This window comes from Salvelinus namaycush, unplaced genomic scaffold, assembly GCF_016432855.1.
Source record: "Salvelinus namaycush isolate Seneca unplaced genomic scaffold, SaNama_1.0 Scaffold851, whole genome shotgun sequence".
Classification (NCBI taxonomy): domain Eukaryota; kingdom Metazoa; phylum Chordata; class Actinopteri; order Salmoniformes; family Salmonidae; genus Salvelinus; species Salvelinus namaycush.
The window spans coordinates 1-65,000 of NW_024061588.1; the positions used below are offsets into that span (position 1 = coordinate 1).

General features: G+C 44.9%; 2 protein-coding genes across 3 annotated transcripts; both read right to left on the minus strand.

Moving 5' to 3' along the window:
• Positions 1–8,892: 8,892 nt before the first annotated feature.
• Positions 8,893–25,706, minus strand: LOC120043064 (sugar transporter SWEET1-like). 2 transcript variants are annotated; one of them, XM_038987787.1, is made up of 7 exons: positions 25,499–25,706; positions 25,024–25,101; positions 24,783–24,906; positions 20,738–20,899; positions 11,581–11,700; positions 11,201–11,256; positions 8,893–9,717 (listed from the first exon to the last, which is right to left on the minus strand). In XM_038987787.1, the coding sequence occupies exons 1-7, from the start codon at positions 25,564–25,566 to the stop codon at positions 9,693–9,695; spliced, it is 633 nt and encodes a 210-aa protein (XP_038843715.1). In that variant the 5' UTR covers positions 25,567–25,706; the 3' UTR covers positions 8,893–9,692. The 2 variants fall into 2 exon arrangements, with proteins under 2 accessions (XP_038843715.1, XP_038843714.1); XM_038987786.1 differs by lacking the exon at positions 11,201–11,256.
• Positions 25,707–35,644: 9,938 nt separating this feature from the next.
• LOC120043065 (ephrin-A1-like) lies at positions 35,645–46,787 on the minus strand. The gene is made up of 5 exons (XM_038987788.1): positions 46,528–46,787; positions 36,944–37,239; positions 36,710–36,775; positions 36,394–36,513; positions 35,645–36,271 (listed from the first exon to the last, which is right to left on the minus strand). The coding sequence occupies exons 1-5, from the start codon at positions 46,623–46,625 to the stop codon at positions 36,150–36,152; spliced, it is 702 nt and encodes a 233-aa protein (XP_038843716.1). The 5' UTR covers positions 46,626–46,787; the 3' UTR covers positions 35,645–36,149.
• Between the last annotated feature and the right edge of the window lie 18,213 nt (positions 46,788–65,000).

Consider the following 65,000-nt stretch of genomic DNA (forward strand, 5'->3'; position numbering starts at 1 on the left):
CATAGCTAGGTCTCTCTCCCTGTGGCATAGCTATGTCTCTCTCCCTGTGGCATAGCTATGTCTCTCTCCTGTGCATAGCTAGGTCTCTTTCCCTGTGGCATAGCTAGGTCTCTCTCCCTGTGCATAACTATGTCTCTCTCCCTGTGGGCATAGCTAGGTCTCTCTCCTGTGGCATAGCTAGGCTCTCTCCCTGTGGCATAGCTAGGCTCTCTCCCTGTGGCATAAACTATGTCACTCTCCCTGTGGCATAGCTAGGTCTCTCTCCCTGTGGCATAGCTAGGTCTCTCTCCCTGTGGCATAGCTATGTCTCTCTCCCTGTGGCATAGCTGGGTCTCTCTCCCTGTGGCATAACTATGTCACTCTCCCTGTGGCATAGCTAGGTCTTACTCCCTGTGGCATAGCTAGGTCTCTTTCCCTGTGGCATAGCTAGGTCTCTCTCCCTGTGGCATAACTATGTCTCTCTCCTTGTGGCATAGCTAGGTCTCTCTCCCTGTGGCATAGCTAGGTCTCTCTCCCTGTGGCACAGCTATGTCTCTCTCCCTGTGGCATAGCTTGGTCTCTCTCCCTGTGGCACAACTATGTCACTCTCCCTGTGGCATAGCTAGGTCTCTCTCCCTGTGGCATACCTATGTCTCTCTCCCTGTGGCATAACTATGTCTCTCTCCTTGCGGCATAGCTATGTCTCTCTCCCTGTGGCATAGCTTGGTCTCTCTCCCTGTGGCATAGCTATGTCTCTCTCCTTGTGGCATAGCTATGTCTCTCTCCTTGTGGCATAGCTATGTCTCTCTCCTTGTGGCATAACTATGTCTCTCTCCTTGTGGCATAGCTATGTCTCTCTCCTTGTGGCATAGCTATGTCTCTCTCCCTGTGGCATAGCTATGTCTCTCTCCTTGTGGCATAGCTATGTCTCTCTCCTTGTGGCATAGCTATGTCTCTCTCCTTGTGGCATAGCTATGTCTCTCTCCTTGTGGCATAGCTATGTCTCTCTCCTTGTGGCATAGCTATGTCTCTCTCCTTGTGGCATAGCTATGTCTCTCTCCTTGTGGCATAGCTATGTCTCTCTCCCTGTGGCATAGCTAGGTCTCTCTCCCTGTGGCATATTTATGTCTCTCTCCCTGTGGCATAGCTAGGTCTCTCTCCCTGTGGCATAGCTATGTCTCTCTCCTTGTGGCATAGCTAGGTCTCTCTCCCTGTGGAATAGCTATGTCTCTCTCCTTGTGGCATAGCTAGGTCTCTCTCCTTGTGGCATAGCTTGGTCTCTCTCCCTGTGGCATAGCTATGTCTCTCTCCTTGTGGCATAGCTATGTCTCTCTCCTTGTGGCATAGCTATGTCTCTCTCCTTGTGGCATAGCTATGTCTCTCTCCTTGTGGCATAGCTATGTCTCTCTCCTTGTGGCATAGCTATGTCTCTCTCCTTGTGGCATAGCTATGTCTCTCTCCTAGTGGCATAGCTATGTCTCTCTCCCTGTGGCATAGCTAGGTCTCTCTCCCTGTGGCATAGCTATGTCTCTCTCCTTGTGGCATAGCTATGTCTCTCTCATTGTGGCATAGCTATGTCTCTCTCATTGTGGCATAGCTATGTCTCTCTCCTTGTGGCATAGCTTGGTCTCTCTCCTTGTGGCATAGCTATGTCTCTCTTCTTGTGGCATAGCTATGTCTCTCTCCCTGTGACATAGCTATGTCTCTCTCCCTGTGGCATAGCTTGGTCTCTCTCCTTGTGGCATAGCTATGTCTCTCCCCCTGTGGCATAGCTAGGTCTCTCTCCTTGTGGCATAGCTAGGTCTCTCTCCCTGTGGCATAGCTAGGTCTCTCTCCCTGTGGCATAGCTATGTCTCTCTCCCTGTGGCATAGCTAGGTCTCTCTCCCTGTGGCATAGCTATGTCTCTCTCCTTGTGGCATAGCTAGGTCTCTCTCCCTGTGGAATAGCTATGTCTCTCTCCTTGTGGCATAGCTAGGTCTCTCTCCTTGTGGCATAGCTTGGTCTCTCTCCCTGTGGCATAGCTATGTCTCTCTCCTTGTGGCATAGCTATGTCTCTCTCCTTGTGGCATAGCTATGTCTCTCTCCTTGTGGCATAGCTATGTCTCTCTCCTTGTGGCATAGCTATGTCTCTCTCCTTGTGGCATAGCTATGTCTCTCTCCTTGTGGCATAGCTATGTCTCTCTCCTTGTGGCATAGCTATGTCTCTCTCCTAGTGGCATAGCTATGTCTCTCTCCCTGTGGCATAGCTAGGTCTCTCTCCCTGTGGCATAGCTATGTCTCTCTCCTTGTGGCATAGCTATGTCTCTCTCATTGTGGCATAGCTATGTCTCTCTCCTTGTGGCATAGCTTGGTCTCTCTCCTTGTGGCATAGCTATGTCTCTCTTCTTGTGGCATAGCTATGTCTCTCTCCCTGTGACATAGCTATGTCTCTCTCCCTGTGGCATAGCTTGGTCTCTCTCCTTGTGGCATAGCTATGTCTCTCCCCCTGTGGCATAGCTAGGTCTCTCTCCTTGTGGCATAGCTAGGTCTCTCTCCCTGTGGCATAGCTAGGTCTCTCTCCCTGTGGCATAGCTATGTCTCTCTCCCTGTGGCATAACTATGTCTCTCTCCCTGTGGCATAGCCATCTCTCTCTCCCTGTGGCATAGCTATGTCTCTCTCCTTGTGGCATAGCTATGTCTCTCTCCCTGTGGCATAGCTAGGTCTCTCTCCCTGTGGCATAGCTATGTCTCTCTCCCTGTGGCATAGCTATGTCTCTCTCCCTGTGGCATAGCTAGGTCTCTCTCCCTGTGGCATAGCTAGGTCTCTCTCCCTGTGGAATAGCTATGTCTCTCTCCTTGTGGCATAGCTAGGTCTCTCTCCTTGTGGCATAGCTTGGTCTCTCTCCCTGTGGCATAGCTATGTCTCTCTCCTTGTGGCATAGCTGTGTCTCTCTCCTTGTGGCATAGCTATGTCTCTCTCCTTGTGGCATAGCTATGTCTCTCTCCCTGTGGCATAGCTAGGTCTCTCTCCCTGTGGCATAGCTAGGTCTCTCTCCCTGTGGCATAGCTAGGTCTCTCTCCCTGTGGCATAATAATGTAACTCTCCCTGTGGCATAGCTAGGTCTCTCTCCCTGTGGCATAGCTAGGTCTCTCTCCCTGTGGCATAGCTAGGTCTCTCTCCCTGTGGCATAGCTTGGTCTCTCTCCCTGTGGCATAGCTATGTCTCTCTCCTTGTGGCATAGCTATGTCTCTCTCCTTGTGGCATAGCTATGTCTCTCTCCTTGTGGCATAGCTATGTTTCTCTCCTTGTGGCATAGCTATGTCTCTCTCCTTGTGGCATAGCTTGGTCTCTCTCCTTGTGGCATAGCTATGTCTCTCTTCTTGTGGCATAGCTATGTCTCTCTCCCTGTGACATAGCTATGTCTCTCTCCCTGTGGCATAGCTTGGTCTCTCTCCTTGTGGCATAGCTATGTCTCTCCCCCTGTGGCATAGCTAGGTCTCTCTCCCTGTGGCATAGCTAGGTCTCTCTCCCTGTGGCATAGCTAGGTCTCTCTCCCTGTGGCATAGCTAGGTCTCTCTCCCTGTGGCATAGCTATGTCTCTCTCCCTGTGGCATAACTATGTCTCTCTCCCTGTGGCATAGCCATCTCTCTCTCCCTGTGGCATAGCTATGTCTCTCTCCTTGTGGCATAGCTATGTCTCTCTCCCTGTGGCATAGCTAGGTCTCTCTCCCTGTGGCATAGCTATGTCTCTCTCCCTGTGGCATAGCTATGTCTCTCTCCCTGTGGCATAGCTAGGTCTCTCTCCCTGTGGCATAGCTTGGTCTCTCTCCCTGTGGCATAGCTATGTCTCTCTCCTTGTGGCATAGCTGTGTCTCTCTCCTTGTGGCATAGCTATGTCTCTCTCCTTGTGGCATAGCTATGTCTCTCTCCTTGTGGCATAGCTATGTCTCTCTCCCTGTGGCATAGCTATGTCTCTCTCCCTGTGGCATAGCTAGGTCTCTCTCCCTGTGGCATAGCTAGGTCTCTCTCCCTGTGGCATAGCTAGGTCTCTCTCCCTGTGGCATAATAATGTCACTCTCCCTGTGGCATAGCTAGGTCTCTCTCCCTGTGGCATAGCTAGGTCTCTCTCCCTGTGGCATAGCTAGGTCTCTCTCCCTGTGGCATAGCTTGGTCTCTCTCCCTGTGGCATAGCTATGTCTCTCTCCTTGTGGCATAGCTATGTCTCTCTCCTTGTGGCATAGCTATGTCTCTCTCCTTGTGGCATAGCTATGTCTCTCTCCTTGTGGCATAGCTATGTCTCTCTCCCTGTGGCATAGCTATGTCTCTCTCCCTGTGGCATAGCTAGGTCTCTCTCCCTGTGGCATAGCTAGGTCTCTCTCCCTGTGGAATAGCTATGTCTCTCTCCTTGTGGCATAGCTAGGTCTCTCTCCTTGTGGCATAGCTTGGTCTCTCTCCCTGTGGCATAGCTATGTCTATCTCCTAGTGGCATAGCTATGTCTCTCTCCTAGTGGCATAGCTAGGTCTCTCTCCCTGTGGCATAGCTAGGTCTCTCTCCCTGTGGCATAGCTATGTCTCTCTCCTTGTGGCATAGCTATGTCTCTCTCCTTGTGGCATAGCTATGTCTCTCTCCTTGTGGCATAGCTTGGTCTCTCTCCTTGTGGCATAGCTATGTCTTCTTGTGGCATAGCTATGTCTCTCTCCCTGTGGCATAGCTATGTCTCTCTCCCTGTGGCATAGCTAGGTCTCTCTCCCTGTGGCATAGCTAGGTCTCTCTCCCTGTGGCATAGCTAGGTCTCTCTCCCTGTGGCATAGCTATGTCTCTCTCCCTGTGGCATAACTATGTCTCTCTCCCTGTGGCATAGCCATCTCTCTCTCCCTGTGGCATAGCTATGTCTCTCTCCTTGTGGCATAGCTATGTCTCTCTCCCTGTGGCATAGCTAGGTCTCTCTCCCTGTGGCATAGCTATGTCTCTCTCCCTGTGGCATAGCTATGTCTCTCTCCCTGTGGCATAGCTAGGTCTCTCTCCCTGTGGCATAGCTAGGTCTCTCTCCCTGTGGAATAGCTATGTCTCTCTCCTTGTGGCATAGCTAGGTCTCTCTCCTTGTGGCATAGCTTGGTCTCTCTCCCTGTGGCATAGCTATGTCTCTCTCCTTGTGGCATAGCTATGTCTCTCTCCTTGTGGCATAGCTATGTCTCTCTCCTTGTGGCATAGCTATGTCTCTCTCCTTATGGCATAGCTTGGTCTCTCTCCTTGTGGCATAGCTATGTCTCTCTTCTTGTGGCATAGCTATGTCTCTCTCCCTGTGGCATAACTATGTCTCTCTCCCTGTGGCATAGCTAGGTCTCTCTCCCTGTGGCATAGCTAGGTCTCTCTCCCTGTGGCACAGCTATGTCTCTCTCCCTGTGGCATAGCTAGGTCTCTCTCCCTGTGGCACAACTATGTCACTCTCCCTGTGGCATAGCTAGGTCTCTCTCCCTGTGGCATAGCTATGTCTCTCTCCCTGTGGCATAACTATGTCTCTCTCCCTGTGGCATAACTATGTCTCTCTCCTTGTGGCATAGCTATGTCTCTCTCCCTGTGGCATAGCTTGGTCTCTCTCCCTGTGGCATAGCTAGGTCTCTCTCCCTGTGGCATAGCTATGTCTCTCTCCTTGTGGCATAGCTATGTCTCTCTCCTTGTGGCATAGCTATGTCTCTCTCCTTGTGGCATAGCTAGGTCTCTCTCCTTGTGGCATAGCTAGGTCTCTCTCCTTGTGGCATTGCTATGGCTCTCTCCTTGTGGCATAGCTATGTCTCTCTCCTTGTGGCATAGCTATGTCTCTCTCCTTGTGGCATAGCTATGTCTCTCTCCTTGTGGCATAGCTATGTCTCTCTCCTTGTGGCATAGCTAGGTCTCTCTCCTTGTGGCATAGCCAGGTCTCTCTCCCTGTGGCATAACTATGTCACTCTCCCTGTGGCATAGCTAGGTCTCTCTCCCTGTGGCATAGCTAGGTCTCTCTCCCTGTGGCATAGCTAGGTCTCTCTCCCTGTGGCATAGCTATCTCTCTCTATCCTTTTCCTTGATCCTTCCATTCTCTCTTACATCTTCTGTTACACTCTGTCAATCTCTGCTGTTCCCTTGACCCTATTCCTCCCTCTTTCCTCACATTTCCCAATCACCCTCGCTTCCTTTTCCATGTCCCCTCTCCCTCAATCTCCTCCCCCTCTTTTCCCCACTCCCACTCTCTTGGTGTTGTGTCTGTGTGTTCTCAGTAGGGAGGCTGGATCTTTTGGGTACAGGAAGAGAAGCTGGCACACACATACACACACGCTGAGAAACCCAAAACACAGCCGTTCCCACAGCTGCCCAATCAGGCAGTGTTGGCTAGGAAAACACACTTACTCATGCGCACACACATCAACACATTCTCATTGCAGAACAATCACACTGCCTTGTCTCACTCACACAAACTCATTCCCAGTATCGCCCAATCACGCAAGGTCTCACACACTGCTTTCCACACAAACAAACCTAACGGTAACGTCATTAACCCTAAAACACAAACAAACCCCACATAACTACAAGAGCAGGGGTGTATTTATTAGTTGGATCCTGTTGCGAAAGTGTTTTGCAATGGAAACTGTTTACCGTTTACTCTAGGAAGCAAACAGAACCAAATGGGCAGGGACCTGCCTGAATTTGTCCAATAGAAACTTACTTTTAGAGTAAATGGTTTCTGTTGCTAAACATTTTGCAACTGACTAAGGAATACACCACTGGTGTTCCACATGGTCAAGTGCAGTGCTCTCACCTCGTTCAATATGTCTGCATATTCAGCCAATCAAATTGTACCTATTCATGTTAGCAGTAGGCCTATGTGGATACTCCTTTTCCACACAAGGAAAAACACTGGATGTTAAACAGTATAAAACATTTATTCAATCAGTCTGAAGAACCAGCAAAGCCCCAACTCCCTTATTTCCAGAGTGATAATATCCCATTAAAATAGCATATGTAGAATTCCCTATACACAATGCAATGCATCAACAACAACAAAAAGAGCACAGACAATATACTTACAGTATATTTAGTTTGGACAAACGTAAACCAATAAAAATAAAAATAAACACATTTTGCACACGAAGACATACGACCCAAATACAACCAATAAAAACATTGTATGAAACACAATACGAATGGAATTCTTAGTCTTCCCTCAGTTCATGGATTTAGAGACCAAGTACCGATTATGTAGAGTACATGCCAGGTCTGCTTAGAGTAGGGTAAGGGTTAGGGTTAGGGTAAGGGTTAGAGTAGGGTAAGGGCTGCAAAATTACAGGAACTTTCAATACATTCCCTGGTTTTCCAGAAATCCTGGTTGGAGGGCTCCAGATTTCCTTCTTATTCCCTTCAGATTCTGTGAATCCGCCAACCGGGATGTCTGGAAAAACACACAGTCCTGCTTCATCTCTCCGTGGTACTTAACTGACCCATTCATATAAGTGATTGACTAGCGAGTCTAGACCGTAGACGTCTGGTTATCCAGGTATTCAGTGCTTTCAGAAAGTATTATCAGCCTTATTCTAAAATGGATTAATTAAATAATAATCCTCATCAAGCTTACACAATATCCCATGATGACAGAGTGAAAACAGGTTTATATACATTTTTGCAAATCTATAAAAAACAGAAATAACTTATTTACATAAGTATTCAGACCCTTTGCGATGAGACTCGAAATTGAGCTGAGGTGCTTCCTGTTTCCATTGATCCTGTTTCCATCCTTGAGATGTTTCTACAACTTGATTGGATTCCATCTGCGGTAAATTCAATTGATTGGACATGATTTGGAAATGCACACACCTGTCTATATAAGGTCCCACAGTTGACAGTGCAAAAACCAAGCCATGAGGTCGAAGGAATTGTCCATAGAGCTCCGAGACAGGATTGTGTCGAGGGACAGATCTGGGGAAGGGTACCAAACAATTTCTGCAGTATTGAAGTTTCAAGAACACCGTGGCCTCCATCATTCTTAAATGGAAGAAGTTTGGAACCACCAAGACTCTTCCTAGAGCTGGCCACCGGGCCAAACTGAGCAATCTGGGGAGAAGGGCCTTGGTCAGGGAGGTGACCAAGAACACGACAGAGCTCCTCTGTGGAAATGGGAGAACCTTCCAGAAGAACAACCTTTTTTCAGAACTCCACCAATCAGGCCTTTAATGTAGAGTTGCCAGATGGAAGCCACTCCTCAGTATAAGGCTCATGACAGCCCGCTTGGAATTTGCCAAAAGGCACCTAAATGACCCTCAGACCATGAGAAACAAGATTCTCTGGTCTGATGAAACCAAGATTGAACTCTTTGGCCTGAATGCCAAGCATCATATCTGGATGAAACCTGGCACCATCCCTACGGTGAAGCATGGTGGTGGCAGCATCAGGCTGTGGGGATGTTTTTCAGCGACAGGGACAGGGAGACTAGTCAGGATTGAAGATGAACGGAGCAAGTACAGAGTGATCATTGATGAAAACCTGCTCCAGAGCGCTAAGGACCTCAGTCTGAGGCGAAGGTTCACCTTCCAACAGGATAATGACCCTAAGCACACAGTGGCTTCGGGAGAAGTCTCTGGACTTGAACCCGATCTAACATCTCTGGAGAGACCTGAAAATAGCTGTGTAGCAACACTCCCATCCAACCTGACAGAGTTTGAGAAGATCTGCAGAGAAGAATGGGAGAAACTCCCCAAATACAGGTGTGCCAAGTTTGTAGTGTCATACCCAAGAAGACTCAAGGCTGTAATCGCTGCCAAAGGTGCTTCAACAAAGTACTGAGTAAAGGGTCTGAAAACTTATGTAAATTTGATATTTCCATTTTTTTAATTTTATAAATGTACAAAATTTAAAAAAATAAACCTCTCTTTGCTTTGTCATTATGGGGTATTGTGTGTAGATTTAGGAAAATAAACAATTTAATACATTTTAGTGTAAGGCTGTAACGTAACAAAATGTGGAAAAACTCAAGGGGTCTGAAAACTTTCCAAATGCACTGTACATCAGTCTAGTTAAAAGAGAAGGATAACAACCCAGCAGATACTGTGGCTACCAGGAACAGTTGTTCACCCCTAGTTCACAGGGTACCATAGTGATGAGGACAGTCAACTATAAAGGTGAGGGGGTCTCAAACCCCACTAGAGGTGGGATCATCCTGCCCTGTTAGTTAGAGCGATTCAACCAATAGCAGCGCATTGATGCTGAGCAAAAAACCTCCCACTGGGTAACAGAGACTACTGTGAATGACAGGGCAGGACTGTCCCGCCCATGGTTGAGTTCTCAGGTGGCACTAATGATGTCTCAGACTAGGACAGAAGGCACTAAAAGGAAGTGGTGGAGGGAGAAAGATGAGGAAGATGCCCCTAACCACTGATACAGGGTCAGATATTTATTCATAATTGTTCATCCCCCATTGCTAGGGTACTCTGATCCTAGATCTGTGATTAGGGACAGCTTCTGCCTTGAGAGGAGAAAGTCTTCTTAAACCCTTGGTGGGTAGGAGTGATCATGAATCATTTACAATATGAGTAACAATATCAGTGATTGACAGCCTGACCATGATAGGGTCAAGAAGCCTGTTATCTCTCCCTTGTAACCATTGGTGTGCGAGTCTCCAGCCACTTAGATTTCAATGAGCTTATAGGATGGCACGCCTTGATTGACAGATGCAAATCTCCAGAACAGGAAGAACCGGATGAGACTGGTCACAATGCCTGGCGTGTTTGGAACCTGGAACACACAAACAAACACAGAGGTTAAAGCCTGGCGGGTAGGAGCATTGGGCCAGTAACCGAAAGGTTGCTGGATCAAATCCCCGAGCTGACAAGGTAAAAATCTGCCGTTCTGCCCCTAAGCAAGGCAGTTAACCCCCTGTTCCCCGGGCGCCGAAGACCTGGATGTCGATTAAGGCAGTTCTCCGCACCGCTCTGATTCAGAGGGGTTGGGTTAAATGCGGAAGACACATTTCAGTTGTACAACTGACTAGGTATCCCCCTTTCCCTAAAGGTAATTTACAATCATTTAACAGTCCCCTTCCATCTAGCCCCTACCATGTCTCACATACAGTCTATTCAGACCCCTTGACTTTTTCCACATTTTGTTACTTTACAGCCTCATTCGAAAATGTATTAAATACAAATAAATTATCTTCAATCTACACACAATACCCCATAATGACAAAGCAAGAACTAGATTATTATATATATATTTTTTTAAATACCTTATTTACGTAAGTATTCAGACCCTTTGCTATGAGACAGAAAGAAATGGAGCTCAGGTGCATCCTGTTTCCATTGATCATCCTTGAGATGTTTCTACAACTTGATTGGAGTCCATCTGTGGTAAATTCATTTGATTGGACATGATTTGGAAAGGCACACACCTGTCTAGATAAGGTCCCACAGTTGTCAGTGCAACCGTAGAGGTCCGAGACAGGACTGTGTCAAGGCACAGATCTGTGGAAGGGTACCAAAACATTTATGCAGCATTGAAGGTCTCCAAGAACACAGTGACCTCCATCATTCTTAAATGGAAGAATTTTGGAACCACCAAGACTTTTCCTAGAGTTGGCCACCTGGCCAAAATGAGCAATCGGGGGAAAAGGGCCTTGGTCAGGGAGGTGACCAAGAACACTCTGACATAGCTCCAGAGTTCCTCTGTGGAGATGGGAGAATCTTCCAGAAGGATAACCATCTCTGCAGCACTCCACCAAATCAGGATTTTATGGTATCGTGGCCAGATGGAAGCCACTCCTCAGTAAAAGGCACATGACAGCCTGCTTGGAGTTTGCCAAAATGCACCTAAAGACTCAGACCATGAGAAACAAGATTCTCTACTCTGATGAAACCAAGATTGAACTATTTGGCCTGAATGCCAAGCGTCACGTCTGGTGGAAACCTGGCACCATCTCTACTGTGAAGCATGGTGGTGGCAGCATCATACTGTGGGGATGTTTTCAGCGGCAGGGACTGGGAGACTAGTCAGGTTCGAGGGAAAGATGAACGTAGCAAAGTACAGAGAGATCCTTGATGAAAACCTGCACCAGAGCACTCAGGACCTCAGACTGTGGAGAAGGTTCACCTTCCTACATGACAACAACCCTAAGCACACAGCCAAGACAACACAGAAGTGGCTTCGGGACAAGTCACTGAATGTCCTTGAGTGGCCCAGCCAGAGCCCAGACTTGAACCCGATCGAACATCTCTGGAGAGACCTGGAAATAGCTGTGCAGCGACATTCTCCATCCAACCTGACAGCGCTTGAGAGGATCTGCAGAGAAGAATGAGAGAAACTCCTCAGATACAGGTGTGCCAAGCTTGTAGTGTCATACCCAAGAAGACCCGAGGCTGTAATCGCTGCCAAAGTACAGAGTAAAGGGTCTGAATACTTATTTAAACGTGATATTTTAGTTGTGTATTTTTTATAAATTAATACAGTTGCAAAAATGTCTATAAAACTTGTTTTTTAATGTGTCATTATGAGGTATTTTATGCAGATTGATGAGGGAAAAAAATATTTTATACATTTCAAAATAAGACGTGGAAAAAGTCAAGGGGTCTGAATACTTTCCGAATGTACTGTATACACACACACCATGATATAGTAGTCTTGCAGCTGTAGTCCATAGAGCGTCCAGGATGTTGAGGTGAGGAAGGTAGCTACAGTCAGAGAGAAGGACAAACGCTCCACACTACCAGTACGCACTATCTCCATCTGAGAGAGAAGAGAGGGGGCGAGAGAGAGAGAGAGAGAGAGAGAGAGGGGGCAAGAGAGAGAGAGAGAGAGGGGGCGAGAGAGAGAGAGAGAGAGAGAGAGGGGGAGAGAGAGAGAGAGAGAGGGGGCGAGAGAGAGAGAGAGAGAGGGGGCGAGAGAGAGAGAGGACAGAGAGAGGAGAGACAGAGAGAGGAGAGACAGAGAGAGGAGAGACAGAGAGAGGAGAGACAGAGAGAGTAGGTGATGAATTGACACAATTCCAATATATCCAGAAAGAGCATAAGGGATAAAACACAAACCCAGAACAACAGGAAGAACAGCTGAGAGAAAGGCAGGAAATAGACACAGGATGATATGAGGAGACAGACAGAGGGAGAATGAGACAAACAGGAAGGTGGAGGGCAGGGCTGCACAATTCATCCAATTCCCATTGTGCTGACAAACTGCCTGGGAGCTGCTCAGTGGTGAAACTCCTCCTCCTTCAATCAGTGGTGAACCAGGTGGAACAAATCTTCCAGGCAATCTGGGCGTGCCAGCACCTGGCTCTGCTGTTGTCTTTAGAACGCAGTGAAAGGAGCATTTATAGCACCACAAGACCAAGGAAACTTCATCTATGTGATCAAGGTGACTGTGCAAGTCCAAGCCCTCCACAAAACTGTGAAAGACAGCCGGTAAGCGCCATATTGGCCATGTTTGGTTAGACTGACTTAAGCAGTGCACTGCTAATGATACTCTGGAAAACACAGACGCTTAACTCTTAACTTTGATAGGACTTTTTGCAGTGGTATTTATAACTTCAAATGTTTGTGGGGTATAAAGGAAAAGTAAGAAGAGCCAAATTCATTGTTGATAGAACTTGTTTGAAATGGTTAAAAGTAAATTAAACTTTGTAGAAATCTTATTAAACCAAGTTCTTAATTCAGTAACAAATGTATAGTCTAAAAAATCTTTGGCTAAAAGATGTAAGATTTGTCTGCTTAAAACTACTGATTAGAAAACAAATGTAATGTTTTACTACTAAAAATATTTTGAATGTATTTGGCTAAAATGCAAATTTAGATAAAAATATACTGATTCTGCTCTTTTGATTAAAAATGGTGGGTTTCTATTTTGGGAAACATTTGCTTAAAAGTGGAAACCTTGTATTTTATAATGGCAGAAATGTGTTTATCTGAGGTGAATGTGGATAATTTTGTGTATTTAATTAGGCTGTCAACTCAAATAATAACTTATATTTGTCATCTCTTTTTGAGGTTTTTCACCTGTTTACTGCCAACCAAAGAATGGTAAATAAAAGACAAACAACTGATTCCATGGCTGTTTATTGAGTGAAATCCAGTTAAAATCTTCATGTGGAGGGACTGTCCTTTTCAAGTGGGGAATTGCACAAGAAAGAGGTCAAAACTTGACAGTGAAAAACCGCGGCTCAAGACTGGAAAAGGACCAGAAAAGTGACCACACGTGTCCAGGGAGACAAGTAAAGACTGTTCCCGCCTGCTGCTGTGATTGAAATGGCTGATTCATTACTGGTGGAGCAGCTAAAGACCGCAAGGACATCAGCGAAGCGTCAGTTTTCCCGTCTGGCCAATAATGTGCTACGAATGCATACAATGATGTCAGAAGAGGAGCTCAGAGACAATTTTTGGAAGCTCACTGCAGAAGCTGGCAAAGTCCTGGAAGCCAACGATGATGTAGAGGGGCAATGTATTGAAGAAAACTCTGATGCAGAGGAGTTGAGCGAGCAGCAGAAGTCTGACTTGGTCAAAACAGCAAATGAGTGTGAGAAAAAACTGCAAGAGCTAAAGGACCTCATACAAAAGACATTGTGGGCCAATTTCGGGGAATATGAACTGACACAAGCAATTACAACAGCAGAGTCGCAAGCAGAAAACGTGGGAGCTGTGGACCCAAGTAAAAACCCAGATGCATATCTCTTCATGATCGGACAACTAGAGAAACTTGTGAAGGCTGCAAAGGAGGTGCATAAACATTGGAAGTGCTGGGCCCCCCCAGCAGAGCAACAACATTTCCAGAGTCGTATCAAAGACCTTGAAACTATCCTGCCAAATCTCACATTAAGACAAGCAGACTTTACAGGGGCACACGTTAGAGGAGAAACCAGCAGATTGAGTACTACTTCAAACAGTTCTGTGGCCACACCAGCAATTAAATTAAAGCCTGCTGCCCTCCCAAAGTTTTCTGGCATCCGCCGAGAGTTTCACCGGTGGAAAAAAGACTGGGAAGCGCTCCAGATGCAGGGAGAACCTACTGGATCCAGAGAGGTTAAAAAGTTCCAACTTCTCGACAGTGTGGATGAGAAGACCATACGAGACCTTCACCTGACAACTTACACAACTGCTGAGGAGGTTTTCCGGGTCTTGGAGAACCGCTTTGGAAATAAGACAACTATAGCCCTTGAGATAGTAGAAGAGCTCCAAAGACTCCAAGCAGTTAAAGGTAACCAGCCCAGGAGGATTGTTGAGCTCATCCAATCAGTAGAAAAAGCCCTGGTCGATCTGAACGAGCTTGGCAAGACCGGTGCTATAAAGAACCCTCTTGTAACAAAGACAATAGAGAGTAAACTTCCTGATGGCCTGAAGAAGGAATGGCTTCTTCATGTAGCTGGCAAAGGTGATGAAGCTGAAGAAGACAAGCGATTTGACTACCTCCACAAGTTTCTTCAAGGTCAAGAAGCCATCTATGAGAAGCTGGACCAACTGAGAGAGGAGGAACCAAAACCGAAATCTGAACCTCGGCAAGCTCGAACCAGAACCTCCACCCAACTAAGCGACCAGGCTCAAGGATGTGTGGTCTGCGGAGACTGCAAGCATAAGAAAAGGCTATATTTCTGCCAAAAGTTTCGCACGCTTAAGCTGTCAGATAAAAGAGATGCTGTCAGGAAGCTGGGAGCCTGCAAAAGATGCCTGGAGATTCACAAGGAAGGTGACTATTGTAAATCAGAGTTTCTGTGCAGGAGGCCAGACTGCATAGAACAGCGTGCTGCAGAACACCACTATTACCTCTGCCCGAGAGCTGGTACATCCAAAGGGAATGTCGTCCAGAGGTCCAATAACAGCAAAGTGGGAGGTGACACAAGAGAGCGTTATACCCAAGCCCAAGAAGAGTTCATTAAAAGTCTCTCACCTGAACTTGCAGAGAAGTGTTGCAATGCCTTTTGCAACACTATAGCCAGAACCTCTCTTGTGTCCAACCAACCCAGTCTTCTAGCAGAGAATGGAATAGTGGAGTGGCCAGTCATCATGATGCTCTTAGAGGTCACGGCCAATGCAGGACAAAAAGTTGGGACTTTGATCGACCTGGCATCGGATACAAACTATATAACTCATGATGCAGCTGATCGTTTGAACCTTAGAAGTGAAGCCATAACCCTTGTTGTCCATGGTGTGGGAGGAATGAAAGTTCAAGTCACCACAAAACGGTACCTCCTAAAGATCCGGGTCCGCACAGAGCAAGGCAATGTCAGATCCCACCAACTCCTCTGCTATGGTTTGGACAGCATTGCAGAGATTCACAAACATGTGACAGCCAAAAGACTCCAAAAATTCTTTCCAGATGTCCCCCAAAATGAACTTGTTAGACCAAGACAGATACAGCTTTTGATAAGCCATAAGGAAGGGCGACTGGTCCCACAGAAAATACGCACCGTTGGGGACCTTGTACTATGGGATGGGCCATTGGGAAAGACAATTGCAGGGACACACCCTGGTCTGTTTGAAGAGGCTACAGTTACAGCACACCAGTCCAGAGCGCACTTCACCAGATCCATGAGAACAGCAGCATTGTTGTATGAAGAACATATCTGCGCCAAACCTACCATCAAGTCTTCTTATTCTGCTATTTCCACTCGGGATTTTATTGAGTGGTGGAGATGGGATAGCATTGGCGCCCCCTGCACCCCAAAATGTGGAGGATGTCGCTGCGGCAGTTGTCAACTTGGTGGCAAAGAAATGACTCTGGCTGAAGAAAGGGAGCTGGAAGTTGTTAAGGGTGGCCTGACTTATGTTGGTGCTGATGACCACAGTGATAGTCCACACTGGCATGCAAGGTATCCATGGCTCATTGACCCATCTACATTGCCAAACAACATAAAAGCAGTGGAGGCAACCTTTCTCAGAACAGAGAGACAGCTCGCCAAAGAACCGCAGTGGAAAAAAGCCTATGGTGCTCAAGTCCACGAAATGGTTGACCGCCGGGCTGCAAGAAAGCTGACCAAAGAGGATCTAACGAACTGGAATGGACCTGTCTGGTATATTAGTCATCTTATCGCACCCAACCCCCACTCTGTTACAACTCCGGTAAGACTTGTCTGGAACAGCAGTCAGAAGTACAAAGGCCAAAGTCTCAATGACCTTCTGATGAAAGGCCCTGACGTTCTCAATCCGATTCGAGCTGTCCTCCTCAAGTTCCGCCAAGGCTCCTATGCCGCTCTAGGAGACGTCAGAAAAATGTACAATTCTGTGTGGCTCGAGGAGAGGGAAGTCCATCTACACCGGTTCTTGTGGCGGGATTCAGAGGGCGATGAGGTGGAACAATACGCCATAACCAGAGTGAATATCGGGGACAAGCCAGCAGGGTGCATAGCACAACTGGCCATGAGGGAGACGGCTAACCTGCCTCAATTCAGCCACCTCACAGATGAATGCCAAGTATTACATGAGCACAGCTACGTCGATGACATCTTGACATCCCACAACTGCCGTGAAAAACTCGAAGTCATCACAAAGAATGTGGAGCTGATTCTAAAAGCAGGAGGGTTTGCACTGAAGCCTTGGGTCTTCTCAGGCCAAAATAAAGGAGAAAGAGAAAAGGCATCACCAAATATTGTTGTCCTGCCAAATCAGCTTAAGGAGGAAGACAACAAGGCGCTCGGTCTCGGCTACATTGTGGATGAAGACATGTTGCATGTCATGGTGAGGGTCAACTTCTCCAGGCGGAAGAAAAAGATGAGACTTGGGCAAGACTTACTGCTAGAAGAAGTACGAGCACAGACACCAGACCCGCTGACAAGACGTGAACTGCTGAGTCAAGTTGCTGGTTTGTACGACCCAGTTGGCCTGACAATGCCATCAAAGCAAAGAGGGGCTATCTTGGTCCGAAGGGCATTCCAAGAGGCAAAATCAAAGTGCAGCATGGTCAAGGACACATGGGACCTTCCCCTGTCGGATGAGCTCCGCAAAGATGCAATTGGAATTTTTGAGGAGTACGTCCAGCTAAGCAAAGTAATGTTCCCAAGAGCTCTTACTCCACCAAAGGCAACAACTGAACCAGTCGCTGTCACTTTTTCAGATGGCAGTGAAAGCTCCTATGGTGCTGTCCTCTACCTGCGGTGGAACTGCAACAAACAATTAACAATTCGACTAGTGGAGTCAAAAGCAAAGCTGACACCATTAGACCAGAAGGGGGATGCAGTCAAAGCAGAACTTTGCGGTGCAGTCTTTGCAAGCCGCCTGAAAAAGTACTTTGAACAGCATACCCAGATCCAGATAAAAAGGTGGTACCATTTGTTAGACAGTCAGACTGTTCTTGGAGCTATCCAGCGAGAAAGCTATGGATTTCAGACTTTCTTCGCTAATAGACTTGGAGAGATCCAAGAGAGCACACGGCTACAGGACTGGTGGTGGATCCCTGGACCACTCAACATAGCTGACATTATCACTCGAGGAGCTGGGCCAAAGGAACTTGATGCCCATTCAGAGTGGCAGCAAGGGCCAGAGTTTCTATATCTTCCAGAGAGCGAGTGGCCAATTATGTCATCAAAAGATGTGTCTGTGACAGCTCGAGAGAGCATTAACAATATTCAAAAGAAGTCATTTGTGGCAGCACTCACCAGAGCCCAAGCGAAAAGAAGTCTTCCAAGTCTTGTGGGACGATTTCCTGCTGGTGCAGCTGTCCTAAACTTGGTGGATGAGAGGCGCTTTAGTAGCCTAAAGTGTCTAATCAAGACTGTTGCTTTTATCTGGAGAGCCGCCAAAAAGTTTAGATCTGCAACAAAGTCCATCGAGACCCCAAAGTGGGAGGCGATTCCCACAAAAGGAGTTATCACCGCCACAGAACGGCAAGAGGCAATAAGAGACATCTATCTTGCTGCTCAAGAGGGGGTGACGTTCCCAACTACCACTACGGACCACTTGGTTGTGTACAGAGAGCCAGAATCTGGGTTACTAGTCTGCGGTGGGAGAATCCATGGCTTCAGGGAGGATGGCGCTGCAGTTCCCCTTCTGCCTTTAAATGCATGGGTCTCTACTTTATTGGCACGGGAGGCGCACGATGAGGGTCATGAAGGTGTGGCTGCAACCCTGCTGAAAATGAGGAGGAAAGCCTGGGTCATCCAAGGAAGAAACATTTCCCAAAAAGTAGTGGATAACTGCCTTTTCTGCAAAAAGTCAAGGGCAAGAAGGTGCGAACAGGTAATGGCTGACTTACCTGCTGAAAGAGCCACACCTGCAGCTCCGTTCGAGTTCACTACAGTCGACCTCTTCGGACCGTACCTTGTCAAAGATGACATCAAGAAACGGGTCTCAATGAAAGTGTGGGGTGTCGTCTTCAGCTGTATGGCCAGCAGGGCAATTCATGCAGACCTGGTCAACACAATGTCGACAGGGAGCTTCTTGATGGCTTACCAACGCCTTAGCTACAGCGAGCTTCAGACAACACTACAACTTGCTGCAAACCTTGCCAACGAATGCCCAATAGATGCCAGGGTGCAGAGCCATGAAGAAAGCGTGCAGTATGTGTCACCCAACACACTTCTCCTGGGCCGAGCCTCTCCAAGCGGTGAGATCAGAACATTTGACTTTGCGAACTACCCTTACAAGAGACTCAGAGAGATGCAGAACCAGGTCAACAAGTTCTGGAGGTCTTGGAGCCAGCTTGCCGGCCCAAACTTATTTCTCAGAAGTAAATGGCACACTTCATATCGCAACGTTGCTGTCGGAGATATTGTCTGGTTGTGTGACCAAAATGCAGTGAGGGGCCAATTCAAGCTAGGACGGGTGGTGAGCGTTAATCCAGATGCTAAGGGCATTGTTCGAGACGTGAACGTCAAAGTGGTCCAAAGCTCCTGCCTTCCTGTCACAAAACCCACACTAAACCGGCCATCGGCCAAAGTCCTGAAAGAAGCTACGCAAACCACAGTCCTGCACAGAGATGTTCGACGCCTGGTTGTCTTGCTACCAGTTGAGGATCAAACTCGGAGCTGACCGGCAGTATGTAGGTGCTGATTTACAATCTTTCCATCGGTTCCCGTGGGAAGATTGAGTGGGAGGTGTGCTGACAAACTGCCTGGGAGCTGCTCAGTGGTGAAACTCCTCCTCCTTCAATCAGTGGTGAACCAGGTGGAACAAATCTTCCAGGCAATCTGGGCGTGCCAGCACCTGGCTCTGCTGTTGTCTTTAGAACGCAGTGAAAGGAGCATTTATAGCACCACAAGACCAAGGAAACTTCATCTATGTGATCAAGGTGACTGTGCAAGTCCAAGCCCTCCACAAAACTGTGAAAGACAGCCGGTAAGCGCCATATTGGCCATGTTTGGTTAGACTGACTTAAGCAGTGCACTGCTAATGATACTCTGGAAAACACAGACGCTTAACTCTTAACTTTGATAGGACTTTTTGCAGTGGTATTTATAACTTCAAATGTTTGTGGGGTATAAAGGAAAAGTAAGAAGAGCCAAATTCATTGTTGATAGAACTTGTTTGAAATGGTTAAAAGTAAATTAAACTTTGTAGAAATCTTATTAAACCAAGTTCTTAATTCAGTAACAAATGTATAGTCTAAAAAATCTTTGGCTAAAAGATGTAAGATTTGTCTGCTTAAAACTACTGATTAGAAAACAAATGTAATGTTTTACTACTAAAAATATTTTGAATGTATTTGGCTAAAATGCAAATTTAGATAAAAATATACTGATTCTGCTCTTTTGATTAAAAATGGTGGGTTTCTATTTTGGGAAACATTTGCTTAAAAGTGGAAACCTTGTATTTTATAATGGCAGAAATGTGTTTATCTGAGGTGAATGTGGATAATTTTGTGTATTTAATTAGGCTGTCAACTCAAATAATAACTTATATTTGTTATCTCTTTTTGAGGTTTTTCACCTGTTTACTGCCAACCAAAGAATGGTAAATAAAAGACAAACAACTGATTCCATGGCTGTTTATTGAGTGAAATCCAGTTAAAATCTTCATGTGGAGGGACTGTCCTTTTCAAGTGGGGAATTGCACAAGAAGGAGGTCAAAACTTGACACCCATCAAAATCGCAATATTGACATGTGCAATATCCATATAGGAAGAGATCCATATTGCAATATTTAGAAACGCCACGTGTAACATCTGTTTTTATAGTTCACTCAGTTTGTCTCTCTTCCTCTCCCTTCTTGCAGCTGCTTCCAACCACCAAGCCCTGCCCCCTGTCACTCAAGCAGCACACTTCCTATGCCCTCCCAGGCCCACCCATGGCTGAGCCCCTGCCCAGTCATGTGAAATCCATAGATTAGGGCCTAATGAATTTATTTCAATTGGCTGATTTCCTTATATGAACTGTAACTCAGTTGTTGCATGTTGAGTTTAGATTTTTGTTCAGTATATATCGCAATATTTGCACCCCAAAATAAATAATCACAATTCGACTTTTTGCCCATATCATGCAGCCCGGGCGGAGGAATAAACAGGAACACAGAGACAACAGAGGGAAAGAGAGGAGTCAAAGGGCAAGGGGAGAGAGAGTGATTAGAGGTGGTGATGTTCTGAAGATGGAATCTTATTGGCCTGTTGTTGGTCTACCTTACATATTTATGAGAGTATGTGAGGAATCTGAGTATAGTGGGTATCAGGGTGGTAGGTATCAGAACATTGGAAAAATAGGTCTGTTTGCCAGGCTAGTCAGTGTATATTATCTGAACGTTGTATTAAAGTTGTATAAAAGTTTCTTCACCAGTGCGTGGAAGAATGTGTCCAAAGCGTGGACATAGGGTGCATATTGTATAAACACTGTGTCAGAAAAGGTTTGCATATTTACCAGGTCAGCGAGCGGACTCAGGTACATGCTGATAGTGAACAGGCTGCAGGTGAGACCTAGCTGGGCCAGCTGAGACTCTCCCTGAGGCAGGAGAACACTGAAGTACAGCCAGCCTCCACAGACCACTCCTCCTGCTAGTAACGTCTGAGAGGTCACTCGCCTCTGGAACGAACACACACACACACAAGTTCACTGACCCCATACTAATTTTAACCATTTTGGCACACACCCTAAAACTAGGCTTCAAGCAGGGAACCAGTGGGCAGATATAATAAAAGTGTACTTCAAACCCTAACGGAAAAATGGTGTAGTGGCAGTAGGAGAGACTATAAAACACGGTGGTCAGCTCACCTTGTCATTGGTGTAGTGGCAGTAGGAGAGACTATAAAACACGGTGGTCAGCTCACCTTGTCATTGGTGTAGTGGCAGTAGGAGAGACTATAAAACACTGTGGTCAGCTCACCTTGTCATTGGTGTAATGGCAGTAGGAGAGACTATAAAACACGGTGGTCAGCTCAACTTGTCATTGGTGTAGTGGCAGTAGGAGACTATAAAACACTGTGGTCAGCTCACCTTGTCATTGGTGTAGTGGCAGTAGGAGAGACTATAAAACACGGTGGTCAGCTCACCTTGTCATTGGTGTAGTGGCATTAGGAGAGACTATAAAACACGGTGGTCAGCTCACCTTGTCATTGGTGTAATGGCAGTAGGAGAGACTATAAAACACTGTGGTCAGCTCACCTTGTCATTGGTGTAATGGCAGTAGGAGAGACTATAAAACACTGTGGTCAGCTCACCTTGTCATTGGTGTAATGGCAGTAGGAGAGACTATAAAACACGGTGGTCAGCTCACCTTGTCATTGGTGTAGTGGCAGTAGGAGAGACTATAAAACACGGTGGTCAGCTCACCTTGTCATTGGTGTAGTGGCAGTAGGAGAGACTATAAAACACTGTGGTCAGCTCACCTTGTCATTGGTGTAGTGGCAGTAGGAGAGACTATAAAACACTGTGGTCAGCTCACCTTGTCATTGGTGTAGTGGCAGTAGGAGAGACTATAAAACACTGTGGTCAGCTCACCTTGTCATTGGTGTAATGGCAGTAGGAGAGACTATAAAACACTGTGGTCAGCTCACCTTGTCATTGGTGGAGTGGCATTAGGAGAGACTATAAAACACTGTGGTCAGCTCACCTTGTCATTGGTGTAGTGGCAGTAGGAGAGACTATAAAACACTGTGGTCAGCTCACCTTGTCATTGGTGTAGTGGCAGTAGGAGAGACTATAAAACACTGTGGTCAGCTCACCTTGTCATTGGTGTAGTGGCAGTAGGAGAGACTATAAAACACGGTGGTCAGCTCACCTTGTCATTGGTGTAGTGGCAGTAGGAGAGACTATAAAACACTGTGGTCAGGTCACCTTGTCATTGGTGGAGTGGCAGTAGGAGAGACTATAAAACACTGTGGTCAGCTCACCTTGTCATTGGTGTAGTGGCAGTAGGAGAGACTATAAAACACTGTGGTCAGCTCACCTTGTCATTAGTGTAGTGGCAGTAGGAGAGACTATAAAACACTGTGGTCAGCTCACCTTGTCATTGGTGTAGTGGCAGTAGGAGAGACTATAAAACACTGTGGTCAGCTCACCTTGTCATTGGTGTAGTGGCAGTAGGAGAGACTATAAAACACTGTGGTCAGCTCACCTTGTCATTGGTGTAGTGGCAGTAGGAGAGACTATAAAACACTGTGGTCAGCTCACCTTGTCATTGGTGTAGTGGCAGTAGGAGAGACTATAAAACACTGTGGTCAGCTCACCTTGTCATTGGTGTAGTGGCAGTAGGAGAGACTATAAAACACTGTGGTCAGCTCACCTTGTCATTGGTGTAGTGGCAGTAGGAGAGACTATAAAACACTGTGGTCAGCTCACCTTGTCATTGGTGTAGTGGCAGTAGGAGAGACTAAAAAACACGGTGGTCAGCTCACCTTGTCATTGGTGGAGTGGCAGTAGGAGAGACTATAAAACACTGTGGTCAGCTAACCTTGTCACTGGTGTAGTGGCAGTAGGAGAGACTATAAAACACTGTGGTCAGCTAACCTTGTCACTGGTGTAGTGGCAGTAGGAGAGACTATAAAACACTGTGGTCAGCTCACCTTGTCATTGGTGGAGTGGCAGTAGGAGAGACTATAAAACACGGTGGTCAGCTCACCTTGTCATTGGTGGAGTGGCAGTAGGAGAGACTATAAAACACTGTGGTCAGCTAACCTTGTCACTGGTGTAGTGGCAGTAGGAGAGACTATAAAACACTGTGGTCAGCTCACCTTGTCATTGGTGGAGTGGCATTAGGAGAGACTATAAAACACTGTGGTCAGCTCACCTTGTCATTGGTGTAGTGGCATTAGGAGAGACTATAAAACACGGTGGTCAGCTCACCTTGTCATTGGTGTAATGGCAGTAGGAGAGACTATAAAACACTGTGGTCAGCTCACCTTGTCATTGGTGTAGTGGCAGTAGGAGAGACTATAAAACACTGTGGTCAGCTCACCTTGTCATTGGTGTAGTGGCAGTAGGAGAGACTATAAAACACTGTGGTCAGCTCACCTTGTCATTGGTGTAGTGGCAGTAGGAGAGACTATAAAACACTGTGGTCAGCTCACCTTGTCATTGGTGTAGTGGCATTAGGAGAGACTATAAAACACTGTGGTCAGCTCACCTTGTCATTGGTGTAGTGGCAGTAGGAGAGACTATAAAACACTGTGGTCAGCTCACCTTGTCATTGGTGTAGTGGCAGTAGGAGAGACTATAAAACACTGTGGTCAGCTCACCTTGTCATTGGTGTAGTGGCAGTAGGAGAGACTAAAAAACACGGTGGTCAGCTCACCTTGTCATTGGTGGAGTGGCAGTAGGAGAGACTATAAAACACTGTGGTCAGCTAACCTTGTCACTGGTGTAGTGGCAGTAGGAGAGACTATAAAACACTGTGGTCAGCTCACCTTGTCATTGGTGGAGTGGCAGTAGGAGAGACTATAAAACACGGTGGTCAGCTCACCTTGTCATTGGTGGAGTGGCAGTAGGAGAGACTATAAAACACTGTGGTCAGCTAACCTTGTCACTGGTGTAGTGGCAGTAGGAGAGACTATAAAACACTGTGGTCAGCTCACCTTGTCATTGGTGTAGTGGCAGTAGGAGAGACTATAAAACACTGTGGTCAGCTCACCTTGTCATTGGTGTAGTGGCATTAGGAGAGACTATAAAACACTGTGGTCAGCTCACCTTGTCATTGGTGTAGTGGCAGTAGGAGAGACTATAAAACACGGTGGTCAGCTCACCTTGTCATTGGTGTAATGGCAGTAGGAGAGACTATAAAACACTGTGGTCAGCTCACCTTGTCATTGGTGTAATGGCAGTAGGAGAGACTATAAAACACTGTGGTCAGCTCACCTTGTCATTGGTGTAGTGGCAGTAGGAGAGACTATAAAACACGGTGGTCAGCTCACCTTGTCATTGGTGTAGTGGCATTAGGAGAGACTATAAAACACTGTGGTCAGCTCACCTTGTCATTGGTGTAGTGGCATTAGGAGAGACTATAAAACACTGTGGTCAGCTCACCTTGTCATTGGTGTAGTGGCAGTAGGAGAGACTATAAAACACTGTGGTCAGCTCACCTTGTCATTGGTGTAGTGGCATTAGGAGAGACTATAAAACACTGTGGTCAGCTCACCTTGTCATTGGTGTAGTGGCAGTAGGAGAGACTATAAAACACGGTGGTCAGCTCACCTTGTCATTGGTGGAGTGGCAGTAGGAGAGACTATAAAACACTGTGGTCAGCTCACCTTGTCATTGGTGTAGTGGCAGTAGGAGAGACTATAAAACACGGTGGTCAGCTCACCTTGTCATTGGTGTAGTGGCAGTAGGAGAGACTATAAAACACTGTGGTCAGCTCACCTTGTCATTGGTGTAGTGGCAGTAGGAGAGACTATAAAACACTGTGGTCAGCTCACCTTGTCATTGGTGGAGTGGCAGTAGGAGAGACTATAAAACACTGTGGTCAGCTCACCTTGTCATTGGTGTAGTGGCAGTAGGAGAGGATGTAGAGGGACTGTAGACAGGCTCCTATGGTGTTAACCAGGACCAGAGTCCCATCCGTCTTCAGTATCCCATAATACAGCCAGCCCAGGTTACTATAGAGACAGACAAGACTTTAGCTCAGTGGACTAACACAGTATGACTTGTGCAGATGACCCAGGTTTGCTCAGTGGTCACTGGCACGTTGCCTAGGCACCACACACACAGCTTACTTGAGGCATGTGGTGAGGAAGGGGAGGAACTGGACGTTATCTGCACTTTTGGAAGCTCTCATCTTCTTTAGGTCCGTCCTGACAGAGGATCACACACAAACACACACACACACACACACACACACACACACACACACAAATCTAGCATAAGAAAAAGGATGCAACTGAACTAAAACATGATTTTATTATCACCTGTCCTGAGTATTCTATTTACACAAGCCTCGGGCATTGAACGAATAACTAAGCAAATATTTGATTAACTCATATCTGTGAGATAAGGGTGGACCAGCTAGCTAGCTAACCAACACCTAGCTAGCTATGTTTCCGCAGTTTAATGCAATTCAAACAAGCAAATTAGAACTGAATTTGGTCTCTGCCCAAGTTTGCGATGTTGGCAATAAAGAACAGTTATCTAGCTAACGTTAGCTACTTAGCCAGATAGTTTCTCTGAAAAGCAGAAAGCTGTCAAACTTACAGTCCAGTCGAGAACATCCCGACTGTAAATACGATGCACGCCCATGATAGAAACTGCAAAAACTCCATAGATCGGAAAACGGAATATGTGGTGCACTACCTAGATAGCGAGGTATGTGTCTAAATTGTGAGTAATTTCGCTATGAATATCAAATCAGCTATCGCGCAAATAGTTGACATCTGCATCAGCGACTCAACGTTGACGTCGTTCTAACTACACTGTATTTCCGTATTTGTAATCAGGGGCGTATTCATTATGCCAATTCTGTTGCAAAACGTTTCTTATACGGAAGCAAACAGAACAAAATGGGAAGAGACCTAAATTCATGTGTCCAATAGAAACTCTCGTTTTGCTCTGTTTGCTTTAGTTTGGTTCTTTAACGGTAAACGGTTTCCTTAATGAATACGCCACAGTATTCTGAAAGAATTCTGCACTCTGATTGGCAGATAAGGATGAGAGGATGGATAGGTTTCCACCAATGATATGATGGTCAATATGACGATGGATGATTTCGCTCGTAATCCAGCAAGGACTTTTAGGTACAGATCTTGGATCAGCCTTTTCTCCCAACACATTAACCTTAACCATAAAGGGAAAGAATGATAAACTGACCTTAGATCAGTGTCCACGGGCAACTCTGGAGACATGAAGTTGCATCTGTGATCACCAACAATGGGATTTAGATGTTGCCGAGGGTACCGCTACATCAGTGTTCAGGGACATATTATAAGGTCACTAAATGCACTCATTTAGATGAACGCAGCAGAATATAGTCTATGTCAAACGTGCAGGAGGGGGAGATCATGATACTCTGATCAAATAGTGTAAAACCACAGTCTGTTTTGGGGTAGGTAGGCCACCTCTGCAAAAACCTACTACTCCTACTACCCCCCCCCCCCCCAAAAAAAAGAGGGTCCATTTGCTACTTTTGTTTGATTACCTGCCATCGGAGTATTTAGAAATATATGGCTCAAGCAATCAATTAATCAAATGTATTTGATAAAGTCCATTTTACAACAGCAGTTGCCTGTCAAATGTTTTACTTTTTTAAATTTAACCTTTATTTAACTAGGCAATTCAGTTAAGAACAAATTCTTATTTACAATGACGGCCTAGGAACAGTGGGTTAACTGCCTTGTTCAGAGGCAGAACGACAGATTTTTACCTTGTCAGCTCGGATTCTGTATCTGTGCTCCATAATAGCTGGATATAACTCCCATCCTTAGCAAATAATATCCTAATGACATATTCCTCTATGGGACAGACAACAAGACGACAGTCAGAATACTGGGATGTCTAGTAGTGTAGTCTGGGCATCACACAGTGTGAAGTTTCCAACCCAGAGACATGCTGGGTTGGAATGAATGACATCCTCTTCTGTATCATCACTGAGATCCAATATAAATACCCAAATATAGCCTGGAATGTTGTAAACAGTGTAACTTTATACCACATACACCCTCTTCACAATATGCACCTTTATGTTATGTAGGATAATAATGAGCAATAGGGTTTTGTACATTGTGAGGGGGAACTCATCTCAGTCACTACAGTGTGAAGTGGAATTGCTCCTAATTCACGTTTTGCCTGTGTAATAAACATTTCCAGGTGAACAAAAAGGAGAGCAGTTGTAGATGAAGTCAATCAAAAATCAACCCTGTTAATTACAAGTTGCAACAGGGAGACACCACCCAGCATTGAAGCAGAGAACATGTCTAACTGGCCTCTTGGAGACAGTCCTTTAATATCTTAATCAGACAGCACCAAATGTCCTGGAAACAGCAGCCTGAGAGGCTTGTAGGAAGTCAAAACAAAAAGGCAACGACTTTGTCGTTGACCATCAACGAAATACTAGTGACCTTCAACCCACACTAGTGACCTTCAACCCACACTAGTGACCATCAACCCACACTAGTGACCTTCAACCCACACTAGTGACCATCAACCCACACTAGTGACCATCAACCCACACTAGTGACCATCAACTCACACTAGTGACCATCAACCCACACTAGTGACCATCAACCCACACTAGTGACCGTCAACCCACACTAATGACCGTCAACCCACACTAGTGACCATCAACCCACACTAGTGACCGTCAACCCACACTAATGACCGTCAACCCACACTAGTGACCGTCAACCCACACTAGTGACGTCAACCCACACTAGTGACCATCAACCCACACTAGTGACCGTCAACCCACACTAGTGACCGTCAACCCACACTAATTACCATCAACCCACACTAGTGACCATCAACCCACACTAATGACCATCAACCCACACTAGTGACCATCAACCCACACTAGTGACCATCAACCCACACTAGTGACCTTCAACCCACACTAGTGACTGTCAACCCACATTAGTGACCGTCAACCCACACTAGTGACCATCAACCCACACTAGTGACCATCAACTCACACTAGTGACCATCAACCCACACTAGTGACGGTCAACCCACACTAGTGACCGTCAACCCACACTAGTGACTGTCAACCCACACTAATGACCGTCAACCCACACTAGTGACCGTCAACTCACACTAGTGACCGTCAACCCACACTAGTGACCGTCAACCCACACTAATGACCGTCAACCCACACTAGTGACCGTCAACCCACACTAATGACCGTCAACCCACACTAGTGACCATCAACCCACACTAATGACCGTCAACCCACACTAGTGACCATCAACCCACACTAATGACCGTCAACCCACACTAGTGACCATCAACCCACACTAATGACCGTCAACCCACACTAGTGACCGTCAACCCACACTAGTGACCATCAACCCACACTAGTGACCATCACCCACACCTTGAGTTTCACAAGCAGAACAGTGGAAATGAAGTGTAATAAAGAAACTCCAAAGATGCTAAACATTGTGTCTAAACTGAATATTAGTTACAGTTACTTTAGTTACAGTACCTTCAGAAAGTATTCACACCCCTTGACTTTTTCTACATGTTGTTATGTTACAGCCTGCATTTACATTATATTTATTAGAGATTTTGTGTCACTGATCTACACACAATACCCCATGTCAAAAATGTATTTTGTTTGTAGAAAAATTTCGAAATGAATACAAAACGAAAAGCTGAAATGTCTTTAGTCAATAAGTATTCAACCCGTTTGTTATGGCAAGCCTCAATAAGTTCAGGAGTAAAAATGTCTTTAGTCAATAAGTATTCAACCCGTTTGTTATGGCAAGCCTCAATAAGTTCAGGAGTAAAAATGTCTTTAGTCAATAAGTATTCAACCCGTTTGTTATGGCAAGCCTCAATAAGTTCAGGAGTAAAAATGTCTTTAGTCAATAAGTATTCAACCCGTTTGTTATGGCAAGCCTCAATAAGTTCAGGAGTAAAAATGTGCTTAACAAATCACACAGTTGCATTGACTCATTCTGTGTTCAATAATAGTGGTTAACATATTTTTTGATGACTAACCAATCTCTGTACCCCACACATACAATTATCTGTAAGGTCCCTCAATCGAGTAGTGAATTTCATGCACTGATTCAACCACAAAGACCAGGGAGTTTTTTCAATGCCTCGCAAAGAAAGGCATCGATTGGTAAGAAGACGCTGAATATCCCTTTGAGCATGGTGAAGTTATTAATTAGGTTTTGAATGGTGTATTAATACACCCAGTCACTACAAAGATATAGGCGTCCTTCCTAACTCAGTTGCCAGAGAGGAAGGAAACTGCTCAGGAATTTCACCATAAGGCCAATGGTGATTTTAAAACAGTTACAAAGTTTAATGGCTGTGATAGGAGAAAACTGAGGATGGATCAACAACATTGGAGTTACTCCGCAATACTAACCTAAATGACAGAATGAAAATAAGGAAGCTTGCACAGAATAAACAATATTCCAAAACATACATCCTTTTTTCAACAAGGCTCTAAAGTAATACTGCAAAACATTTTTGCTAATAAATTAACTTTTTGTCCTGAATACAAAGGATTATGTTTGGGGAAAATCCAACACAACACATCACTGAGTACCACTCTTCATATTTTCAAGCATGGTGGTGGCTGCATCATGTTATGGGCATGCTTGTCATTGGCAAGGACTAGGGATTTTTTTTTTATAAAAAGAAACAGAAGGCAGCTAAGCACAGACAAAATCCTAGAGGAAAACCTGGTTCAGTCTTGCAACAGACACTGGGAGACAAATTCACCTTTCAGCAGGACAATAACTTAAAACACAAGGACAAATATACACTGGAGTTGCTAAGACAACATTGAATTTTCTTGAGTGGCCTAGTTAATGTTTTGACATAAATTGGCTTGAAAACCTATGGCAAGATCAACAACCAACTTGACATAGCTTGAAGAATTTTAAAATAATAATGGGTAAATATTGCACAATCCAGGTGTGCAAAGCTCTTAGAGACTTACCCAGAAAGACTCACAGCTGTAATCGCTGCCAACTGTGTTTCTCACATGTATTGTCTCAGGGGGTTGAATACTTATGTAATCAAGGTTTTAGTGTTTTATTTTTCAACATTGTAATAAATGTTAGAATTTTTCTTCCACTTTGACATTACAGAGTATGTTGTGTAGCTCGCTGACCAAAAATGACAATTAAATCCACTTTAATCCCACTTTGTAACCCAACAAAATGTGGAAAAAGTCAAAGACTGTTTCTGTATCTTAAATGTCCCCATTACTGTCTTCTTTTACAAAGGAAGAGTTTATTTCCAAAATGCTATATCCCCCAACTCTTCCACCAGTGACTTTTCATCACAAATGATTGCTTATGGGTACCATCATCTGTGTGTAAAATATAACTGTTCTCAGATTTGAATTAATAGATGTTAGATGTGTATGAAAATGACTTTTTTTTGCTAAATGCTATATATGCATTGTTTAGCTGGAATGGAATGTTAGCATCCTGTATATTTGACTGTGCTATGTAGTTGTCTCACCTAGCTATCATAAGATAAATGCCCTTACTGTAAGTCGCGCTGGATAAGAGCATCTGCTGAATTACTAAAATTAAAATGTAAACGTTTTAAATACAGATCTCATATTACTGAAAAACACATTTTTTGTCTATTAAAATAACATCAAATTGATCAGAAATACTGTGTAGACATTGTTAATGTTGTAAATTACTATTATAGCTGGAAACGGCTGATTTTTAATGGAATATCTACATAGGTTTACAGAGGCCCATTAACAGCAACCATCACTCCTGTGTTCCAATGGCCCGTTGTGTTAGCTAATCCAAGTTTATCCTTTTAAAAGGGTAATTGATCATTAGAAAACCCTTTTGCAATTGTGTTAACATAGCTGAAAACTGTTGTCCTGATTAAAGAAGCAATACAACTGGCCTTCTTTAGACTAGTTGAGTATTTGGAGCATCAGCATTTGTGGGTTCGATTACAGGATGAAAATGCCAGAAACAAAGAACTTTCTTCTGAAACTCGTCAGTCTATTCTTGTTCTGAGAAATGAAGACTATTCCATGTGAGAAATTGCCAAGAAACTGAAGATCTCGTACAATGCTGTGTACTACTCCCTTCACAGAATAGCGCAAACTGAATCTAACCAGAATAGAAAGAGGAGTGGGAGGCCCCGGTGCACAACTGAGCAAGAGGACAAGTACATTAGAGTGTCTAGTTTGAGAAACAGATGCCTCACAAGTCCTGAACTGGCAGCTTCATTAAATAGTACCCACAAAACACCAGTCTCAACATCAACAGTGAAGAGGCGACTCTGGGATGCTGGCCTTCTAGGCAGAGTTGCAAAGAAAAAGCCATATCTCAGACTGGCCAATTTAAAGAAAATATTAAGATAGGCAAAAGAACACAGACACTGGACAGAGGAACTCTGCCTAGAAGGCCAGCATCCCGGAGTCGCCTCTTCACTGTTGACATTGAACAACCCCATGCCGTGACCAGATAGTGAAAAACACAAACTCTTTCATAATTTCTTTAAACAATAAAAGCAAATTTACCAACATTTCTGAAAATTGATATATAGCATTTTGGAAATAAAATCTTCAAATATTATGTTGAAGATGACAGATTTGGGTAACTCCTCTGTTTGCACTGTAAAGCTTGTGTAAGCCCCGGTTGGTACATATAGGTGGTACTACCTATATGGGCAGCCCTGCAGTCCAACTCAACATGGTGCCAGCGGATGTGGAGTTTTCACAGGAGACAGGGCAGAGAGAGAGAGAGAGTTAGATGAAAAATGCAAAAAACAAAGAAAGAAAATGAGAAACCTATCCAACCAAAAACATAGAAACCCAGAAACCTGAGACTACGCCTTCACTATTGTGAATCACTAAATCAATACAGAAATAAACTATGGAAAAAGAAGGAACAGCACGTTGGAAAACAGCTTAATGTAATTGAATAATCCATAGCATCTAACCACTTCTGGGAAAACTGGAACACACTAAACAAACAACAACACGAAGAGTAATCTATCCAAAACGGAGATGTATGGATAAACCTCTTCTCCAATCTTTTGGACTCTATAACTAAGAACAAATGTAACCAATGTGAAATGGCTATCTAGTTAGCGGTGGTGCGCGCTAATAGCCTTTCAATCGGTGACGTCACTTGCTCTGAGACCTTGAAGTAGTGGTTCCCCTTGCTCTGCAAGGGCCGCAGCTTTTGTGGAGCGATGGGTAACGATGCTTCGTGGGTGACTGTTGTTGATGTGTGCAGAGGGTCCCTTGTTCGCGCCCGGGTCGGGGCGAGGGGACGGACTAAAGTTAAACTGTTACACAAACATCAAAAACATATACATGCACAAATTCAAATCTTAGAATCAGCTATTAAAGACTACCAGAACCCACTGGATTCTCCAATTACATTGAATTAACTACAGGACAAAATACAAACCCTCCAACCCAAAAAAGGCCTGTGGCGTTGTAATCCTAAATGAAATGCTAAAATATACAGACAACAAATTCCAATCGGCTATACTTAAACTCTTTAATATTAACATCCTCCACAGCTCTGGCATCTTCCCCAATCCAAGGACTGATCACCGCAAACCACAAAAGTGGAGACAAATGACCCCAATAATTACCGTGGGATATGCGTCAACAGCAACCTTGGGAAAATCCTCTGCATTATCCTTAACAGCAGACTCATACATTTATTCAGTGAAAACAATGTACTGAGCAAATTGGCTTTTTACCAAATTACCGTACGACAGACCACGTATTCACCCTGCACACCCTATTGACAAAATGTCTCTATTCCTTTGGAACTTTTTCACTTGTTTCTTTTACTTTTGTTTATCTATTTCACTTGCTTTGGCAATGTCAACATGTTTCCCATTCCAATAAAGCTCTTTGAATTGAATTGAGAGAGGGAGGGGAGAGAAGAGACAAGATAGCAAACAGAAGGGCAAGGGAGAGTTTGAGGGAGAGAGTGAGAGTAGCACTTTCATATCCAGGTGTCAGTTTGCTCATGGTCTCCTGTCACCCCTCTCTCCTCCCCCTGTGCTCTCTCAAATTAGTATTATCATTTTCAGTTAAAGGGCTTTATTGGCATGGAAACATGTGTTAACATTGCCAAAGCAAGTGAAGTAGATAATATACAAAGGTGAAATAAACAATAAAAATGAACAGTTAACATGACACTCACATAAGTTCCAAAAGAAGAAAGACATTACAAATGCCATATTATGTCGATATACAGTGTTGTAACAATGTGCAAATGGTTAAAGTACAAAATAAATAAACATAAATATGGGTTGTATTTACAATGGTGTTTGTTCTTCACTGGTTGCCCTTTTCTTGTGGCAACAGGTCACAAATCTTGCTGCTGTGATGACACACTGTGCTATTTCACCTAATAGATATGGGAGTTTATCAAAATCTGATTTGTTTTCAAATTCTTTGTGGATCTGTGTTATCTGAGGGAAATATGTGTCTCTAATATGGTCATACATTGGGCAGGAGGTTAGGAAGTGCAGCTCAGTTTCTACCTCATTTTGTGGGCAGTGTGCACATAGCCTGTCTTCTCTTAAGAGCCAGGTCTGCCTACGGCGGCCTTTCGCAATAGCAAGCCTATGCTCACTGAGTCTGTACATAGTCAAAGTGTCACGTGTGTGCCCTCTCCGGCCTCTAGGTCACCAGGCTGCTCATTATGGGTCACACCCGTCACCATCGTTGCGCGCACCTGTGCGTCATCAGACTTACCTGGACTCCATCATTTCCCTGATTACCTTCCCTATATCTGTCACTCCCTTTGGTTCCTTCCCCAGGTGTCATCATTTCGGTGCGTTTCTTGTTTGGTATTTAGTTGTTTATTTATTAAAACACTCACTCCCTGATCTTGCTTCCCGACTCTCAGCGCACTCGTTACACAAGGCTTTCCTTAAGTTTGGGGCAGTCACAGTTGTCAGGTATTCTGCCACTGTGTACTCTCTGTTTAGGGCCAAATAGTATCTCTCTCATCCAACTCCACACCGACGTTTGGCCATAGGGCTGTGATGTTATGGCCAGAGAAAACCAGCCCAGGATGAAAGACAGAAATGGCAAAAGCGAGGGAAGGAGAGAAGAGTACGGGAAAGACATGAGGGGAGTTGGCGAGAGGGTGAGATTTCTTCAGAGATCAGATGGATGGGCCTTTGTCATCCATCAAAACGAATGTCACAGTGAAAGTTTTATACTCCAGCTGTGAATTGTGTCAAAAGTAACAACTTTGAAAGTGTGACCATCAATGTTTTACCTTTGGCTATAAAATGTGAGAATTGAAAGCACTCAAGTCAGATTTATTATCACTTTTTTAATTACATTAAAGTTTTCACATTTTAAACAAATGCTGTTATTTACATATTTTATGTACAAACATTTACAAAAACAAGTTACAATACAGTGTCTGTATGTAGGGATTTCCTTTGCATTACACCTGTAAACCACAGGATGCTGCTGAGGGGACGACGGCTCATAATAATGTCCGGAACGGAGCGAATGGAATGGCATCAAACACCTGGAAACCATGTGTTTATGTATGAGATACCATTCCAGTCATTACCACGAGCCAGTTCTCCCCAATCAGGGTGCCACCAACCTACAGTGCTGTACACACACCAAAATATCCAGTGTACCGGTTATGTTGTTTACAGTATATCAGTAAAGAAAGCACAGCTCCCAGCCTCCCTGCAATCACAACACCCTCTCAGAATCCTGTCATTACCGCTTTGCTCTCCTCCTTCCCTCAACTCCCATTCCCTCCATCTCGTTCCTATACACTCATCTGTTCAACACTAAACCATAAAGACATACAAAAGCAAACCGGCAATGACTAAAACGATCCCAATGTGTTCACTAGAAGCTGTTGTACCATCTCAATGACAGAGGATCTGGTTATGTAGATATGTGTTTTGTTCTAGTGTGTGCTAATCTGTGCTTTAGAGTATGCATCTGTCACATTGGGTTTTGTACAGTGAATTATAATTGTTGAGGAAGAGCTTGCAAGTAAGCATTTTACTGTACTGTTCACACCTGCTGTATCCTGTGGATGTGACAAATACACTTTAGTTTGATTTTAGTGACATGTCAAGAAGAAACGTCCCCATTGACCTGAGTATCTACTACACTAAACAAGACATAAACCGTGCTTAGAGGAAGGTCAGTTAATACACATACATATACATCAATAGTTTCTACATGTAGAGGAAACATGAGGCCGTTTCAGAGGACTACTGTAGGCTTTGGCTCAAACTATTTCAGATTGAACAAAGAATATGTACCCGCATTATACACTGAGTGTACAAAACATTAGGAGCACCTGCTCTTTCCATGTCAGACTGACCAGGTGAAAGCTATGATGTCACTTGCTAAATCCACTTCAATCAGTGTAGATGAAGGGGAGGAGACAGGTTAACGAAGGATTTTTAAGCCTTGAGACAAGGCTTGTTTATATGTGCCATTCAGAAGGTGAATGGGCAAGACAAAAGATTGAAGTGCCTTTGAACGGGGTATGGTAGTAGGTACAAGGCACACCGGTTTGAGTGTGTCAAGAACTGTAACACTGCTGGGTTTTTCACGCTCAACAGTTTCCTGTGTGTATCAAGAATCACAAGAAAGGACATCCAGCCAACTTGACACAACTGTGGGAAGCATTGGAGTCAACATGGACCAGCATCCCTGTGGAACGCTTTCGACACCTTGTAGAGTCCATGCCCTGACGAATTGAGGCTGTTCTGAGGGCAAAAGGGGGTGCAGCTCAATATTAGGATGGTATTGATCATGTTTTTTACACTCCGTGTATAATCACTGTTACAAATCAATTCAGGGTAATCATGAAAACAGTTATCCCTTTGTCAGTTTTCTAATAATGATTAGTACATCACGTTTCCAGTTAGATCTGTTCCAGAGTCAGTGGGGTTTCCAAGTCTCCATACAGATCAAATGGAGAAAAAAGGGAAATAGCATCCATCCTCTTTCATTTACAAAAACATGTAGAAAAATATCCTTCAGAAAATACTCTTGAAGATCATCGTCTGGAACGATCCACGTTCCAATCACACACACACACACACACACAGCAGCTCAGTCCAGTTGCAAATATAAAAATATCTATAAAAATCTTCTCTGTGCCAATGTCCAGCATTGGGTTGACAGTGTCTCTGTTGTAGCTAGGTCTGTAACTCAGTCTCAATATAGTAACAGGGATAGTAGGACGGGGAACAGGGTGAAGAAGACCGACAGGGAGACCAGCTGAACACCTGAACTACCCACACTCTTCTGGACCTTAGGCTCCAACACAGTAGGGTCATCTGGAGAGAGAGAGAACACGTTATTATCAGAAACAAGTGGAACAATTCTACTGTACTTCCAGTATCCAGAGTCAATGCTGTACATCTGACTGTCTCTCTGGATGGACAGATGGGAGACGTACCGGCTGGAAGCCTGTTGGAGGGGTTGTGCACTCCTCCTGCTCCTATCTTTCCCTTTCCTCCATCCATCGCTTTCTCCATCACTCCATCCTTGACTTTGTCAGCCTTGGCCTTCCCAGAACCTGTAGAAGACAAGAAGTCATTGGTAAGAACTTGATTGTATGAACACCCAACGGGAACACCACTGAATATGGGGAACACTAAGCCTAGCTATTGATGCTAACGGAAGCTAATGCTACCATAGGAAAACCCTCTAAAGGCTAAAGCTAACAGAGGCTAATGCTAGCATGTTGATGGAGACAGGGGAATGGAGCTCACCATGAGGTCCAACCACATCCACCTTCAGCCTCAGACACTCCTGGCCGTGGTGATGCAGCGGCTTGGCTGAAGAGGGAGAAGAGAGGGAGATTTAGTACAAATACCCAAGCATTGTGTTAGAGTAGTCTATTGTACAGTTAAGTGGTAGTATTCACATAGATTGTAGTACTGCACATAGATAGTAGTGGTATTAGTAAATGTGTAGTAGTACTACTATAGTATTGATATACTTACAGATATAGTAGTAGCTCTCTCCATGTCTGAACTCCTTGCCCAGGGTGAAGGGGGTGAAGCGCTGGAACTTCTCGGAGAACCTCTCGGGGGCGTGGGCAGCGAAGGGTCGGGAACATTCCCAACGCAGCTGGTCGAAGGAGTGGGGCTTACACACATCATAGTCCTCCTTCTCCACCATGTACAGCACGTACCGCTCGGCCTCCTGGGACGGCAGCTCCCCGCGCGTGTAGTGAGGACAGATGATGTCCAGGTAGTCGTTGATTTTCACCTCCACTGTGTACTCATCCCATAGGAAACTAGAGAGAAGAGAAGGAGAGTGGTTAGTGACATGTCTGGCTATTATCTTTAGATGACCTTACATCTAATAGTCATCTCTGACTGACCGAAGGAACAAACGTAACATTATGAAATATCATCACGGCCCATTCCCAGACGGATGACAGAGTTTGTGTGGGCTGTTCCACTCACATGAACAAACACGCATGGAAGAACCGACTTACTCAAACACACACTCATAATAAACACACTCACGGACAATCATAAACACAAAAAGCTGTTAAGACTCAGCCCAAACAGACAGTGTGTGTGTGTATTTGCACCTGCGGCACGTGTGTGATTGCGTGAGTCCTGGTGTAGACCTGTCACCCAGACAATGAGAATTAGTGAGTAGCCAATCAGGAGTCACTAGCTGAACTTGTTTGATGTATTTATTTAGACAAGAACACACCACTACACGCCTACACTCTTTCTGCCTATCCCTCTAACTCTCTCCCTCATCTGTTTTCTGGAGCGGCGTTCTACTCAGTTTTAAGAGTAGAGTTTCACTGTGTCCATGGAGACAAGATTTTGAGTGACAGTTTCTCCGTCCGTCCGTCCGTCCGATACATGCTCTGTCTGCACAAGTCATTTAATCTCTTTCTCTCCCTCCCTACACATAATTTAATCTCTTTCTCTCCCTCCCTACACATAATTTAATCTCTTTCTCTCTCTCCCTCCCTACACAAGTCATTTAATCTCTTTCTCTCTCTCCCTCCCTACACAAGTCATTTAATCTCTTTCTCTCCCTCCCTACACAAGTCATTTAATCTCTTTCTCTCCCTCCCTACAGAAGTCATTTAATCTCTTTCTCTCCCTCCCTACACAAGTCATTTGAATGAGTTAGTTATCATCTCTCTGTGTCCCTCTCCCTCCCTTTCTTTCCCTCTGCACCTGTTGGAGTGTCAGTGGGTGTGACTGTTTTTACTCCTCTAGTGACTCTTCACCCCTGATTCTGTCTCTTCCTACTTCTTCCTCCATGAAAAATAAATATTGAGGGAGGTGGAGACAGTCTCCCTTTGTGTTCCTTTTCATCTTCACCCTCCATTGACTTTATGACTCTAAGCTCCCCCCCCCCCCATCTCGGTTCTAGATTTTAACTGTTGTTGTGGTTGTTGTTCCGCCCTCCCTCCCTCCCTCCCGCCCGCCCGCCCTCCCTCCCTCCAGCCAACCCCTCCAATCTACTGAGGTATACACGTGAACGGACACAAATGTCTAACACACACAACTCATGAAATAAACCCTAGATCAGTGGGTAGAGCAGTGGAACTTATATTTCTGGTAGGAAGGAAGGTTAGAGAGATGAAAGAAACAAAGTGCTGTATCTGGGTATCAAATTAAAACAGTGCTTTCCAGCTGTCCTCTAGGCCTATAAGGATTCAGCTCACACAGTTGAGTTGTGTTGGCGAGTGGAGTCAGTGGTGCTGGCAGAGTACACACACACACTTTTCTGGAAGAGAGGTTGAGTTTGTGGGTAAGAGCTTGTTATCCCTGAGGATGTAATCAGTATAATATGCACGTCAGAGTCTCATTGGTTCCCAGCCCTGGGCTGAACAGACATCCACACAGGCCGCAGCACAAACACCCTGCCACATACTCCGGGTGTGTGGCTCTGTTCTGTGCCACGAGAGAGAGAGCGTCTGTATCACAGGCAGCTGGTGGCACTTTAATTAGGGAGGAAAGGCTCATAGTAATGTATACACTAGCTTTATGTGAGAGAGACAGTGTGAAGAACCCAGTTCTTACATGTTTATGTTGTGTTTCTGTGTGCCCAAGCATCAAAGCCTAGAACAGGAGCTTTCTGGTATCCTGCCTCCCTCCTTTCATCCCTCCTTTCTCTCCTGTTGTTGTTGTCCTTCTTAAGTGACAGACACACTGGCTCCATGTCGGTCTCTAACACCCTTTAATCCCCCTGCGTGTGTGTGTGTGTGAGAGAGAGAGAGAGACCTAGAGAGAGTACCCTGCCTGTCACAACATGTATTGTTAGCAGAGCCCGTACCTAGGCTCATTAGCCGGGGCTAATAGCTAGATTAGCCTCTTTCTAACACCACTTCAAAACAGGATGATATCTTTGGCTTAGCCTTCACATGCACACACGCCGGTCTGCGGTTCAAGCGCTTAATTGACAAACAATTCTGTTCCTTTCTTATTGATTTTCTTTGACTCCGACTGGTAAATGACAGGGTTGAGACGAACGGCACGAGAGAACTGCACTGCTACAGTAGAGTGAAGAGACTTTCCTAACTGAATGGAATCCACCTGATTTCCACACCAACCACAGCTTCTCCTTAAAAACATGTTCCTGTCTAAAGCTGTCAAAACACATATTCTGTTGCTAATCTCAGTCACTCAGTCACAATCACACTTTCAGATCTCCCTTTGTCGCTCTTCTGGAGCCTACTTAATTAAAAGCTCTTCTGGAGCCTACTTAATTAAAAGCTAGCTGTTGCCCACAAAGGGAGGAGGGGTTCTGAATAGGGTGTAATTACCCCTCCCCCAAAGACATAAACCCTGGAGCTGACTAGACTCCAGTCTGCCCCCCATCCTTCACCCCCTCTAGCCCAAAGGCTGTGCTCAGTGTCCTCTGCTCACTAGTAGAGGCTGATGTAGACATGATAAGGTGAGGTATGTTGTAGCTACTATGGCTCTCAGCATTTTGCACGTGGTCCATGTTGCCCATAATTTACTCTGTACAATAATCATGATGAAGCTAGATTTACAGTAACGTTGATGGCCGTACTTATCAATGGGAGGGGTTGTGTGAGTGTGTGCATGTGTGCAATCTCAGCCTAGGGATCTGGGAGAAGTCCAGCTGATTGAAGCCAGTTGACACAGGGCCAGACTCACAACTGGAACACAAGCACCCTTTCCTCCCTCCCTCCGAACAGTATCGCCTTTCTCTCGTCTTTCCCTCTCCTTCGTCCTTCTCTTCACAGGAGAGTGAGAGTTGCGTTAATGTGATAGCTACGCGTGTGTGAGAGGCAGGGGGGTGAGGGTGCTGTTCTCTGAATACCATAATTCAGGCCGCCTCACACCCCAGGCACTTGAGCACATCTGTTTATCAGGGCAGACCAGAGCCTGTGTGTCTGTCTGTCTGTCCATGTCTCACTGAGGTGTGTGTAAACAGCCAGGGTGGAAGGTAGTCTCCCTTCACCTCTCCTCTGAACTGAACAGTTCTCAGAGCTGCTACTGTAGCTACTGCGTCACAGATGTGTGTTTGCTTTGAGTGTGTGTGTAGTAGGTGGTTATGACAGTAGGGTGATTGGGTGAGTTGTTTAACACCTCATTAAGTTCTCAACAGCTTTGAAGTCCTCTCCTCATCTCATGCTGTTATCACATCCCACCCCTCTCTTCTCTTCCATTCTTATAGGCCCATCTCTCTTCTCTCCCTACCATCCCTCCTGTGTTTTCCATATAAAAACCCACAACAAAAATGCTCTCCTTTCTCCTCCTCCTCTCATTCTTTGGGGAATGTTACAAACTGTCAGGCAGGTCACAGGGGTTAGAGTTCAGAGTCAGAATCCTCATACACACTCCCACTGACTCAAGGGAGAGTCTAGTTACACACAGCAGGTCTGAAGGAGAGTCAGCACTGTTAACAAAACCCACCATATACTCCACAGGTAGTCAGCAACACACACACGAGGAATGTCATGACAGGGCTTCTGGGGTGTGAGAGAGTCTGTGGAATAGAATGCTCTCACACCATACAACTATAACATCTGCACACACAGGCGTATAAATGACCCTATTAATTCACTGTGGTATCCCACATTCACACCTGAACTCAAGAGGATATAGGCCTGTCAGTTGTAATCTGGGTTTTAGTTGTTGTATCTACTAATACAGTATTGTACACTAACTACTCTAGTAGAACCTCTCTAGAACACTCTCCAATCTCCCACATTCACACCTGAACTCAGGAGGATATAGGCCTGTCAGTTGTAATCTGGGTTTTAGTTGTTGTATCTACTAATACAGTATTGTACACTAACTACTCTAGTCGAACCTCTCTAATCTCCCACATTCTCTCCTGAGAGGAGAGTTCCAAAGAGGTCATTCTTCTGTCTGTCACGCTCCAACAGATCAGAATAACAGGAGTCTAATCATTCTGTCCCAACCCCCATTATCACATCCAGACTCCACTTATTACCACCACCACCACCACCTATTCATGGTATGTGTGATTCTTTATAAGGAAATGCAGGGTTTGAGAGCCTTTAAAAATGTCAACACAACCTTTTCTCCCCTCCCTCCCTCCAGCCAGCCAGCCATCCATTCATCCATGTCCCATCTCTCCGTCTGTCTCCCCTTTATGCGCTCTAAATTAACCCACCCCCCTCTCCCTCTGTTCATCACACCTCTATTCTTCCCTTGCTCTTAAGGTAACATACTATCAGAGCTCTTCATGACAGCCTAATTTCTCAACACAAATCCCTTCCTCTCTTTTACCCATCCCCCACTTTGTTCCCAACTCTCTCTTCCAGATGAATAGAACAAGGCTACGTGTTGGCAGGTTGCTAGATATGCAGCTTGGTTTGGGTCAATGAGGAGAACTAGACTCACAGGTCTCTCAACCAGGGCGATTATATTCCAAATAACCAGGGTTCAATCTGGATTATACAGAATAACACAGTTGGGGTCAAAACTATTTTCATTCAAAGTGAATGTCATGAATTGCAAAAATTCTTGTTGGAAATATCCCGGCTGCTTCGAACAGAGAAGTCAGTCAGGCCTGAGCTGAGCTGACTGGACGTGGCCCTTAGGGGGCAACAGAGAGCCGTCTCTGAAACGCTGCACGAGATGATACTGGACACACAAACATGACCCTACACACACAATGTGATAACGTGAGGATAAAGCAGTCCTCAGTATTGCAGAATTGAGTCAAACAGTAACAGTGGGGAGACTAAGCAAGCTGCTGTGATCTGTGTGGAAAACTACTCAGGAAAACAGAGCAGGGTCTGTGAGAAAGAGAGGGACTGACAGAGAGAGAGAGGAAGTCTGGACCATAGATAAGGAGGCGAGAGGAAGAGCTGAGATGGAAGGGGGCCCGGGTGGTGCTAATTAAGTATTTAAAAAAATATATAATTTAAACACGTTGTTTTATATTACATCCATGATAATGTGTGTGTGAGAGTGTTCGGTAAGACAGCTGTTATGTCAGCAGGAAACAAGCTATATGCCTAGATGTGATTGAATGGACAGAACTATACGCTGTGTAGCTGACTTACTGGAGCTATCCTATTGGCTCCTTTAACTGATTGTTCTATGTAGGATATGTTCCTCTACATATTTAAGGAGCTTCAGATTTACTAACACACACACACGTCTGTTACGCCAGAGAGATAGCAGGGATATAATCTATTCTAAATATAAAAAGCAGCAGAATGACGATGACGATTTTAGTGTCTATAGGTCAGCTAGTCAGATTACAGCTCAGATCATCTGTAATCTGTGTGTGCGCGCGTGTATTTCCCCCTCATTCTGCTGTAGGATTAGAGACCCAGAGTGACAGATGAGGTGGGAGGGAGAGAGAGAGACTTGCTTTGGCAATGTTAACATATGTTTCCCATGCCAATAAAGCCTCTTGAATTGAATTGAGAGGTGGGATCCAGAATAGAGAGAGGGGAAGGGGAGGGGGGAAGGAGAGAGAGAGAGAGAGAGAGAGGGGAGGGTTTCAGAATAGAGAGAGGGGAGGGTTTCAGAATAGAGAGAGGGGAGGGTTTCAGAATAGAGAGAGGGGAGGGTTTCAGAATAGAGAGAGGGGAGGGTTTCAGAATAGAGAGAGGGGAGGGTTTCAGAATAGAGAGAGGGGAGGGTTTCAGAATAGAGAGAGGGGAGGGTTTCAGAATAGAGAGAGGGGAGGGTTTCAGAATAGAGAGAGGGGAGGGTTTCAGAATAGAGAGAGGGGAATATAGCCAGAGGAAAGAAGTGCTTTACAACAGAGAAGAAAATCACACATTTAACTTTAAAACCAAACCACCCTCTTCCCCCACCAGCCACCACAACCCTAAACCTCTTCCTCTAGGACATATCTGTTCAGACAAGCCCAACACCTCAACAACACGAGAGAGAAAGACAAAAGAAGACAGAGAATTGGAAATATATAGCTATATGGGAGAGGAGAACATGAATACTTGAATATGTGATAGATGAACTCATGGAAACAGAGAAAGTGAGAAAGAGAGAGAGGTAGTCAGGCAATAACAAGCTGGAGAAGACGCAGCTGGTGTGGAGAAGAGGGAGTGGCGATGGAGAGAGGAACGGACAGGTACAGAAGGGAGGGAGAGAAGGAAGGAAGGGGGGGGGGGGGTGGTCGAACACAGCTGACAGAGTTGAGTATAGTAACAGGGGAAGTGTGGAATGCTGGCTGCTACTAATATTAACACCCAACTCCTCCCTCCTGCCCCGAGAGAGAGAGAGAGAGTGTGTGTGTGCGCATGTATGCGTGTGAGTCACTGATTTATCAGTGCTCCGTAATATCGCCTACGTATAGTGCCCCTCCCTTTCTCTGACATTGGAGTTCAGGCAACACTACATACTCACGCTCAGTCAAAAACAAAAAAACACTTCCAGTAACAAGGCATTGCGCCAGAACTAATGATTAAGCTGTTGGATCAGGTCGAAACAAGCCCAGTCTCTCACACACACACACACACACACCAGGCTATAACACAAGGTTGGAACAGACTGCGAAAAACCAGTTTCTACACCAGTCAGGTCAGAGACTGACAACTGTACACACACACTGAGCGATCTGTGTGTTACCATCCGAAGTCAGTCAGTAAACATCAGTTTACACCTGATCGCCTTAGATCAATCAGCCAGGAATCAATTAGACTCAGTGATTCATTGGCTTTCAGTCTGACTGACAGATTGATCCCATGGGAGTGAATCAGGTGGTTGAGACACAGTGTAAAGTGGGACGACAGTTGAGGGACCAGATTGGGCTCTCAGGCTGAAAGACTGAAAACTGCCCAGAGAGAAAGAGAAAGTTGAAAAAGAAAGATGGAAACTCTGAGAACGAGGGATTAAAGAGAAGGACGAGCAATTATACAGTAAAAATGTGGTAACAAGGGCAGGTGTGTATGGGTCAGACTAGAATTAAGTCTTCATTTTTAACAGTGATTATTCTCCTTCTGAGAGACTTTAGATAAAGACTTCTGCAGAAAAAAGTGTGTGTGTGAGACATATGCAGTACAGAACGTGTGAGTAGAGCTTGTATCATGAGTAATAGTTACCAGTGTGAGTCTATCGGTCTTTAGTGGACACTGAGCGCATCACAGCTTCCACATCAAACTGGCGCGGCGAGTTACCATGTTGTTTGTTTTTGTTAATGTGTGACTGTGTCAATGTATGTGAGAGTGTGTGTCTGAACATGCTTGTTTGTGTCTAGAGTACATGTGTGACGTGTGAACATATTGTCTGGTTATGTGTTAGTCTATCTTTAGTCTGCTACGAAAAGGATTAGTGTACATTATGATTGGTGTTGTTGATGTTGTTATGCAAGTTAGTGGGAATGTAGTCCAGATCCAGATTAAAGAACACAGTCTTGCGCAGCTAAACTTGTGGGGACAAGGTTAACCCCCAACCCTAACCCATACCCTTATCCTAACCTTAACCTTAACCTAAACCTAGCTCCTAACCCTAAAACTAACCCTAGATCCTAACCCTAGAAATAACATTTGATCTTGTGGGGATCAACAAAATGTCCCCAGTTGGTCAAATGTTTGTTTGTTTACTATTCTGGTGGGGACTTCCGGGCCGCACAAGTATAGTTAAACACACACTGACTCAGACCACTGCCCCTCAAATGTTCTTTCTGTATTTCTCTGCATTTATAGCAATTCTCACTTGCCCCACAACTCTGATGCTCTGATTTCTCCTCTATAACCTCTTTCTTTTCTCATTATGGACTAAGAGTCTGGTTCAGATGTCCTTCTCTTCCTCCTCATGTCACCTGATCAACAGAAGTCGTGTTCCTTGTGCTCGAGGCACCGTCTCAGTGATGTCATACCGACAAACCCAGGTAAAGTCAGACCTGCGTACGGAACAGGTAAAGTACACGGCTGACTCACACCGACAAAACCCATTACGTCACGACGCATGACATGGTATGACTAGTCAACAAAATTTTCCTGTACTCACATCATTAAATCAATTACAAAACCAATGTCTTTCCCATTTCATAGGAAATCTAATTTAGTGCTCTGTCATCATCATTGGCCTAAGGAGAATTAGGCTACAGAGATAAAGTGCAAATCGAATTAAGGCAACACAAAAAGGCTGTAATGGCATCTGACCTTGCGATAAGAAGGTACAATAACATCGACCCAGAGTCGGCTGAAACCGTGACCCCTCAGTCTTTGTCCATTTCCTCTATAAAATAATCCATCCTTCTTCCTCACCATCTTCAGCTCTGTGCTAAAAGCTCAATAAATCACATGGCCTCGCATACACCTGTCAAGCTCCATTGATCCCACTGAGTGGCAGGGTAGCGTTACAATTTCTGACCCCAAAACAATCAGCATTGGACATGTCTCTCACCCCCCCCCCTCCCCCTTTTGGAGAGCTGAAGTGTCAGACTGTCAACAGCACCAATAGAGTGAAACACAGACATACAGTCTGGATTCAGACACTCAGGTCGAGTTGGTTCATTTCAGGATTTATTTTTATGCTATGCTGTGTGAGGGAGTCTATCTTTGTATCGAGATCATATATATGGTTGATTCTGTCTGTCCATCTGTCTCAGAATTCGTTCCCATTCTTCCCCTTGTTCTCTGTTTATGCCCTGCTGCGCGATTGGCCTACCATAGCCTCAATATAATTATTTTACCTGGTTAAAGGGGCAAGCAGACAGCTAATACAACAAGGCACACAGCCTACACCTAATATCCTACAAGTGGAAGAAATAAAATAAATACCAAAATCCAGATGTCAAATTCTATTCCACATTGGTTCAACATTTCATTGAAATGACGTGCAATCGACGTTGATTCAACCAGGCCGTGTGTGTCCAGTGGGGTGGGATGTCTGGTAAAGAACCGAGGAAATTCAGCGCGTAGGCTATCCATTGAGTGGATGAGACACAAACAGTATTTATCCCATGACAGAAAGTGTACTTGAGTAGGCCTAGTAGTGTCAGATACGCATTCTCAAAGTGAGTTGAGCACTAGGTGCGCGTAAACAGAAATCACACACACTTTTAATGTGTGCTACACCAAAATACGCACAAACACACAGAGAAAGAGATTAAGAACACCTACTTTGGGTTTGTGCTGTTCCAGAAGACGCTGTGTCTCTCTGCAGAAGCGAACCCGGTTCCGAAGCTCACAGCCAAACACACCAGCCACACCAAATCCATAGCTGCTGATTTAGGACCAGAACAAAACCAAACACCAACAGATACTGTCAGTTATTGCAGAATAAGTCTGTGCAGGATGTGCACACTGTCAAAATAAATGTATGATAGGGGTGCTGGTCTATAGCTGTTGCTTTTCTGTATGGTTGAGACCTCCTTCTATGGAGTTTAACGGCGGTTTGTATGGTTAAGACCGAGGCGCGTTGACTGTTTTGTCTAACGGAGCCACGCCTCTCCCGGTTGTATAGCCAATAACAGCGGGAAAAACGCCCCGCTGCTCTGACTATTCAACTAGAGACGCCATGAACACTTTATCCAATCTATATGATATAATCAAAGCTATGGACAGAAATATATGGGCCTATAGCTATTTTGTGACATTGAAATGAATTCATGACGCACTCAAAATAGTTGCTGTGTTTCTTTTGTTGTGACCAAAAGTGTTTTCTTAGAATTTTAGTCATTAATGCAAAACTTGCTGATCCCCCCCGATTAATTATAGGCTCACATATTCAACAACATGAAAATGTGAAATAACAATACTATGGTATACTTTAGAAAATAAGTGAATCTAATGTAATGCAAGGTATACATGTCCCTAAATGTTCTAGGAGAGCTCGTCTGTGACTGTGTGGGTCAGTCAGATGTTATCCTACTGAATCATTCAGATGTTATCTGTGTAGCTAATCTTCTGGGTCCCCTGTAGCCATATAGTCTGCAGGCACACAGTGACTGTACATTAGCAACACAAAGCTGCTCAAAATAATGCATTATAATACAGTATAGCCAACCCTTTTTTATCCCACATTTAGTATTCACTTCTTTTGTGCCACTAAAAAACAAGACTGACAAAAACAAAAATTACCACATTGCAGAAATCAAGCAAGAATATCAGTAAATGTGCCAAACACACTGTGTTCCCTGCTAGTCCAGGACTCCATGGGTTCAGGGGCTGACCAACAGGGGGCAGGGACTAGACAAGGCCCGGTCAGCAGGCTCAGAACTTCATTGTGTGTGTGTGTGTGTGTGTGTGTGTGTGTGTGTGTGTGTGTGTGTGTGTGTGTGTGTGCGAAGATTAATGAAGATGGCTCTGCAGTGGATGGTTATTTGTGTTTTTTTTATGCTGATCTGAATTTTTATGTCTGACATAGTTTCCTATGATCGAAAAGAGCTTCTGGACATCAGAACAGTGATCCCTAACTTCCATTTGGATGAAGATTTCTACTTCAACAAGTTGGCAGCTGTTGACATACTGCTCAGACCAGGCCCTAATCCCGGGACTCGAAAGAGGAAGAGACGCTGCAAAAGAGGCAGACAAGTGGGCACCCTGAGGAGATCAACACCTGTACCCTCCGTTCTATTGGTGAATGACCAATCACCAGAGAACAAACTAGACAAGCTCCGTTCTATTGGTAAATGACCAATCACTAGAGAACAAACTAGACAAGCTCTGTTCTATTGGTGAATGACCAATCACCAGAGAACAAACTAGACAAGCTCTGTTCTATTGGTAAATGACCAATCACCAGAGAACAAACTAGACAAGCTCTGTTCTATTGGTAAATGACCAATCACCAGAGAACAAACTAGACAAGCTCCGTTCTATTGGTAAATGACCAATCACCAGAGAGCAAACTAGACAAGCTCCGTTCTATTGGTAAATGACCAATCACCAGAGAACAAACTAGACAAGCTCTGTTCTATTGGTGAATGACCAATCACCAGAGAACAAACTAGACAAGCTCTGTTCTATTGGTAAATGACCAATCACCAGAGAACAAACTAGACAAGCTCCGTTCTATTGGTAAATGACCAATCACCAGAGAACAAACTAGACAAGCTCCGTTCTATTGGTAAATGACCAATCACCAGAGAACAAACTAGACAAGCTCCGTTCTATTGGTAAATGACCAATCACCAGAGAACAAACTAGACAAGCTCCGTTCTATTGGTAAATGACCAATCACCAGAGAACAAACTAGACAAGCTCTGTTCTATTGGTAAATGACCAATCACCAGAGAACAAACTAGACAAGCTCTGTTCTATTGGTAAATGACCAATCACCAGAGAACAAACTAGACAAGCTCCGTTCTATTGGTAAATGACCAATCACCAGAGAACAAACTAGACAAGCTCCGTTCTATTGGTAAATGACCAATCACCAGAGAACAAACTAGACAAGCTCCGTTCTATTGGTAAATGACCAATCACCAGAGAACAAACTAGACAAGCTCCGTTCTATTGGTAAATGACCAATCACCAGAGAACAAACTAGACAAGCTCCGTTCTATTGGTAAATGACCAATCACCAGAGAACAAACTAGACAAGCTCCGTTCTATTGGTAAATGACCAATCACCAGAGAACAAACTAGACAAGCTCCGTTCTATTGGTAAATGACCAATCACCAGAGAACAAACTAGACAAGCTCCGTTCTATTGGTAAATGACCAATCACCAGAGAACAAACTAGACAAGCTCCGTTCTATTGGTAAATGACCAATCACCAGAGAACAAACTAGACAAGCTCCGTTCTATTGGTAAATGACCAATCACCAGAGAACAAACTAGACAAGCTCCGTTCTATTGGTAAATGACCAATCACCAGAGAACAAACTAGACAAGCTCCGTTCTATTGGTAAATGACCAATCACCAGAGAACAAACTAGACAAGCTCCGTTCTATTGGTAAATGACCAATCACCAGAGAACAAACTAGACAAGCTCTGTTCTATTGGTAAATTACCAATCACCAGAGAACAAACTAGACAAGCTCAGTTCTATTGGTAAATGACCAATCACCAGAGAACAAACTAGACAAGCTCTGTTCTATTGGTAAATGACCAATCACCAGAGAACAAACTAGACAAGCTCCGTTCCAGACCATCCTATCAACAGGACCTTAAGAATTGTAATATTTTAATGCAGGGAAACTGAAATCCGTCTTACTTCATTTTTGCCAGCATGTCACCTGTGTAACGAGAGGAGGCAAAACTCTAGATCACCTCTACTCCACACACAGAAACTCTAGATCACCTCTACTCCACACACAGAAACACAGAAACTCTAGATCACCTCTACTCCACACACAGAAACACAGAAACTCTAGATCACCTCTACTCCACACACAGAAACACAGAAACTCTAGATCACCTCTACTCCACACACAGAAACACAGAAACTCTAGATCACCTCTACTCCACACACAGAAACACAGAAACTCTAGATCACCTCTACTCCACACACAGAAACACAGAAACTCTAGATCACCTCTACTCCACACACAGAAACACATATAAAACTCTAGATCACATTTACTCCACACAGAAACACATATAAAACTCTAGATCTCCACACACAGAGACACATACAAAACTCTAGATCACCTCTACTCCACACACAGAGACACATACAAAACTCTAGATCACCTCTACTCCACACACAGAGACACATACAAAACTCTAGATCACCACTACTCCACACACAGAAACACATACAAAACTCTAGATCACCTCTACTCCACACACAGAGACACATACAAAACTCTAGATCACCTCTACTCCACACACAGAGTCACATACAAAACTCTAGATCACCTCTACTCCACACACAGAGACACATACAAAACTCTAGATCACCTCTACTCCACACACAGAGACACATACAAAACTCTAGATCACCTCTACTCCACACACAGAAACACATACAAAACTCTAGATCACCTCTACTCCACACACAGAAACACATACAAAACTCTAGATCACCTCTACTCCACACACAGAGACACATACAAAACTCTAGATCACCTCTACACCACACACAGAAACACATACAAAACTCTAGATCACCTCTACTCCACACACAGAGACACATACAAAACTCTAGATCACCTCTACTCCACACACAGAGACACATACAAAACTCTAGATCACCTTTACTCCACACACAGAGACACATACAAAACTCTAGATCACCTCTACTCCACACACAGAAACACATACAAAACTCTAGATCACCTCTACTCCACACACAGAAACACTTACAAAACTCTATCTCGGACCAGAACGGACCAGAACTCTATCCTCCTGATTCCTGCTTACAAGCAGAAACTCAAATAGGAAATACCAGCTCAATACGTAAGTGGTCTGATGAAGGGAACACTAAGTTACAGGACTGTTTCGCTAGAACAGACTGAAATATGTTCCAGAATTCATCTAATAAAATGGTGGTATTTACCACATCAGTCACCAGCTTCATTAATAATTGCATCAATGACGTCGTCCCCACAATGACCACACGTACATATCCCAACCAGAAGCCATGGATTACAGGCAACATCCTCACTGAGCTAAAGACTAGAACTGCCGCTTTCAAGGATCGGTACACTAACCCGGATGCTTATAAGAAATCTCACTACAACCTCCGATGAGCCATCAAACAGTGAAAACGTCAATGCAGGACTAAGATCGAATCCTACTACGTCAGCTCTGACGCTCGTTGGATGTTGAGTAAGGACTATAAACAGGCTAACATTCACATGGCCATGGGGCCAGATGGATCACTAGGACGCATACTCAGAGCATGCGCTGACCAGCTGGTAAGTGTCTTCACGGACATTTTCAACCTTTCCCTGACCCTGTCTGTAATACCTACATGTTTCAAGGAGAACACCATAGTCCCTGTGCCCAAGAATGCCAAGGTAACTTGTCTAAATGACTACCGCCCGTGGCACTCACATCTGTTGCCCCGAAGTGCTTTTAAAAGCTGTTCAAGGCTCACATCAACACCATCATTCAAGACACGCTGGAGCCTTCTCCAATTCGCATACCACCCCAACAGATCCACAGATGATGCAATCTCTATTGCACTCCAAACTGCCCTTTACTACCTGGACAAGAGGAACACCTATGTGAGAATGCTGTTAATTGACTAAAGGGCAGCATTCAACACGATAGAGCCATCCAAGCTCATCACTAAGCTCAGGACCCTATGACTGAACAACTTCCTCTTCAACTGGATACTGGACTTCCTGACGGGACGCACCCAGGTGTTGAGGGTAGGCAACAACACATCTGCCACGATGACCCTCAGGGGTGCGTGCTTAGTCCCCTCCTGTACTCCCTGTTACCCATGACTGCGTGGCCACGCATGACTCCTACACCATCATTAAGATTGCTGACAACATGAAGGTGGTTGGCATGATCACAGACGACGATGAGACAGCCTATAGGGAGGAGGTCAGAGACCTGGCACGGTGGTGCCAGGACAACCTCTCCCTCAACGTTATCAAGACAAAGGAGCTGATCATGGACTACAGGAAACGGAGGGCAGAGCACGCCGCCATCCACGTCAACAGGGCTGTAGTGGAGCGGGTCGAGAGCTTCAGGTTCCTCCACATCAATAAGGTATTAACATGGTCTACACACACCAACACAGTGGTGAAGAAGGCACAACATCGACAGGGCTGTAGTGGAGCGGGTCGAGAACTTCAGGTTCCTCCACATCAATAAGGTATTAACATGGTCTACACACACCAACACAGTGGTGAAGAAGGCACGACAATGGCTCTTCCCCCCCAGGAGGCTGAAAAGATTTGTAATGGGCCCTCAGATCCTCAAAAGGTTTCACAGCTGCGCCATTGAGATCATCTTGACTGGCTGCATCACCGCTTGGTATGGCAACTGCTTGGTTTTCGACCGCAAGGCGCTACAACAGGGTAGTGCATATGGCCCAGTACATTACAGCATATGCACAACAGGGTAGTGCATATGGCCCAGTACATTACAGCATATGCACAACAGGGTAGTGCATATGGCCCAGTGTTCCCTGCCATCTTTATAGCCAAGTTATCATTGACTCAGTACAGGTAGCCTGTGTATATAGCCAAGCTATCATTGACTCAGTACTGTTACCCCGTGTATGCAGCCAAGTTATCATTGACTCAGTACTGGTACCCCGTGTATACAGCCAAGTTATCATTGACTCAGTACTGGTACCCCGTGTATGCAGCCAAGTTATCATTGACTCAGTACTGGTACCCCGTGTATGCAGCCAAGTTATCATTGACTCAGTACTGGTACCCCGTGTATGCAGCCAAGTTATCATTGACTCAGTACTGGTACCCCGTGTATGCAGCCAAGTTATCGTTGACTCAGTACTGTTACCCCGTGTATGCAGCCAAGTTATCCTTGACTCAGTACTGGTACCCCGTGTATATAGCCAAGTTATTGTTAGTCATTGTCTATATATTCTTTGTGTTATTATTGTTCTATTATATCTATCTGTATTGTTGGGAAGGGCCTCTAAGTCCACATTTCACTGTTAGTCTACACCTGTTGTTTACGAGAGAGTGTCTGTCTGAACTACCCCTGAGGGACTGGACTGACTGAGTCCAACTGGACTGAGGGAGAGGTACAGCCAGGAGGACTGAGGGAGAGAGATACAGCCAGGAGGACTGAGGGAGAGAGGTACAGCCAGGAGGACTGAGGGAGAGAGGTACAGCCAGGAGGCCTGAGGGAGAGAGGTACAGCCAGGAGGCCTGAGGGAGAGAGGTACAGCCAGGAGGCCTGAGGGAGAGAGGTACAGCCAGGAGGCCTGAGGGAGAGAGGTACAGCCAGGAGGCCTGAGGGAGAGAGGTACATCCAGGACGACTGAAGGAGAGAGGTACAGCCAGGAGGACTGAAGGAGAGAGGTACATCCAGGAGGACTGAGGGAGAGAGGTACAGCCAGGAGGCCTCAGGGAGAGAGGTACAGCTAGGAGGACTGAGGGAGAGAGGTACAGCCAGGAGGCCTGAGGGAGAGAGGTACAGCCAGGATGACTGAAGGAGAGAGGTACAGCCAGGAGGACTGAGGGAGAGAGGTACAGCCAGGAGGCCTGAGGGAGAGAGGTACAGCCAGGAGGACTGAGGGAGAGAGGTACAGCCAGGAGGACTGAGGGAGAGAGGTACAGCCAGGAGGCCTGAGGGAGAGAGGTACAGCCAGGAGGACTGAGGGAGAGAGGTACAGCCAGGAGGACTGAGGCAGAGAGGTGTGAGAGAAGGAGAAATAGAGTGTGTGTGTGAACGGGGTATAGGGGGAAGGTAAGGTTTAGAGGTGCAACACACACGTGCACGACCTTACACATTATCTAAATATAGACAGGATTTTAGATCCCCCAAATCCACACATCCCACTTAACACACACACACACACACACACACACACACACACACACACACACACACACACACACACACACACACACACACACACACACACACTGCTGTAGCAGCCGTGGGATGGGATCTCCCGTACACACACTTCCGACCCGGCCGACACACACAATGGCAAGGTTTGGTCCTTATGTCACAGTGCTCCTGATGATGATGACTGTAACTCCAGCCTCCCACAGCCAACAAACAACAGAGAGGAAGACCTTCCTGTTAATAAAATAGTTACTAAGTGAGAGTAGAACCAATTAAATACTAAACAGAAGAATGAGAGAATGAGAATGAGAGAGAGAGAGAGAGAGAGCGAGAGCGAGAGAGAGCGAGAGAGAGCGAGAGAGAGCGAGAGCGAGAGCGAGAGCGAGAGAGAGAGATCCTAGGGCTCTGTTAACAAACAGACCCCACAGAGCCCCAGGACAGCAACACATTTAGACCCAACCAAATCATGAGAGAACAAAAAGATAATTGCTTGACACATGGGAAAGAATTAACAAAAAAACAGAGCAAGCTAGAATGCTATTTGGCCCTAAACAGAGAGTACACAGTGGCAGAATACCTGACCACTGTGACAGACCCAAAATGAAGGAAAGCTTTGACTATGTACAGATTCAGTGAGCATAGCCTTGCTATTGAGAAAGGCCGCCGTAGGCAGACCTGGCTCTTAAGAGAAGACAGGCTATGTGTACACTGCCCACAAAATGAGGTGGAAACTGAGCTGCACTTCCTAACCTCCTGCCAAATGTATGACACAGACCCACAAAGAATTCGAAAACAAATCCAATTTTGATAAACTCCCATATCTATTGGGTGAAATACCACAGTGTGCAATCACAGCAGCAAGATTTGTGACTTGTTGCCGCAAGAAAAGGGCAACCAGTGAAGAACAAACACCATTGTAAATACAACCCATATTTCTGTTATTTATTTTCCCTTTTGTACTTTAACTATTTGCACATCGTTACAACACTGTTTATAGAAATAATGACATTTGAAATGTCTCTATTATTTTGGAACTTGTGTGAGTGTAATATTTACTGTTCACTTTGTATTGTTATGTTTCCCATGCCAATAAAGCCCCTTTGAATTAAGAGAGAGAGAAAGAGAGAGAACGAGAGAGAGAGTGAGTGCATCTCTGTCGAGGCCTGTACGTGCTTTATGGTAGAATCAGAGGGGACTCTTTAGGTCGGTTTACTTACTGCTCAGCTCTTGGGACAAGTGTAGTCGATTATGTCATCACTGACATCGACCCTTTTCCATTAGTGCATTCACTGTCAGACCACAGACACCATTGTCAGATCACAGTCAGATCGACGTGTTTCTGAAGAAATTAACCAGCAATACGCATAAAAACAGCCCAATAAACTCTACAACATAAACCAATCGTACAGATGGGGTCAAAACAGTGCAGAGAAAATCATTGAAACATTTAACTCAAATGAAATGAACTCTATACAGTTTTTCAATAACTCACAATACCAAAACAATAAAGATGGTGTCAATTTGGCTACTCGAATCATCAATTGCTTATTCCAAAAAGCAGCATCAAAAGCAAATCTGAGAAAACCAAAGAAATGCAACATCAGAAACAAACAAAAAAACGTTTCTGAAAAATGGTTTGATAATGAACGTAAAACAATTCGAAAACATCTAAGACAAATGTCAAATGAAAAACATAAGCAGCAAAACAACCCAGAACTACGCTATGAATACTTTGAAATTCTGAAACAGTATGAACATACACTGAAACACAAGAAATTGAATTATATCAATAAGACGCTTGATGAAATTGATAACCAATTGACCAAAATCAGTTCTGGGACATGTGAAACCATTTCAGCACAACAAAGCCACAAGAATTAGCCGTACTGTAACGGGCCTCCTCCTTCTCTTCATCCGAAGAGGAGTAGCAAGGATTGGACCAACGTGCAGCGGGGTGTGAATTCATAATGATTTATTAAACAAAAACGACGAAACACGAAATAACACTTAGAAATACAAAATAACAAAAACGAATGTAGACTGACCTAAACCATGACAACTTACATACAACACGAAGCACGTAGGAACAGGTACAGACTATTACAAACGAACGAACAAACGCTACAGTCCCGTGTGGTGCGCAGACACAGACACGGACGACAATCACCCACAAACAAACAGTGAGAACAACCTACCTTAATATGACTCTCAATCAGAGGAAACGTCAAACACCTGCCTCTAATTGAGAGCCATACCAGGCAACCCAAAACCAACATAGAAACAGAAAACATAGACTGCCCACCCAAAACTCACGCCCTGACCAATAAACACATACCAAACAACAGAAAACAGGTCAGGAACGTGACAGAACCCCCCCCTCAAGGTGCGAACTCCGGGCGCACCCCTACAACTCAAGGGGAGGGTCTGGGTGGGCATCTGTCCGCGGTGGCGGCTCCGGCGGTGGACGAGGACACCACTCCACCACTGTCTTTGTCCCCCTCCTTAGCGTCCTTTGAGTGGCGACCCTCGCCCCCGACCATGGTCCAGGAACCTTCACTAAGGCCCCTCCTACATAGAGGAGACAGCTCAGGACAGAGAGGTAGCTCAGGACAGAGAGGTAGCTCCGGACAGAGAGGTAGCTCCGGACAGAGAGGTAGCTCCGGACAGAGAGGTAGCTCCGGACAGAGAGGTAGCTTAGGACAGAGGGACAACTCTGTACTAATGGCAGCTCCGGACTGAGTGGCAGCTCCGGACTGGGTGGCAGCTCCGGACTGAGTGGCAGCTCATGACTGGAGGGCAGCTCATGACTGGAGGGCAGCTCATGACTGGAGGGCAGCTCATGACTGGAGGGCAGCTCATGACTGGAGGGCAGCTCATGACTGGAGGGCAGCTCATGACTGGAGGGCAGCTCATGACTGGAGGGCAGCTCATGACTGGAGGGCAGCTCATGACTGTAGGGCAGCTCATGACTGTAGGGCAGCTCATGACTGGAGGGCAGCTCATGACTGGAGGGCAGCTCATGACTGTAGGGCAGCTCATGACTGTAGGGCAGCTCATGACTGTAGGGCAGCTCATGACTGGCTGGCGGCTCTGGCAGCTCCTGACTGGCTGGCGGCTCTGGCAGCTCCTGACTGGCTGGCGGCTCTGGCAGCTCCTGACTGGCTGGCGGCTCTGGCAGCTCCTGACTGGCTGGCGGCTCTGGCGGCTCCTGACTGACGGACGGCTCTAGCGGCTCCTGACTGACGGACGGCTCTAATGGCTCGGGACAGACGGGCGGCTCTAATGGCTCGTGGCAGACGGATGGCTCAGAAGGCGCTGGGCAGACGGATGGCTCAGAAGGCGCTGGACAGACGGATGGCTCAGAAGGCGCTGGACAGACGGATGGCTCAGACGGCGCTGGGCAGACAGATGGCTCAGACGGCGCTGGGCAGACAGATGGCTCAGACGGCGCTGGGCAGACAGATGGCTCAGACGGCGCTGGGCAGACAGATGGCTCAGACGGCGCTGGGCAGACAGATGGCTCAGACGGCGCTGGGCAGACAGATGGCTCAGACGGCGCTGGGCAGATGAGCAGTGCAGGCGGCGTTGGGCAGACAGCCGACTCTGACCTGCTGAGGCGCACAGTAGGCCTGGTGCGTGGTGCCGGAACTGGTGGTACCGGGCTGAGGGCACGCACCTCAGGGCGAGTGCGGGGAGAAGGAACAGTGCGTACAGGGCTCTGGAGACGCACAGGAGGCTTGATGCGTGGTGCCGAAACTGGTGGTACTGAGCTGGGGCGGGAAGGTGGCGCCGGATATACCGGACCGTGTAGGCGTACTGGCTCCCTTGAGCACTGAACCTGCCCAACCTTACCTGGTTGTATGCTCCCCGTCGCCTGACCAGTGCGGGGAGGTGGAATAACCCGCACCGGGCTATGTAGGCGAACCGGGGACACCATGCGTAAGGCTGGTGCCATGTAAGCCGGCCCGAGGAGACGTACTGGTGGCCAGATATGTAGGGCCGGCTTCATGACATTTGGCTCAATGCCCAATCTAGCCCTACCAGTGCGGGGAGGTGGAATAACCCGCACCGGGCTATGAACACGTACAGGAGACACCGTGCGCTCTACTGCGTAACACGGTGTCTGCCCGTACTCCCGCTCTCCACGGTTAGCCTGGGAAGTGGGCGCAGGTCTCCTACCTGCCCTCGGCCCACTACCTCTTAGCCCCCCCCCCAAGAAATTTTTGGGTAGTACTCACGGGCTTTTCGGGCTTCCGTATAACGCCGGTTCCTCTCTCCGGTTTCCTCCGCTCTCCGAGCTGCCTCCAGCTGTTCCCATGGGAGGCGATCCTTTCCAGCCAGGATCTCCTCCCATGTGTAGCAACCCTTACCGTCCAAAACATCCTCCCATGTCCATTCCTCCTTCTTGCGCTGTCGTTGCTGTCCGTTAACCCGCTGCTTGATCTGGGTTTGGTGGGTGATTCTGTAACGGGCCTCCTCCTTCTCTTCATCCGAAGAGGAGTAGCAAGGATTGGACCAACGTGCAGCGGGGTGTGAATTCATAATGATTTATTAAACAAAAACGACGAAACACGAAATAACACTTAGAAATACAAAATAACAAAAACGAATGTAGACTGACCTAAACCATGACAACTTACATACAACACGAAGCACGTAGGAACAGGTACAGACTATTACAAACGAACGAACAAACGCTACAGTCCCGTGTGGTGCGCAGACACAGACACGGACGACAATCACCCACAAACAAACAGTGAGAACAACCTACCTTAATCAGAGGAAACGTCAAACACCTGCCTCTAATTGAGAGCCATACCAGGCAACCCAAAACCAACATAGAAACAGAAAACATAGACTGCCCACCCAAAACTCACGCCCTGACCAATAAACACATACCAAACAACAGAAAACAGGTCAGGAACGTGACACGTACAAGCCATAGCCAATCAGCCATAGCCATTTGGAAAACTTATTTTGATAATCTATACAAAAACATCCCACAAAAAGACTTACAATATAACTAATTAGAAATTGAAGAAAAAATGAACATCCTTGAATCAGTCATTAAAAACAACCAAAATCCATGATTACCCAATAACCCAACAAGAACTAAATAAAAAGCTAAAATCTATAAAAACGAAGAAGGATTGTGGTCTAGATAACATCAGAAATGAAATGCTGAAAAACAGCACACCTGAGTTGCAAAATGCTGTGCATAAATTGTTCAACATGGTACTATCTTCTGGCTGCTTTCCTGATGTCTGGAACCAGGGGCTCATCTCCCTATCCACAAAAGTGGAGACAAATCAGACCCCAATAATTACAGGGGAATTTGCATAAACAGCAACTTGGGAAAGGTTTTCTGTAGCATTTTGAATTCAAGAATCCAAACCATTCTTCAAGAAAAAAAAAGTAATAAGTAAATGTCAAATTGGCTTTCTCCCTAACCATCTTTTATTTTATTTCACCTTTATTTAACCAGGTAGGCCAGTTGAGAACAAGTTCTCATTTACAACTGCCACCTGGCCAAGATAAAGCAAAGCAGTGCGACACAAACAACAACACAGAGTTACACATGGAATAAACAAACGTACAGTCAATAACACAATAGAAAAAAAAGTCTATATACAGTGCGTGCAAATGGCGTGAGGAGGAAAGGCAATAAATAGGCCATAGTAGCAAAGTAATTACATTTTAGCAAATGAACACTGGAGTGATAGATGTGCAGATGATGATGTGGAAGTAGAAATACTGGTGTGCAAAAGAGCAAAAAAGTAAATAAAAACAATATGGTGATGAGGTAGGTAGATTGGATGGGCTATTTATAGATGGGCTGTGTACAGCTGCAGCGATCGGTTAGCTGCTCAGATAGCTGATGTTGAAAGTCGCACTACTGACCATATATACACCTTACACACATTAATTAATGAACACGTCCACCAAAACAAAGAAGAGAAAATCTTTGCTTACTTTATTGACTTAAAAAAAAAACTTGATTCTATTTGGCATGAAGGTCTATTCTTCAAAATTCCCCAACATGGGCTTGGTGGAAAGGTGTATGACTTAATAAAATGTATGTACGCAGCAACAAAAATCTAAAACCAAAGAACATAATTATTTTCGCAATGTCGAGGTGTGAGACAAGGCTGCAGTTTGAGTCCAAACCTTTTCAACATTTATATCAAAGAATTAGCAGACATGTTGGACCATTCTCCAGCTCCAGGACTCACACTATTTGACACAGAGGTAAAATACCTGCTATAGGCTGATGATTTGGTTATTCTATCACCAACCAAAGAAGGTCTTCAACAGAACATTAACATTCTGGAGCAATATTGCCATAATTGGGCCCTGGCAGCAAAAAAACCCTAACTAAAATCATGATTTTCCAGAAGAAAACCCACATGTCAGAAACACAAATAGAAATTCACCTTGAACAACACCATCATTGAACACACTAAAAATTAGTCATACCTTGGTCTGACCATATCTGCATCGGGAAACTTTAATATGGCAGTGAATGCACTCAAAGAAAACCCCCGCAGTGCATTGTATGCAATAAAAATGAAATTATTCAAAATCAACATCCCAATTAGAATTTGGACCAACATTTTTGTCCAAATTCAAGTCTCCAATTTAAAGCACTTCAAACCCAAGAGCTGAGCCCAGAAACGAGCCCTCTCATTCAGCTGGTGTTGGATCTAAACAACCAAGCTGACACCAGCACTGCTTCAAAAGAAAGAATTCCAATAAACAAAATCATGAACCAATCAAAGCACTCATATTTACAACATTGGAAAAACTAAACAAAATCCCAAAGCCGACTAAATTAGTATCTGGTCCTAAACAGAGAAGATTTATTGTCTTATTATCTCTACTCTGTCAGAGATACGAAGCAGAGACAGATCCTTACCAAGTACAGGCTGAGTGACCACCAATTGGCAATAGAAAGCGGCAGACATAAAAAGACATGGCTACCCAAAGAGGAGCGTGTATCTGCTCACTGCACAACAGGGGAGGTAGAAACAGAGATGCACTTTCTCCTTTACTGTGATAAATATTATTATTTATTCACAGAAATTACTACATTTATTCCAAATGTATTAAACCCAGAGGAAAAACTAAAAATACTCATGGGCGAAGGAGCAACGGCTCCTCTTGCAGCCAAATATGTATTTGCCTGTCATAGCCTGAGGGACACTGAATAATAACATCTGCAGGGTAAGCAGTAACTTACTATGATGATGGTAGTAGTAGTAGTTGTAATGGTGGTGGTAGTAGTAGTAGTAATGGTGGTGGTAGTAGTAGTTGTAATGGTGGTGGTAGTAGTAGTAGTAATGGTGGTGGTAGTAGTAGTAGTACTGATGATGGTAGTAGTAGTAATAGTAATGCTGGTATTAGTAGTAGTAGTAATGATGATGGTAGTAGTAGTAGTAATGGTGGTAGTAGTAGTAGTAGTAATGGTGGTGGTAGTAGTAGTAGTAGTAGTAGTAGTAGTAGTGGTGGTGGTGGTAGTAGTAATGGTGATGGTAGTAGTAGTAGCAGTAATGGTGGTGGTAGTAGTAGTAGTAATGGTGGTAGTAGTAGTATTAGTAATGGCGGTGGTAGTAGTAGTAGTAATGGTGGTAGTAGTAGTGGCAGTAATGGTGGTAGTAGTAGTGGTAGTAAGGGTGGTGGTAGTAGTAGTAGTAATGGTGGTGGTAGTAGTAGTAGTAATGGTGGTGGTAGTAGTAGTAGTAATGGTGTTGGTAGTAGTAGTAGTAATGGTGGTGGTAGTAGTAGTAGTACTGATGGTGGAGGTGGTAGTATTAGTAATGGTGGTGGTAGTAGTAGTAATGGTGATGGTAGTAGTAGTAGTAGTAATGGTGGTGGTAGTAGTAGTAGTAATGGTGGTAGTAGTAGTATTAGTAATGGCGGTGGTAGTAGTAGTAGTAATGGTGGTAGTAGTAGTGGTAGTGATGGTGGTAGTAGTAGTGGTAGTAATGGTGGTGGTAGTAGTAGTAGTGATGGTGGTGGTAGTAGTAGTAGTGATGGTGGTGGTAGTAGTAGTAGTGATGGTGGTGGTAGTAGTAGTAGTAGTGGTGGTGGAGGTAGTAGTAGTAGTGATGGTGGAGGTGGTAGTAGTAGTGATGGTGGTGGTAGTAGTAGTAGTAATGATGATGGTAGTAGTAGTAATGATGGTAGTAGTAGTAGTAGTAATGATGGTGGTAGTAGTAGTAGTAGTAATGATGATGGTAGTAGTAGTAGTAATGATGGTGGTAGTAGTAATGCTGGTAGTAGTAGTAATGATGATGGTAGTAGTAGTAGTAATGATGGTGGTGGTAGTAGTAGTAATGATGGTGGTGGTAGTAGTAGTAGTAATGATGATGGTGGTGGTAGTAGTAATGGTGGTAGTAGTAGTAGTAATGATGATGGTAGTAGTAGTAGTAATGATGGTGGTGGTAGTAGTAGTAATGATGGTGGTAGTAGTAGTAGTAATGTTGGTGGTAGTAGTAGTAGTAATGCTGATGGTGGTAGGAGTAGTAGTAATGGTGGCAGTAGTAGTAGTAATGATGATGGTAGTAGTAGTAGTAATGATGATGGTAGTAGTAGTAGTAATGATGATGGTAGTAGTAGTAGTAATGGTGGTGGTAGTAGTAGTTGTAATGGTGGTGGTAGTAGTAGTATTGATGGTGGTGGTAGTAGTAGTAATGGTGGTGGTGGTAGTAGTAGTAGTAATGATGATGGTAGTAGTAGTAGTAATGATGATGGTGGTAGTAGTAGTAATGATGATGGTGGTAGTAGTAGTAATGATGATGGTGGTAGTAGTAGTAATGATGGTGGTGGTAGTAGTAGTAATGCTGGTGATAGTAGTAGTAATGCTGATGGTGGTAGTAGTAGTAGTAATGGTGGTAGTAGTAGTAGTAATGATGATGGTAGTAGTAGTAGTAATGGTGGTGGTAGTACTAGTAGTAATGATGATGGCAGTAGTAGTAGTAATGGTGGTGGTAGTAGTTGTAGTAATGATGATGGTGGTGGTAGTGGTAATGGTGGTGGTAGTAGTAGTAGTACTGATGATGGTGATAGCAGTAGTAATGGTGGTGGTAGTACTAGTAGTAATGATGATGGCAGTAGTAGTAGTAATGGTGGTGGTAGTAGTTGTAGTAATGATGATGGTGGTGGTAGTGGTAATGGTGGTGGTAGTAGTAGTAATGGTGGTGGTAGTACTAGTAGTAATGATGATGGCAGTAGTAGTAGTATGGGGGTGGTAGTAGTTGTAGTAATGATGATGGTGGTGGTAGTGGTAATGGTGGTGGTAGTAGTAGTAGTAATGATGATGGTGATAGCAGTAGTAATGGTGGTAGTAGTAGTAGTAATGATGATGGTAGTAGTAGTAGTAGTAATGATGATGGTAGTAGTAGTATTAATGGTGGTGGTAGAAGTAGTAGTAATGGTGGTGGTAGTAGTCGTAGTAATGGTGATGGTAGTAGTAATGGTGGTAGTAGTAGTAGTAGTAATGGTGGTGGTAGTAGTAGTAGTAATGATGATGGTAGTAGTAGTAGTAATGGTGATGGTAGTAGTAGTAGTTATGGCGGTGGTAGTAGTAGTAGTAATGGTGATGGTAGTAGGAGTAGTAATAGTGCTGGTAGTAGTAGTAGAAATGGCGGTAGTAGTAGTAGTAATGATGATGGTGATAGCAGTAGTAATGGTGGTAGTAGTAGTAGTAATGATGATGGTAGTAGTAGTAGTAATGGTGATGGTAGTAGTAGTAGTAATGATGATGGTAGTAGTAGTAGTAGTAATGATGATGGTAGTAGTAGTAGCAATGGTGGTGGAAGTAGTAGTAGTAATGGTGATGGTAGTAGGAGTATTAATAGTGGTGGTAGTAGTAGTAGTAATGGTGGTGGTAGTAGTAGTAATGATGATGGTAGTAGTAGCCGTAGTAATGCTGATGGTAGTAGTAGTAGTAATGATGATGGTGGTAGTAGTAGTAGTAATGGTGGTGGTGGTAGTAGTAGTAGTAATGATGACGGTATTAGTAGTAGTAATGGTGGTAGTAGTGGTAGTAGTAATGGTGATGGTAGTAGCTGTAGTAATGGTGGTGGTAGTAGTAGTAGTAATGGTGGTGGTAGTAGTAGTAGTAATGGTGATGGTTTTAGTAGTAGTAGTAATGGTGGTGGAAGTAGTAGTAGTAATGGTGGTGGTGGTAGTAGTAATGATGATGGTAGTAGTAGTAGTAATGGTGATGGTAGTAGTAGTAGTAATGGTGGTGGTAGTAGTGGTAGTAATGGTGGTGGTAGTAGTAGTAGTAGTAATGGTGATGGTAGTAGTAGTAGTAATGGTGGTGGTAGTAGTAGTAGTAATGATGATGGTAGTAGTAGTAGTAATGGTGATGGTAGTAGTAGTAGTAATGGTGGTGGTAGTAGTGGTAGTAATGGTGGTGGTAGTACTAGTAGTAATGATGATGGCAGTAGTAGTAGTAATGGTGGTGGTAGTAGTTGTAGTAATGATGATGGTGGTGGTAGTGGTAATGGTGGTGGTAGTAGTAGTAATGGTGGTGGTAGTACTAGTAGTAATGATGATGGCAGTAGTAGTAGTAATGGTGGTGGTAGTAGTTGTAGTAATGATGATGGTGGTGGTAGTGGTAATGGTGGTGGTAGTAGTAGTAGTAATGATGATGGTGATAGCAGTAGTAATGGTGGTAGTAGTAGTAGTAGTAATGATGATGGTAGTAGTAGTAGTAGTAATGATGACGGTAGTAGTAGTATTAATGGTGGTGGTAGAAGTAGTAGTAATGGTGGTGGTAGTAGTCGTAGTAATGGTGATGGTAGTAGTAATGGTGGTAGTAGTAGTAGTAGTAGTAATGGTGGTGGTAGTAGTAGTAGTAATGATGATGGTAGTAGTAGTAGTAATGGTGATGGTAGTAGTAGTAGTTATGGCGGTGGTAGTAGTAGTAGTAATGGTGATGGTAGTAGGAGTAGTAATAGTGGTGGTAGTAGTAGTAGTAATGGCGGTAGTAGTAGTAGTAATGATGATGGTGATAGCAGTAGTAATGGTGGTAGTAGTAGTAATGATGATGGTAGTAGTAGTAGTAATGGTGATGGTAGTAGTAGTAGTAATGATGATGGTAGTAGTAGTAGTAGTAATGATGATGGTAGTAGTAGTAGCAATGGTGGTGGTAGTAGTAGTAGTAGTAATGGTGATGGTAGTAGT

Bases quoted from the DNA above. Each gene is read 5' to 3' on its own strand.
- LOC120043064 (XM_038987786.1), bottom strand. From the start codon at position 25,566: ATGGAGTTTTTGCAGTTTCTATCATGGGCGTGCATCGTATTTACAGTC. The intron at 25,102-25,498 runs GTAAGTTTGACA...ATCCTCTGTCAG, and splicing joins GGGATGTTCTCGACTGGACT to GACGGACCTAAAGAAGATGA. The intron at 24,907-25,023 runs GTAAGCTGTGTG...CTGTCTCTATAG, and splicing joins TTCCTCACCACATGCCTCAA to TAACCTGGGCTGGCTGTATT.
- LOC120043065 (XM_038987788.1), bottom strand. From the start codon at position 46,625: ATGGATTTGGTGTGGCTGGTGTGTTTGGCTGTGAGCTTCGGAACCGGG. The intron at 36,514-36,709 runs GTGAGCTCCATT...TGTCTTCTACAG, and splicing joins GGATGTGGTTGGACCTCATG to GTTCTGGGAAGGCCAAGGCT. The intron at 36,272-36,393 runs GTACGTCTCCCA...CTCTCTCTCCAG, and splicing joins CTCCAACAGGCTTCCAGCCG to ATGACCCTACTGTGTTGGAG.